Source organism: Nicotiana tabacum, chromosome 23 (genome assembly GCF_000715075.1).
Source record: "Nicotiana tabacum cultivar K326 chromosome 23, ASM71507v2, whole genome shotgun sequence".
NCBI classification, from domain to species: domain Eukaryota; kingdom Viridiplantae; phylum Streptophyta; class Magnoliopsida; order Solanales; family Solanaceae; genus Nicotiana; species Nicotiana tabacum.
In genome coordinates, this window is record NC_134102.1 from 112691375 (window position 1) to 112763463 (window position 72089).

Below are 72089 nucleotides of genomic sequence, written 5' to 3' on the forward strand. Positions count from 1 at the left end.
ACCCCATATTTTCGTACGTGGAAGTACGCCATATGTAAATAAATATAAGCTCGAAAATGAGATGTTACATCCCGCATTTTCGTATGTTAAAGTTTCGTCGTAAGTTAATCGACGTAAGTTCGGGAATGAGATTATTTGAGACTATAAGTATTACGCTATTTCAAACAAGTGATAAGTAAATTCGTGAAGGTGAGAGGGTAAGCGAATCAAAGAAAATGAGTTTCGTCGAAGTTTGACAATTTGGGATAAAATACAGTCCAAGCTATTATACCCCGTATTTATGGACTAGTGCCATACAAGGTACCACATAACCAGGATAGCAAAGTGTATAAAGTGTGTTAAAATTTAGTAGTATTTTAAGTAATTTGAGATAATTCTTAATTATGTGGATAATTGGATAATTATTAATTTTAGTGGAAGATTAGCTATTTAATTAATGCTTTTGGATAAGCCTTAACGTGGCAGCAAGACAAATGGGTAACAATGACTCTTCATTCATATGCTTTGTGGCATATTTAGAAGAATTGGTGGCTAAGTCATCCCAAAAGTGGGGGCCCAAAAATCTCAAAAATAAGAGATTGTTATATATCAATTAAGAGGGAAATCATGGGCTGCTACTAACGCATGTCATTTTCAAAGGAATTCTTATGAACCCTTATAAGAGAGCTAGGCTTGCTAATGGATGGAAAGTTGTGCATTCTCTTTCTCAAGGGGAAATACATAGGCTTGCTAACGGATGGCTTGCTACAGTAGCGTAAAATGCGATTCTAAGAGAGCACAGTATAATTTTTCTCAAGAATATTATACGAATAATTTCCTACTTCGATCCGCCGTTACGTGTTTCGTCGCAAAAGACGTGTGTTAGAAGAATTGCCAAGAGAATCGGTCCAGGTATGTTAAGGCTATCCCTTCTTCCTTTTGGCATGATCCAAATGATACAAATGAAACGAGCAAAATACGCAACTTTCATAAATGACTCTATTCATAGAAATACTAAAGGTGTCTATATTCATGATTCCCCATGTATCCTATTATTCTATCATCTGTTCATGGGTCTCAGAAAATACGTAAGTTGATAAAGTTTATTTCATGATATTAATCAAAGGGATAATGGTCTTATGACGTTCCGAGAGATCTTATTAACGTATTTCTTATGTATTTCATGTATTTATACATATACATTGACCCATGATCAGATGGCGTTATATACGTGTATATTATATGTATATGGGATATGGGAAAAGGTTATGGCGTTATATACGCACCACCACCTGATCAGCTGGTATACGTTGATGATTTGCCCACAGTGGCCGAGATGATATGATGGAATGTCCTCAGAGGCTTGATGATGTTATGTACGCATATACCTATGCATGGTATGACATTTATACGCATATGCATGGCATTATAATTATTAATGATTCACAGAGTTATTCAGACTTACATGTTGAGTCTTTCACTCCATGTTTCTCTCATGTCTATTACTTACTGATTTTCATTCCTTACATACTCGGTACATTATTTGTACTGACGTCCCTTTTGCCTGAGGACACTGCGTTTTATGCCCGCAGGTCCCAATAGATAGGTTGATAGTCCTCCAAGTAGGCTATCAGCTCAGCGGAAGGTGTTAGTGTGCTCCATTTGCTCCGGAGTTGCTATTCGGTCAGTATGATTAGGACATGTATTGATTGGTATGGCGGGGCTCTGTCTCGACCTTTATGACAATTATGTATTCTTAGAAACTTGTAGACAAATGTCATGTATAAGACAGATTGTATGGCCTTTTCGGCCTGTGTTTTGAGTTTACAAATGATCATGTTGGCTTTATAGGCCCGTATGTCATGTGTATAAGTGTTTATATTAGGTTAGGTCATCCTATATTGAGTATTTCCATATGTTTATTCTGGTTAGCCCATGACGACCCGTTTGGCCCATTTGCCAATGATAGTACGATAAGAAAGATATGTTACGTTGGTACTCGGTTGAGTAAGGCACTGGGTGCCCGTCACGGCCCATCGTTTTGGGTCGTGACAAAAGTGGTATCAGAGCAGTTCTGTCCTAAGGAGTCTACAAGTCGTGTCCAGTAGAGTCTTTTTTATGGGTGTGTTGTGCACCACACTTATAAGCATGAGGCTACAGGGCATTTAGGACTGTCACTCTTTCTTCTTACTCTAGATCATGTGGTAGAGCTCACTTGTAAGAATTCAAACCCCTAAATTCTATTTTATTCGTAATAAGACGATACCTACATCTAGAAAGACAGTTGGTAAAAGATTGAATGTGGTTGTGGAAGAGTGGAGTCAGAGGAACTTGATTTTGCATCATGTTTATGATGAGTAAATATGAGGTCTTCAGCAGAACATGTGTGTACTAAGACGTGTAAGCTTCTTGATAAGGAGCCTTAAGGTAAAAATATCTATTCACCCATATGATGAAAAGTAATGAGAGATTCAGAAGGTATATACAAGTTTCAACAAGTAAAAGGAGGGTACGAGGCGCCCAGCCAATGAAGATTATCAGTATTTACAATTCAGGCAGAGAAATATAAGCCTTTTGAGTTACCTTCAGTAACAATATATGTATGTACAATCAGCTACACCCATCTTAGATATGCCCTATGGGAGCTAACAGATATGGTTTAAGAGAAGGACGGGATATCAGGATCCGGATGGGGTTAGAGTAACCGAAAATGGTGGATGGATTATTTGTGTTAGTTGACATTTCCAAGGATATTACAAATGTGCTAATAGATCTCCTTGTGAGACACCCAGATGGTGCACTCTAGAATAATACAGTCAGATAAGAATACTAGAATGATCGGAAATTTTAGAAGATAGGTAGTGGAATCCTAGAAGGGGTAAATATTTACCTTAGTATGGCTCCCATCCTTAGTAGAGAGAGAATGTTAGGCAACCCGAAGAGCCAGCAGATGGAGCAAGGGGAGCTAAAAGCAAGAGAATGTCTTGTTGAAGTTTTCAGAATAAAGTGATAGACAGAGATGTTAGCAGAGAAATAAGAAGAGAGTTAATGAAGCATTATGAGTAAGATGTGATACATGGATGACAAAAAAATGACAGTATTATAGAGTCTATAGTCAAGTGAAGGAAAAGATGAGAGGTGACAGGCCTTGAGACAACAAAAGAATATAGGCCATAAAGTCATATCCTTATTTCGAGAAATAAGTTCGTGACTCCAACGCGACTACCGGAAGGAAAAGTTAGACCTCAGAATATTAGAAATCAGTATGGGCTGGTGAACAAGATAAACTAAACATGAATTAGGGACTGAGTGATTTGATAATGGTCGACATCATGAGAATTTCAGATTTCGTTCTGGCGATAATAGAATGGACAACAGAAGAAGATTCATGAGAAATTCAGAGAATGGTCATTCAGGAAGACACTTCCCTAAAGCAAGCAATATGAGCAAAATTAAGCTTAAGGGAATGTATGTGCCAGTTATACTAAGTGTCACCCTCGCAAGTAAGGAAATATGTTATCCTTGGTATAGAAGGATTATCGCAATGTGAGTAAGGGTCATCGATGATGTGAAAAGATGCCAAAGATGAGGAGGTAAAACAATTATACGTAGATCATCGTAGCACTAAATGTTAATACTCCCCTAAAGGGGGGAATATGGGGCGATGTGTCATTAAGACAAAATTAAGTGGTTCTAGTAACTATGGAATGGTAAAAGAAAAATGCGTTAAAATAATAAAGGGATGAGATTGCACTTATTCAAATCCTATAGATATGCTACGATTCTAGAACATTATGCAAACACGATGTCAAAGAAATAAAGTAAGGGTTCCTTCCCGAGATGGTGTTGGTAGATAAGGAGCCAGTGCGGGACGTAAGTTATGACAAGGAAATAACCCAAGAAATATTACGTGGAATATTGATATGAGAATGGGCCAACGAGTAGTTGGTAGTTGATTCAGGAAGAGCCTAGTTTTGGCTAGACAGGAGGTTATAGACGAATCAGCAGATCGTGCAAGATAGGAGTTGGGGAAGTTAAAAGTACCGTATGAGTGTTATGGAAATAAAAGAAAGCCCCACTGGGAAGACAGTCAAAACTTCAGTTCAGAAGCAACCGTACGAGCACATAAGTATGGAGGTAAGTAACTAAGGATAATTATAAGTGAGTACGAACATCAAAAATTTTATTAGGTATACGATGTAATAAGCTCATAGCTTTACAAGAGTCAGAAGGTCTTCTCTAAGTACTACAATGAAGAACTAGCTGAGGAAATAAGGAAGAAGGCTTCAACCTAACCATAGTAACTTGAAGAAGAAATGGTCTTGTAATAACAGTCTCACTACAACATTGTATGCACTCCATAAGAAAGTGAACTGGCACCTATCGTGGCTAATGAACGGGAAGTGAAACCAAAAGTAATGGTCGAAATCATATGAGTTGCACAAAAGAAAAAAAAATTGGGCATGCGTGGGAACTAAGATAAGCTAAGTATGCACGCAACAAGGGGGCAGAAAGACCAAGAAAAGTAATTGCTTATATTTAAAGAAAGCTGAGATGGAACGAAAGGAATTATTCGATCAATGATCCAGAGTTAGTTACGTTATGAACGCACTTAAGATTTCGGAGTATTATATTATCCATGAAGCATATATATTGACATTCATACAGCCATAAAAGACTCATGTATAAGTTAAAAGAAGGAATTGAGCCCATGGCATAGACAAAGGATTGAATTGTTAGATGATGGTATCACGGATATTCCATAGCGTCCATGAAAGGATAAAGTAATAACTAATACCATGAGTTGTAGATCGGAAGATAGCTTAAGCCTACATACAGGCTGATCAGAGGGAAGAGGAAACTAAAATAGTTACATCAACTAAGTAAATCAGTCTGATTATTAGACCCAGAAAATTATAGAAATCGTGATTGAGATCATTGCAAATTCACTCTTAATATCTGAGGTACAAGAGATATAGTACAGAACCATATTCTATGAAGAGTGCCAGCCTCATAAGAAGTCAGTATGTGGATGTGAATTATACCTATGTGGAATGAAGGTCATGAAAGAGATAGAAGATGTGATGCAAAATTTTAAGGTAAGTAAGGTAAAGGTGAACAACGTACGAGATACTCAGGTGCAGAAGGTTGTGAATAATCTATACTTTAGATAGGGGCCTACAAGCACTGGGATTGAATATCTAGGAGTGATAGCGGCGTCGTCAGTGGCATATCTTTTAGCCTATGGTTTCTAGATACCGAGAGGCCTAGTTAAGAGAGTAAAGAAGAGTTTGATACGATGTGATGTCTCGCTTGATGTTTCAGAATAACATAAGGAAATCTATGGTGCAAGCAAGTTGAAGGAAGATTGCGAGTAGTATTAATAGATATGTGTAGGTCGCAAGCTAAAGTATGGTAGAGCGACAAAATTTTAGGAAGACAGGAGTAAGGATGAGAAAAGGCGAGTGAGAAGTGACTAGAATGGATAGATCCTCGGGATTTAGCTCATGAAAATAAGAGAGCTGATGGTTTCTCTAAGTTATAGAAATCTCAGTATAGCCTGAACGAACTCAAAGGAGTCTAAGACTAGTAGCATTTAGAAGAGATAAAATTCTGCCATGTAGTACAGTGAGGGTGTAATTATGATAGATAAAGGATGGCGTTTGGGCCTTCGATTGAGTAATGATTTGAAGAGGATTTCTTGAATTGTACAGGATTAAAATACCCACGTAAGGTGAATCACATTGGGATGCTATATAATATGGTTATTGAAGTACAGTATCACCCCTAAGTGGATCAGGAAAATCAAATATTCCTCGATGCAACGTAAACCCTAGTGGCAAGGTATTACGTAAGAAGTTTCAAGCTATCTGTGGTAGATTGTAGATCAATATTGAGGTGAATCAATAATGTATGGATAAAAGTTACAAAGTATGAGATGAGATTAGGCCGTCATTCTTAAGATGAACAGTAATGAGGAAGCATTAAAGGACTTAGACTTATATATATAGAATAAGCAACGAGAGTAAGCTGGAATTTGGTAGCAGACCTAAGCAACAATAAATCGAAGTAAGAGTTATGGTATAGTATGACCTACCTAGATGCAGTAAAGTCATACGGATAGATAATTGGGTCTATGAGATAAAATATAGCAATATTCGTAAGTTTGATAAAGTACCGAGGGAAGAACTTCAGTATACCCATAGATGCCCAGAGGGACATCTTGTCAAGCTCTGTATATGTTTACAAAGTGAGGCCTATATATTGGCTAAAAACTAGAGGAAAAAGGAAAGAAAAGTCACATAGACGCACTTACAAGGTCAGAGTCGTACAGGCTGCATGATGGAAGGTAGCAACAGTTACGAGATTGGAAGGATTCTGACCACAAGTCGTGGTGTGAGAAAGAGGCCTAAAGGGGGGAATGCCCTAGCCTTTGGACTTATTCACAGAACAGTTGCCTAGATGGCAAGGAGAGTATTAAAGTATTCGCAAGAGTTATGGGTCATGAGAATGATAAGTGCATCAGTCAATATTCGAGGACGAATGTTCCAAATGGGGGAATGATGTTACACCCCATGTTTTCGTACGTGAAAGTACGCCATAGGTAAATTGATGTAAGCTCGAAAATGAGATATTACATCCCGCATTTTCGTATGTTAAAGTTTCGCCGTAAGTTAATCGACGTAAGTTCGGGAATGAGATTATTTGAGATTATAAGTATTACGCTATTTCAAACAAGTGATAAGTAAATTTGTAAAGGTGAGAGGGTAAGCGAATCAAAGAAAATGAGTTTCGTTGAAGTTTGACAATTTGGGATAAAATACGGTCCAAGCTATAATACCCCGTATTTATGGACTAGTGCCATACAAGGTACCACATAACCAGGATAGTAAGGTGTATAAAGTGTGTTAAAAGTGAGTAGTATTTTAAGTAATTTGAGATAATTCTTAATTATGTAGATAATTGATTAATTATTAATTTTAGTGAAAGATTAACTATTTAATTAAGGCTTTTGGATAAGCCTTAACGTGGCAGCAAGATAAATGGGTAACAATGACTCTTCATTCATATGCTTTGTGGCATATTTAGAAGAATTGGTGGCTAAGTCATCCCAAAAGTGGGGGCCCACAAATCTAAAAAATAAGAGATTGTTATATATCATTTAAGAGGGAAATTATGGGCTGCTACTAATGCATGTCATTTTCAAAGGAATTCTTATAAACCCTTATAAGAGAGCTAGGCTTGTTAACGGATGGAAAGTTGTGCATTCTCTTTCTCAAGGGGAAATACATAGGCTTGCTAACAGATGGCTTGCTACAGTAGCGTAAAATGAGATTCTAAGAGAGCACGGTACAATCTTTCTCAAGAATATCACACGGATTTTTCCCTACTTCGATCCGCCATTACGTGTTTCGTCGCAAAAGACGTGTGTTAGAAGAATTGTCAAGAGAATCAGTCCAGGTATGTTAAGGCTATCCCTTCTTTCCTTTTGGCATGATCCAAATGATACAAATGAAACGAGCAAAATACGCAACTTTCATAAATGACTCTATTCATAGAAATACTAGGGGTGTCTATATTCTTGATTCCCCATGTGTCCTATTATTCTATCATCTATTTATGGGTCTCAGAAAACACGTAAGTTGATAAAGTTTATTTCATGATATTAATCAAAGGGATAATGGTCTTATGACGTTCCGAGAGATCTTATTAACATATTTCTTATGTATTTCATGCATTTATACATATACATTGACCCATGACCAGATGGCGTTATATACGCGTATATTATATGTATATGTGATATGGGAAAAGGTTATGGCGTTATATATGCACCACCACCTGATCAGTTGGTATACGTTGATAATTTGCCCACAGTGGCCGAGATGATATGATGGGATGCCCTCAGAGGCTTGATGATGTTATGTACGCATATACCTACGCATGGTATGACATTTATACGCATATGCATGGTATTATAATTATTATTGATTCACAGAGTTATTCAGACTTACATGTTGAGTCTTTTACTCCATGTTTCTCTCATGTTTATTACTTACTGATTTTCATTCCTTACATACTTGGTACATTATTTGTACTGACATCCCTTTTGCCTGGGGACACTGCGTTTCATGCCCGCAGGTCCCGATATACAGGTTGAGAGTCCTCCAAGTAGGCTATCAGCTCAGCGGAAGGTGTTGGTGCGCTCTATTTGCTCCGGAGTTGCTATTCGATCAGTATGATTAGGACATGTATTGATTGGTATGGCGGGGCTCTGTCCCGACCTTTATGATAATTATGTATTCTTAGAGGCTTGTAGACAGATGTCATGTATAAGAACGATTTTATGGCCTTGTCGGCCTGTGTTTTGAGTTTACAAATGATCATGTTGGCCTTATAGGCCTGTATGTCACGTGTATAAGTTTTTATATCAGGTTGGGTCGTCCTATATTGAGTATTCCCTTATGTTTATTCTGGTTAGCCCATGATGGCCCGTTTGGCCCATTTTCCAATGATAATACGATAAAAAAGATATGTTACATTGTTATCCGGGTGCCCGTGGCGGCCCATCGATTTTGGTCGTGACAGCAAAATTTGAGGTCAATCAAACTTGATTTGATAGGATTCGACATCGAATGTAGAAGTTAAAATTTTTTAAGTTCCTTAAGCTAGAATTGGGGTAGGATTCACGGTTTTAAAGTTGTTTGATTTGATTTGAGGTCTCGACTAAGTTCGTATTATGTTTTAGGACTTGTTGGTGTATTTGGTTGAGGTTCCGTGGGCCTCGGGTGGATTCCGGATGGTTAACGGATTAAAATTTGGACTTAAGGAAAATCTGAAATTTTGGCCTTCTGGTGTAATTGCACCTGTGGATTTTAGACCGCAGAAGCGGACCGTCCGCAGAAGTGGTCGGGTTGTCGCAGAAGCGCGACCGTAGAAGCGGTCCACACATCGCAGAAGCGGGAAAAGGGGGAAGGGGCAGGAAGCGGACTCTTCTTCGCAGAAGCGGACTCTTGTCCTCAGAAGCAACCCGAACTTCCACAAAAGCGGAACCGCAGATGCGGTCAAGTGTCCGCAGATGCGAAAAGGCCTGGACAGAACCCATAAAATCGGAAGTTAGCCATTTTAACTCATTTTTGAGTTTTGAGTCTCGGATTTAGGTAATTCCAAAGAAATCTTTCATGATTTTGAATTGGGTAAGTGTTCTATAACTAAGAGTGATTATATTTCATAAATCAATGTCTATATTCATCATTTATTTTGGATTTAGATAGAAGAAATTGGAATTTTTGTAAAACATTCCAAAAACAAAAATTTAAGATTTGAAGGTCCATTTGACATCGGAATTTGATAATTTTTATATGATTGGACTCATCTCGGAACGAGTGTTCGGATTTCATAAGTTTTTTCGAGATTCAAGACGTGGGCCCCACTGTTGATTTTTGAGAAGAATTTCGGATTTTAATTCGGAAAATTAGTAAATTCATATGGAATTAATTCTTACGGTTTGTATTGAGTATATTGAATTGTTTATGACTAGATTTGAGGATTTCGGACACGAATTCGCGAGGCAAAGGTTTATTGGAATCTTGAATTTGGTTGCAAAGCGAGGTAAGTGTCGTAGTTAACCTTGACTTGAGGGAGTAGAATTTATTTATCTATATGTTACGTGATTTAATGTGCGGGTACAATGTATATGTGAGGTGACGAGTATTTATGAGTTGTGGTTGAATCAAAGCATGCTGGAGGAATTTATTTCATTTTGAATAATTGCTTATTTAATTAAGATATTCCTTCTTAAGTTTATTATTGATTATTTGATCATTATTCATGAAATTTTATTGATTTAATTATTGTTGAATATGGTGAGAAAGAGTGTAAAAGAACGAAGGGTGATGCCGTGCCATTTTTATTATTTATACTATCATTGTCATGGTGAGAAAGAGTGTAAAAGCACGAAGGGTAATGCCGTGTCATTTTCAGAGAGTGTAAAAGCACGAATGGTGATGCCGTTCCAAAAGAGAGTTAAAACACGAAGGGTGATGCCGTACCAATTATTATTATTTATTTATCAAATTATGGGAGGAATGAGAGTAAAAGCGTGAAGGGTGGTGTCGTTCCATTTTCATATTATCAGTTGCTCATTTTATTGTTGAGGAATTAATTGGCTTCTAAGTGATACTTCTCATGCTGAAATTGTTATATCATCCCCCTTCGCATGTTCCCTCCTAAATTTATAAATTGTTATTTATGGTATTATTGTTGCTTCGTATATGTATATATACTTGTACAGGTTGTTTACGTACGTGTCTTGTCAAAATCTCGTCACTACTTCATCGAGGTTAGGCTCGACATTTATGGAGTATATGGGGTCGGTTGTACTCATACTACACTCTGCAATTCTTGTGCAGATTTTGGAGTTGGTCCCAGTGGCGTACCATAGACTTGTTCGGATTTAGCTACCCAGAGAAGATTTGAGGTATAACTGCACAACGTTCGCAGTTCTGAAGTCCCCTTCTATATTATCTTAGTTGTGTATTATGTTTCAAACATCTTAAATTCTATTCAGAGCTTTATTGTATTATTTTAGTGGCTCGTGCACTTGTGACACCAGATTCAGGGATGTATTTTGATGACTCGGTAGTTATGATTTTCCGCACTTTATTTCAGTAGTTGATTTCTGTTTAATTTAAATTATTTTAAAATGGTTAAGATTATTCTAACGTTGGCTTGCCTAGCAAGTGAAATGTTAGGCGCCATCACGGTCCTGAAGGTGGGAATTTCGGGTCGTGACAACCTAGCTCGAGGGTGATTAACCTTCCAAGGCTAAGACTGTTCAATTCGTGTGGTTTGCATTTATTTTGTCATTATTTATTTCAATTGCAATCTAATTTATCGTTTTGTGTCAAGTTAGTCCACGTATCCTTAAAACCACTTACAAATTCAATTGTTATCCGATTTTGAGGGTAAACAATTGTATTTTGGTAATTTTACTATATATTTTAATGAGTAAAGTTCATTTGTATTAATGTGAAAATAAATAGTTTTATAATTATTTTTTTATACTGGTAAAGTTCATTGACCATAAGTGGAACTTAAAAAGACTCAAGAGTGAGTTTACAAAGAACTACTTCATCTATTACATTGAGATTTTTTAAATATAAGATGGAGGAGCAAGGTTGCTCAGGTACAAAAGGAAACAAGGATCCTAAAGGATCACAATCAAAGATATACATAAAAGAATAAGGATTGTAATCAGAAAAAATTAATTACAAAATAATGAAAAAGATTACAGTGAATCAAATATAGAAAAATATTATGTTGCTCCGCAAGATAGGCGGTGACTCGACAAGGCCAATATTGGATCGATGACGAAGAAACACTGTATCTGATACCACCTTAATAAGAGAATCAGCAAGCTAAGATTCACAAGGAACATGATGAACAACTGGTGTTTTGTCTCGGACCTGTTATCGTACAAAGTGATAGTAGCGAGCTAAATGCTTCATTCAGCTGTGAAAGATTGGGTTTTGACTGAGAACAATGGCTCCTAGATTATCACAACAAATTGTTGGAGTGTTGGAGGTAGAGAAATGGAGTTCAATCAAAAGGTTGACAATCCATTTAGTTTCTATGGTTGCATTGGCAATGGCCTTGTATTCAGCTTTAGTGGAGGAGCGAGCTACTGTTCGTTGCTTCTTAGAAGACCAACTGATAGGTGAGCCTCCAAGGAACACAACGTAAGCACCAGTGGAGCACCTGTCATATGGATTTCCACCCCAATCAGAGTCCGAGTAAGTAATAAGATCAAACGGGGCACGAGGAGCAAGATAAAGAGAAAGGGTAGATGTAGCCTTGAGATCTCGCAGAACAGGTTTGGCAGCTTGCCAGTGGAGGAGAGCCGGTTGGTGCATGAACTGTGAAAGCCGGTTGAAACAAACGCAATGTCAGGTCGAGTGATAGAGAGGTATTGAAGAGCACCTACAAGCTGACGATATTGCTTTTGATCTGTAGGGGCAGATCCATCTGCAAGCTTAAGTACAACAGAGGCTGCAAGAGGTGTAGTAACACCTTTGACATCAAGCATATTGAACCGCTGAAGAAGATCAGTAATATACTTCTTCTGGGAGAGATAAAGACTTGTGGTAGTTCGACAAACTTCAACACCAAGAAAATAAGTGAGTACAGTCAAGTCTTTGAGCGAGAAGTGGATAGCTAGCGCTTTGTTGACTTGAAGTATCTTGGTGCTAGATGAACCCGTTAAAATAATATCATCTACGTACAAAAGTAGGAAAAGAACAAAACCTGGACCACACATTGTAAACAAAGAGGTATCTGATTTGGAACCAACACACCCAATGGAACATATAAAATTCTTAAACTCAATATACCAAGCTCGAGGTGCTTGACGAAGACCATAGATTGCCTTGCGAAGTCTACAAACATGAGAGGGGTACTGATGGTTCACAAAACCAGAGGTTATTCCATATAAACTTCCACTTCTAAAGTGCATTGCAAGAAGGCATTATTGATATTAAGCTGATAGAGAGGCCACTTGAAATAAGTGGAAAATATGAGAATGGGGCGAATGGTTGTAGGCTTGACTACGGGACTGAATGTGGATTTGAAGTCAATGCCAGGGCGCTAATGGAAACCTTTTGCAATTAACCGAGCTGTTAAATGATCAATGTTGCCATCTATTTTTTGTTTGACCCGAAATACCCACTTGCACCCAATAACATTTTGTGTGGAAGAGGGAGGTACTAGACTCCAAGTTTTGTTCTTCACAAGAGCATCAACCTCTTCTTGCATTGTATCTCGCCATTCTTTAGATTTGGATGCCTGCTTATATATGTAAAGAGTGATCATGGAACCTGTGGATATTACTAAAGCCGAGTAATCAAGAGGCTTCTTTGGTTTAAAGATGTTATGCTGAGAACGAGTAACTATACGAGCAGGTTCAGGAGTAGGGCTACTTACCTCCTGCAAAGGAGAGTTGGAAGCATCTTCACTCAATGCTAGAGTAGAGGTGGACTGTGATTGGACTGGAGACTCATGAGAAGTGGTGGTTGAAGACAAACTAGAAGTAGCAGGTGGTGAAATGATGGTGTCTGATGGCTACAACAGAGGATCTGACATGACAGGGGGTAGAGAAAGGTCATGTGAAGTGATTGTAGTATTGTTCTGATCATGAGAGGTAGGGGTGAGTGATCAGTGGGTACAACATCAAGCCAGATATGGAGATTAGATTCAGTTAGCCTTGGTAAAGAGGAGAACATGGTGGCAAAAGGGAAGTTATTTTCTAAGAAAACAACATGGTGGGAAAGGAAAAGTTTAGAGGAAGAAGGATAAAAACATTTGTAGTAATGATATTTGGTGGAATAGCCAAAAAAGACACATGGTTTGGATTTTGGATCAATTTTATGGTTAGTATAGGGACGTAGCCAAGGATAACACAAGCAACCAAATGTGCGAAGTGAATTATAATTTGGAGGGGTATGAAACAGAGATTCATATGAAGATTTGCCTTGTAGTATCGGCGTGGTCATTCTGTTTATAAGATAGACAGTTGTTGAGAATGCGTAAGGCCAGTATGCAAGTGGTATGGAGGCTTGATTTAAAAGAGTCAAAGTTGTTTCCATAATATGACGATGGCGTCGTTCAGCACTACTAACTCTTTAAGGAGTGTAAGGGGTGAGAAAATTAGGTGTTGAATTCCCATATCTCTAAGTGTTTTTGTGAGACCCTCATATTCTCCACCACCATCAGGATAAACAGTAAGAATTGGAACACTAAAATATTTTTCAATAAGCAATCTGAAGTTGATAAAAATTAAAACAACATCAGATTTCCTTTTTAAAGGGAAAACTATATGTATTTGGTGAAATGACCCATAAAGAAAACATAGAAGTGAAATCCATGAGAGGATGTGACTGGAGAAGGTCCCCATACATCAGTAAATAGTACTTCTAGTGGTCTTGAACTTTTCAAAGTCGATTGTTTAAATGGTAAACGATGAATTTTATTGCAAAGAAAAGAATTACAATGATCTTGATAAGAATTGAAAATGGGCAAATTAAACAGGGAGACAATTGACTTTAGAACTTTTAAATGGGATGACCAAGACGACGATGTCAAAGGGTGAACGAGGAATTGTTGGCAGAAGAAGCAAGATAGGTTGTTGGTGGTGGCGAGGATCCAGTCTATTCATAAGAATTCAACAGATGTTTTATTTTGCTCGTAAAATTGAGGAACAGATATTAAATTGCGATGAATGGAAGGAGCACATAAAATATTTTTTAAAACAAAGTTTCGAGAAGTAGAGGGAAGCGTAGTATGTCCTGTATGGGCAATTTTAATACCATTACCATCACCAACGATTACATCATCGGTACCAGTGTAGTCTGAGTAAGCCTGCAAGTTCTGTGTGTCAGAAATAATGTGGTGTGAAGCCCCAGTATCCATGACCCAATTAGAATTTCCTGATGATCCCTTAACTAAAAAGTTGGCTTGGGGCTCATTTGCATTATGAGAGCGTGACCGGCAAACCTTGTCAATATGTCCAAATTTCTCACATAACTGGCATTGAACTCGAGGTTTATTGTTGTTGGAAGTGGATGAGCGCCAATTCTGCTAGCGATTGGAGTTGTTAGTAGATTGATTCGGACGCCAATTATTGTTTTCATTGGGATACTGTTGGTAGTTTCTTCGGTTGTTATTGCCATTGTAGTTGTTACTGCTATTATAGTTGTTCTGTTGTTGTGGATGGCGATTTTGCTGGTTGGATCTTTGGGTATATTGGGATGTGATGGCAGCAGATTCTTGTCGATGATGAAGGAAAACTTCATGACTACTTAGCTTGTCGAAAAACTCTTCGAGAGTGATGGGTATGTCTCTGGCGCGAATAGCAGCACTCATCTCATTGTATTCAGGACCAAGGCCACTAAGAACCTTGATCACAAGGGCGGCACTATCAATAGGGGATCCAGCAATGGAAATTTCATCAGCAAGGGCACGTATCTCATTGAGATATTGAGCGACGGGCTTGGTACCTTTAACAAGGCGATTGAGAGAGCCTTGGAGACCATATACTCTTGTTTGCGACTTGTTTGCATACTGTTGAGTGAGTTTTGTCCAAGCAACATAAGCATTGGGCGCTGTGGCAACAAGAGGAGCAATAGTGGCATCAACCGACGCCATGATGGCATGTCGGATAAGGCTATCTTGTCGGAGCCAATTTTTGTATTTTGGGTCTGTGGCTGGCGGGCATGAAAGTGTTCCATCAATGTATGAAACAAGATCATATCCAAGAAAAAGTATCTCATGTTGTGCTTTCCATGTTAGGAAATTGCTGCTACCAGTCAACTTGATTGGAAGTTGAGAGGTTGGGTTGATTGTGATAAACTAGCTAGCTTGAGCGATTGGATTAATAACACCATGAGAAGGAAGAATAGATGAACTGGAATTAGTAGATGAAGTTGGCATAATTGGGGTGGTTATTGAACTTGAGTTGACAGTCATGGTAGCGAAGGGAAGTTGAATAACACCAGCAAAGGAAAGGATTGGAAAAAAAAACTCGTTAGAGCGTAAAGGCTCTTGATACCATAAAGAGATTCAAGAGTGAGTTTACAGAGAACTACTTCATCTATTACATTGAGATTCTTTAAATACAAGATGGAGGAGCAAGGTTGCTCATGTACAAAAGGAAAGAAGGATCCTAAAGGATCGTAATCAAAGATATACATAAAACAATAAGGATTGTAATCAGAAAAAATAAATTACAGAATAATGAAAAAGATTACAGTGAATCAAATATAGAAAAATATTTTGTTGCCTTATTAGAACTAACCCAATTTTACGTCCGCTTGTTAAAAAATTGGACCGTCTTTAATTGGATTGGAGAAGAACACTCGCAGGCGTGCAGGCGTCTTGAGTAAGTGCCAGTTAAACAGAAGGTTTAGCATGAAGTGGTGGTTCTAAAGGGGCGAAGTATTCTCGATGTTTAGTTTGACTCATTGTATATTTGTGCATTCGGTTCAAACTGTTCAACTCACCTAAACTCCTCGGGTAGTACTCACATACTAATAGTATTTATTTATCAAACACTAATGTTGGCATCCATTGTATGGTAAACAGAAAGAAAAAAAAAAAAACTTATTGAAGCTGGTAAACTAATTTTTACGTTACAATATAGAAGCAAAATTAAGGAACTACGTACAAGGATAGTAAGTACTACTATCACTCAAGTGACAGTGTAGCCTTATTAAATTGAGAGATTTCTGCCAAGAAACATCTTTGCCTTCACTAGTTCGACTCATTTCACCACTGAGCAAAATTATAGGAAATTATTGAATAGGTGACATGCATTAAATTCCTAATCAAGACTTGCTTATTCATGCTCTAGCTTATTGAACATCAGTGCCACCTTTCTTCCTTGAAAAGATAGCCCCAATAAGTGGGATAAGGGGTTTCGTTTTCTTCTTCTTGAGGGAGGGATGCCTCTGCAATATAACATGATCATCACCTAATTTTGGAATATTAACAACATGGCTTAAAATAGGAGGATTTTCAAAAGTCACATATCTTTTCTTTTGAAACTCAACGTTTTCGGATGCCATATTAATATCTAGTTTCGTTGTCATGTCCTCAACAAACTTGAGATCTTCAATCTCTGATTGTAATTTCTCAGATTGTTGCCCAATTTCCTTTAGGTTTTCGAGCTCTTTCCTTGTGCGTTCAAGCTCTTCTTCTAAAGAAGAGAGACAAGTCGCCATGAACAAGCTTTCTTCTCGTGCTTTTTGTAGCCTTTGCTTTGTCTCCTCTAGTTCAGCAGTTACAATTCCTAGCTTAGAAGGGACGTTGTCACTTTCACTCTCTCCATCTTGCATCTGTTCATCGAAAAAGAGAAAAGTTCACTGTAAAATATATAGTAGTACTATTTGTTTTAGTACTCTTTAACGGATTCCTTGAAATATTTTTAATTACACTTTGATTGTTCCTCAATCTTGTACGTCAATACTCTGCTATGTACTACTCCCTCATATTCAATTTGTTTGAATCTTTAGTAGGGTCAAATCCACTAATTTTTCATATAAATTCGAACATAAATTCTTTAAGTTTTGTGAAATAAAATTTAAAAATTATATAAAAAGATATTATAAGCCACAATAATTAACAATCTAAAATATTTAAAAATTATTTACAAAACATATAGTAAAAGAATCTTATTTGCCTCCTTAAATTGTAACAGATTCATTCTCTTCTAAAGGAAAGGAATATTTAATTCTTTTATCAGTCAGTGCACCTCTAATATTGCTATTACAAGTTCTTTCTCTATTATGTCATCCTTTTATTCCTTAACACGTTACACGAGAAAGAAATACTTGTATTAGTGCCTAAGCAAATTAAAGCCTTTTTCTTTTAACTCTTTTCCAAAGCACATACGCAATATTCGTAAGTTTACATAATGTCAAACATACTTATTCCCTCCCTCCTACTATATGTGACACGATTCAGAGCATGAAGGTCAAACTATCTAATTTTTTAGTATAAATACGGATATAAAATCTTTAAGCTTTGAAATAAAATTTACGTATTTAAAAAGTATTATAAGTCATAACAATTAACATTTTAAAATATTGAAAAAACATATGTAAAAATCGCTATCAAAGAAAAATTACTTTTAACTATCCAAAAACAATCACTATATCTCATTAAGTGGGACAGAGGGAGTACCAAGTAACAGCAAAAGTTTGTCTCTTGAAACCATATAAGATCAAATTAAAAGAAGCATCTTGGCTAATCACAAGCATAAAAGTTAAATGGCATGAAATTGTAGAATTATGGGTTCGGGATGACGGAGCCCGCAATATTTTAAATGAGCTTCTAACGGAAGACGGGAGATAAAGGTCATATTTTAATATGAAAATATATAGAAATACTTTTATAAGGAGAAGAAAATAGACTTAGTAAATCTAGCGAGTGGGATGGAGTAATTGGTATTTACTTATTATGCGCCCTCGTTTCAATATTTATTGTCTAATGTTGATATATTTGAGTAAAGTAAAGTAAAATAGTTAGAATGATGATCATTATATATGTAACACAGAGAATCTCTTAAAAAACAAAGATCCTTTGAGAGAGTATTGATTCAATTTGGACAAATAAAATGAGAATACAACCAAAAAACGAGAATTTAAATGGGGAAGGGGTGCAGAATATTAAAGTGGGAGAATAGAAGATAAAGGACCTGTTTGAGCTTATTAGGAGAATAGAGTTCTCCGGCAAGAAGTCTTTCGCCAAATAACGTGACAGCTTCCTTCACTGAACGAAAAGGTGCACTTGTGTCTATCTCTGCCTTTGATCTCATCATCTTCACACCACCTTCACTAACTACTTCCATTTTGTTCAATATTATATAGGAAATAATATGGCTATATATATTTCCCACTATATGAATATATAGTTTCAAGACTGGTAGTGTTTGGTAGTTCGTATATATGTAAAGTAGTAATGGAGTAGTGCGTTTGCTGAGGTAGAAATTTAAAAGAGGGAGCAGCTACAGAGAGTATGGCAAGTGGAGCGCTTCTTTTCTTCGCGTCCACTTCACTTGATTTATTCTGTTATACACCGTACCTTTTTTATTTCTTTCTTTCCTTCTTTTATTTAGGTTCCTTCCATTAATGTAAAATACTAAATGCATTTAACTTTTGGGAAGCTTTTTTTAAATTATTTTTTTCCGGGATTTAATTGGGTATTAAGGTAAAAACTTACTGGAATTTATATTAAACTTACGAATTTACCATGGTTATATTATAAATTATGGTGAGAGTGTATATTAATTAACTTTAATTTAGTGATAAGTATGATAATGTATTTATTTATTTGATGTAAATATTAAGAGTGAATAAGTTTTTTTACCGGTAACTAGCATAATTGAGAGATGCAGAATAATGATTCGAGTATTCAAAGATTAAAGTAATGGTTTTACATGTTAGTCTCAAATACACGAACAAAGTGAGTTTAAGATAATTGTCGCGGGGGGGAATAACTTAAGCACGTTTGTTTACCCGAAAAACGGATAGAGTTGAATTTATACGTAGTTCTAAAGATACGTGATATAAATTGATATAAATTGGGAAATATATGTAAATGAATATCGAAATTAGTTATAAAAGAAATGAATGCAAACCGAATGAACTATTTAGCATATACCTTCAAGTTTTATCATCTCCAAATTGAGTGAAGAATGATTGGCAGAGGGAACAATATGACTAAATACCAAAAGCCAAAAAAGGATAGTACTTGCTCTCTTTTCTTATATCTCAAAATGAATCCGATACTCTACAAATGATAACAACTCTTTAATATAGTGGGGGAATCTTATTTTGGAAATAATTAAAAATACATAGTGGGGATTCCATGATAGATTAATTAATTAGCTTTTCCTTGATTCAAACCGTTATTTCCGCCGAGATTCTCCCCCCAATTGCGGTTATAACGCCTTTTTTATTTCTTGGCTCGACCTCGATCTTGGCCGATCTCGGTATTGATCGGTCTCTAGGACTCGAGCTCGATCTTGACTCGATCTCGATCTTGGCCGGTCTCGGTATTGATCGGTCTCTGGGACTCGAGCTCGACAATCTAACTTCGCATCATGGCTCGATATTACAATGATGAACCTTGGACCATCATGTTCCAATCTCGATTAATCATAAGAATGGCAGACTCGGTTTTGACCGTATACAAATAGTCCTCTCGTTTCTCGAAAAAAAAATGACGAGTAATGATATGAATTTCCGAACTTCAACTTGGTGGATGATGATGTTAGCGACGATCCCGATTATGACGTATTTTACAAACGTCCCGTCGCTCCAGTTACCAAGGCATTAAATGCGCGTCAGTACGATGGTCGGCCACTACCAGTTTTGAACCGTCGTTGTGAAACCAATAAATATCCCTCTTCTTCATCATTCCAAACTTTTACTTTCAAATCTTTTTCATTCCGATCTTCATAGTTCTTTACCTTCTCCAAAGCTCCCTATTTTCAGGTTTTCAAATTTCTTTGATTATTCTTCCTAAAATACCAAATACTTCCATCTTCATTCTTCTTTGTTCACAAAAACTAAATGGCCAAAACATCAAAAACCGTTCCACAAAACGAGGTTGCTTCCTCATCTCCGTCGGCCGGCGAGAAACCAGTGGTGGAGCCATGCTTTGAAGAACTTATTCCTGGGGTGTGTGGTATTGATTCCGACTTTAAGGTCGAGAAACCCTCATCGGTTGCTGGTCTATAAGAGCCGGTATCAAGATATATATGCTCGATATCCAAAAGTCTTCTCTGACTGTTTACACTTATCCTTTCACGCTAGGTCCCCTCGATCCGGTCATCATTGATTTCTGCAAGAAATACCAGGTGACCCTCGACCAAGTTTACCCTTCTTTCTGGAGGATCGTGATACTGCTCCGTTACTTCGTGAGCAAAATCAACGGGTTTCCCTTCACCCTCGACTATCTCTTAAGATTATATAGCCCTCGACTCTACTGAGGTGGGATGATAAAGCTTCAACATCGGGCCACCAAGACGTTTACCTCGAGTATAGTGAAGACAAAGATCGGGGTTGGATGGGCTGGTTCGTTCGAGTGAAGACCTAATCCCAGCTGAGAACATGCCATTTCCTGAGAAATGGAATATGAAACGTAAATATGATCCCGTTTTTAATTTCCGTTTATTTTTTTTCTTCTTCATCCTTTCTTATTAGTGTTTTTATCGATGCAACCGTTGCTTGGATGTTGCGTGTGGTTCCCCACCTCGAGAACTGGATCAGGAGCCTGGTTTCGACGTCAACATATGCCGAGCGCACGTGGCACAATTTGTCAAAGGGACGGTGAGAGGCTCGTACTCATGGTAAGCCTTCTTCTTGGCTTACCAATTTGCCTATCATTCAAGCATGAGCTTACTTATTTTCTCCGTTTGTAGGTCTCAAAAAGGATGCGTCTATGAGACCCCCGTCCGGTGATGAAGAAGCTTCACCTCCTATCTCGAGACTAGCGAATGTGATTAAGAGAAAAAGGGCCTCGAACTCCGAGGGTCAAAAACCCAAGAAGAGAGCGGCCCGTAAACCCAAGGGGAACACAACCCCGTTGACTATGGAGTCAATCCAAAGACTAAGGGATGAAGAAGAAGAAAAAAAGAAAAAAGAAGAAGAAGAAGAAGAAGAAGAAGAAGAAGAAGAAGAAGAAGAAGAAGAAGAAGAAGAAGAAGAAGGTGATTCTGGGCTGGTGACCCGTGCACGAGCTAGCACCGATATTCAGAAAACTTCAGAACCGGTGGGGGTTAATAGTGCTCTGTCTAGGCTCGATGAGTAGACTCCGGCCCAAGTTCCTGAGCCGAGGGGAACTGAAGATGTTTTAGCTCTGGGCGAAAAGACCGTTGAAGAGGCGGTGGATGTTGATGCAAAAATCGGGCTCAAGGCTCATCAAGCCGGAGGCGGCGGCCCAAAAAATGTACTTGGGGGAAATAGAGATCAGGGATTCTCCCTAGTTTCCTTCATTTTCCCAGTCGATGATACATGACGCTCAAGCCGTGGAGACTTATCACGGGGAGGGAGCCCATGGAGAGGAAGACCCTTTCCGTGGTTATTTTGTTGGGGTAGAAGATGTCACCGGTCTGAGTGACTTGGAGGCTCCGAAAAAGAGCTCGGGCGAGGTGGGAGCATCTTGTCTTTTCAATGAAGCTCAACTAGCCCTGAATCGGGTAAGTTCATATTTTCTTTGTCAATTTTCATACTTGTATTTTTCTTTCCTTGTATAATTCCTTATTTTTATTTTTGTAGGCCTCTGTGCTTCATCACGAGGCATTTTTTTGAGGGGAGTTGAGCCGATGCGAATTCGAAATACGAGGGCTTACTGAGGATAAAGATGCCTTCAAGCTTCTTAGTGAGCAGAGAGAAGGAGAAGCAAAAGGACTTCGGGTTGAGCTAGAAGTAGCTCGGAAAGAACACGCTGATCTGGCCGAGCAGGTAAAAATAATCTTTGAAGTTAATGACACTGACTAGGGCGTGATGGATAACAGTTCGGTCCCACAGATCCATCAAAAGTTTGATATGATCAGACAGCTTCGTGTTAAAGTGGACGCAATGAAAGTGGAGGCCGAGGAGTGGAAGAAGAACATGGACCGCCTTGCCTCAAAAAAGGACGTTGCCCGAGCTCAACTGGCCTCGGTTGAGACCCAACTCCGAAGCTTGAAAGAGAAGGCCTTGGTGCAAGCCAAGAAAATCGAGGAGTTCCAGTCTCGGTTGGGCTCAGCAAATTCTGATCGAGAGATACTGGCCACAGAACTTGCAGAGGCCAAATCAGAGGTTGAAATAGCCACGACTAATGTTGATGCAATGTTGGTCGTTTACCGGTCCGATGCTGAAGTTGCTCAGGTTCGAGCAAAGGAGGTTACCAAGGCTACTCAGGCTCGAGAAAACTGAGTTGCCGAGCATGCTAAATGCCAGTCTCGAGGAGATCCATACTAGTGGCTTCGATCTTACAACCGAGATCGAGAATGCTAAGGTACGAGATATAGGTTAAGAAGAATGCAATGCGTGCTTTCAAACCTCACCGGAAAACTCATTTGGGACAAAACTGGTCTAAGGAAAAAAGAGTGCAACGCGTGCTTTCAAACCTAAAGGCTTCCGTGTTGAAGAATCCATCGTTGTTTCTGGTCGAACACCTACAAGGGTTAGTTTTGAAAGATAAATGAAAATGGGAGGGGTCGTACCTTAGCAGTAATATCATTTTAGGTGCGATACGTTCCAATTGCTCGGTAGTTATTTGTCGTTTATCATGCCGAGCTTGAAGAATTATTTTCCAATAATTTTGAGAACCTGATACGGTCCTTCCCAGTTTGGACCCAGTTTTCCTTCATTCGGATTTCGGGTATTGAGGGTGACTTTTCTTAGCACCAAGTCCCCGATGTTAAAATGTCGAAGATTGGTTCTTCGATTATAGTACCTTTCGATCTACTATTTTTGGGCGGTCAATCGGACGAGAGCGGCTTGCGTCTTTCGTCCAACAATTTTAGGCCCGTATTCATGATCTCGTTATTCGACTCCTCTGTTGCACATCGAAACCTGATGCTAGGTTCTCCGACCTCATCCAAGATCAGAGCTTCGTCGCCATAAACCAAAAAGAAAGGTGTTGCTCTGGTACTAGATTTTGATGTTGTGCGGTATGCCCATAGTATTTCTCTCCATTTTCCTTTGGCGTCGATCAATCTATTCTTAATATTTTGGATGATGGTTTTGTTGGTCGATTCGGCTTTTCCATTCCCGCTGGGATGATAAGGTGTTGATAGGATCCTTTTGATCTTGTAATCCTCGAGAAATTTAGTTACTTTGTTATCGATGAATTGTTTTCCATAAACACATACAATCTCAGTTGGTATCCCGAATCGACACATGATGTGGTCCCAAATGAAGTCTATGACTTCCTTTTCTCTGACTTTCTCGAAAGCCTATGCTTTAACCTATTTAGAGAAATAATCAGTCATAAACAAAATAAACTGAACCTTACCTAGGGTTGATAAGAGGGGGCCAACGATGTCCATTCCCCATTTCATGAAGGGCCATGGGGATAGGGCCGAGTGGAGTAGTTCCCGTGTTGATGAATCATGGGCGTATGCCTTTGGCATTTGTCGCATTTTCGAATGAACTCCCTTGCATCCTTGCCTATATCGGTCCAATAATACCCTGCTCTGATTACTTTGTGGACCAGCGAATCGGTGCCGGAATGATTTCCACAAGTGCCCTCGTGAATTTCCCGTAGGATGTAGTTGGTATCTCCTGGTCCCAAACATATTGCCAATGATCCATCGAACGTCCTTCTAAACAACATTTCATCTTCTAACAAGGTGAACAGTGCTGCCTTTATGCGCAAAGCTCTCGACTCCTTTGGATCTGATGGAAGCTTCCCGTTCTTTAAGTACTCTATGTATTTGTTTCTCCAATCCCAGCTTAAACTTGTGGAGTTTATCTTGGCGTGACCTTCTTCGATTACCGATCTCATGAGTTGTATGCCAGTCCCCGAGTTGAGTTCGTCGTCTTCGACCGATGAACGTAAGTTTGCAAAAGCGTCGACCTCGTTGTTCTGTTCTCAATTTACATGTTGCAAGGACCATTCTGTAAATCGATGTAGAGTCACCTGTATTTTATCTAAGTACCTCTGCATCCAATCTTCTCGGACTTCAAAAGTCCCGTTAACTTGGTTTACCACGAGGAGGGAATCACACTTAGCCTCTACGACCTTCGCACCCAAGCTTCTAGCTAGTTCGATACCTGCGATCATGGCCTCATACTCGGCCTCATTGTTAGTCAATTTTGTAGTTCTGATAGACTGTCTAACTACATTACCTGTGGGTGATTTTAGTATGATGCCTAGTCCGGACCCCTTCGCGTTCGAAGCATCGTCCGTGAAGAGGGTCCAGACTCCTGAAGATGTTCCCAATTTTATCAGTAGTTCTTTTTCAATCTCGGGTACGAAGGCTGGCGTAAAGTCAGACACGAAGTCCGCCAAGATTTGAGATTTGATGGCGGTTCAGGGTCGAACTCAATATCGTACCCACTGATTTCTATGGCCCATTTGGCCAATCGACCCAAAAGCTCGGGTTTGTGTAAAATATTTTGAAGAGGATAAGTTGTTACAACACATATCGGATGACATTGGAAATATGGTTTTAGTTTTCTAGAGGTGTTTATTAAAGCAAGCACTAATTTTTCTAAGTGTGGATATCTAGTTTCAGCCTTGCCTAAGGTTCGACTGACATAATAAATAGGGAATTGCATATCTTGTTCTTCTCGGACCAGGACTCCATTTACCGCTATCTCCGAGACAGCTAAGTACATGTAAAGTTATTCATCCTCTTTCGTGGTATGAAGCAGCGGCAGGCTCGATAAATACCGCTTTAGTTCCTCCAAGGCCTGTTGGCATTTCGGAGTCCATGCAAAGGTGCTCTTCTTCTTAAGTAGTGAGAAAAACCAATGGCTCCTATCTGAGGATCTCGAAATGAATCGTCATAGGGTGGCTATCCGTCCCATTAGCCTCTGCACGACCTTTACATTATCCACTACCGTGATATCTTCGATAGCTTTGATTTTATCGGGATTGATCTCAATTCCCCGATTGGACATCATGAAACAAAGAAACTTGCCCGAGCCAACCCCGAATGCATATTTTTCGAGGTTGAGCTTCATATTGTACTCCCTCAGTATATCGAAAGTTTCCTGCAAATTCTTTAAATGGTCCTCTGCTCGCAGGGACTTAACTTAACATGTCATCAATATAAACTTCCATTGATTTTCCTATTTGTTCTTCGAACATTCGGTTTACCAGGCGTTGATAAGTTCCACCAGCATTTTTTAGACCGAATTGCATTACGTTATAACAGTAGGTACCGTACTTAGTGACAAACGAGGTCTTTTCCTGATCCTCCGGGTTCATCTGTATCTGGTTGTACCCGGAGTAGGCATCAAGAAAACTGAGAGTCTCGTGGCCGGCCGTGGCATCGATCATACGATAGGCAAAGGAAAAGAATCCTTAGGGCATGCTTTATTCAGGTCTTTATAATCTACACACATTCTAAGCTTGTTTCCCTTCTTAGGGACTACCACCATGTTTGCTAGCCATTCGGGGTACTTTACTTCTCGAATGGATCCTATTTTGAGAAGTTTGGTTACCTCGTCCTTGATAAAGGCATGTTTGACCTCAGACTGGGGCCTTGTTTTTTGCTTCACCGGATGTAATTTTGGATCCAAGCTTAGTCTATGAGTGGTAATTTCCGGTGGGATCCCTGTCATGTCGATGGGACCAAGCGAAACAATCCATGTTAGCTATAAGAAATTGAATAAGTTTTTTTCTGAGCTCGGGACTTAACCACGTTCCCAGATATACCTTTCATTCGGGAAGATGTTCGATTAGCGTGATTTGCTCCAGTGTTTCGACCGTTGATTTGGTAGCGTCAGAATTATCGGGGACCACGAAGGATCGAGGGATCCCATATTCATCATCTTCGTCAGTCTTCTGCTTCTCTAGTTGGGTCGAGGCTGACATTTGTGATTGCTATTTGATATCTCATTTTTGCTTCGAATTTGATCCCTTTGTCGATGAGAGTGATGATATCGAAATCACTTCATCGACGACAAATATTTCCTTTATGGTTGGTTGCTCCCCGTAGATTGTTTTGATTCCCTCTGGTGTTGGAAATTTTAGAACCTGGTGAAGGGTCGAGGGTACTGCTCTTATGTTGTGGATCCACGGCCTCCTGAACAGGGCGTTATACCTCATATCGCCCTCGATTCCGTGGAACTTCATTTATTGGATGGTCCCGGCCATGTTTATTAGAAAAATTATCTCGCCCTTAGTAGTTTCACATGTCATGTTGAATTCATTTAATACCAGGGTTGCGGGCACGACCTGGTCCTGTAGACCGAGTTGCTCTACGACCCTCGATCGAATGATGTTGCCGAACTACCTGGATCAATTAACACACGCTTAACTTGAGTTTTATTCATAAGTACAGATATTACCAGTGCATCGTTATGGGGCTGCATGATTCCTTCTGCGTCTTCATCATTAAAGGACAAGGTTTCTTTTGGTATGTAATCCTGAGCTCGAGATCACTTCTCTCTTACAATCGACATCTTAGTGTGTATAAGTACTGGCCCCTAGGGGACATCGATCCCTCCGACGATCATGTGGATAATGTGTTGTGGCTCTTCTTGTTCATTTTGTTTATTGAACTCTCTGTTTTTGAAATGATTCTTGGTCCGGTCACTTAAAAACTCTCGAAGTTGCCCTTCATTGAATAACCGGGCTACCTCTTCTCTCAACTGCCTGTAATCTTCCGTTATGTGGCCATGGTGCCATGATACTTGCACATTTGATTGAGATTTCTCTGGGCTGGATCGATCCGCAGAGGTCGAGGCCATTTAGTGTCTTTGATGCGTCCGATGGCCGATATGATGGAGGATACATCAATGTTAAAGTTATACTTCGACAATCGCGGTGCTTCCTTAGGTCTGGTATGCTTGTCGAAACCATTCTTGTTCATCAGGCCTCGAGACCCTTAGCCCCGATCACTTCTCCTTTCATCTCGTACAAAGCTGTGTCCTAGTTCGCTGCCCCTACGATCTCCATTATATGGCCAGTATCGGTCCCTGTTCGACCTCGGTTCTCGGTCGATGTCCCTTTTAACAACGGACCCAGAGGGGGGGCCCAACTGGTCGTTTTCGACTCTAATCTTTGATTGATATCGATTATGTACATCGGCCCAGGTAACATCCGGGTACTCAATCAAGTTCTACTTCAACTGATGTGAAGCCATTGAGCTTCATTTGTTTAGTCCTTGGGTGAAAGCTTGAACGACCCAATCGTCCGTGACCGATGGTAGATCCATTCGTTTCATTTGAAAACGAGATACAAACTCCTATAGAATCCTGTTATCTTTTTGCCTTACCTTGAAAGGGTTCGACTTCCTCGTCTCGACCTTTATGGCTCCGGCGTGTGCTTTTTACAAAGACATCTGCAAGCATGGCAAAAGAATCGATAGAGTTAGGTGGTAAATTATGATACTATATCATTGCTCCCTTTGACAGGGTTTTCCCGAATTTCTTTAATAATACGGATTCGATCTCGTCGTCCTCTAGATCGTTTCCTTTAATGGCACATGTGTAAGAGGTGACATGTTCGTTGGGGTCGGTCGTTCCATTATATTTAGGAATTTTGGGCATGCGAAACTTCTTGGGAATCGGTTTGGGAGCTGCGCTCGGGGGGAAGGGCTTTTGTACGAATTTTTTGGAATCCAAATCCTTCAATATTGGTGGTGCCCCCGGGATCTGATCAACCCTGGAGTTATAAGCTTCTACTTTTTTGTCGTTTGCTTCAATCCTCTTTTCTCCTCACTCTATCCGTTTTGTCAGTTCCTCGAGCATCTTTATAATTTCGGGGTTAGTCCCCGATTCTTGTTCATTTGACCTTACTATAGCTGGCCCCGTTCTGTAGTTGACTTCTCGGGGTGGACCGGGCTCAGGCCTTCTCGGTGCCTGGGTTTGGCTCTGCAACTGAGCTATCGCTACCTGTTGAGCTTGCAACATTTTGAAAATGATATGCAGGTTGATCCCGTCTTCTCCAATATTTTGGGTATTTCAAACTGCAGATCAAGTTCCACCATGAATGCTATTTCCGGGGTCGGAATGTTGGTTCTCTTCAATGGCCACATGCGAATTAATGTCGATTGGATTTACGACCCGAGTTCTAACAGGGTCAACGAATGGCCTTTCATCCCCGAGCGTCAGGTTATTATTCTTACCTTGATGGCCATCTTCGTTGTCGATAGGTAGGGCCATTAATTGAGAGTTCGTCATTTTTAACCTGAAATCAAAGATACTTCCAAGAACAAGTGTAAAATAGTGCGTTTTATAGAGATTCGTACCAAATAACCACTATTATCCTTAGCCCCATGGTGGGCACCAAACTGTTTACCCGAAAAACGGATAGAGTTGATATTATATGTAGTTATAAGGATACATGATATAAATTGATGCAAATTGGAAAAAATATGTAAATGAATATCGAAATTAGTTATAAAAGAAATGAATGCAAACCGAATGAACTAGTTAGCCTAAGCCTTCAAGTTTTATCACCTCCAAATTGAGTGAAGAATGATTGGTAGAGGGAACAATATGACTAAATATCAAAAGCCAAAAAAGGATAGTATTTGCTCTCTTTTTTTATATTTCAAAATGAATCTGATGCTCTACAAATGATAACAAGTTAATAACTCTTTAATATAGTGGGAAAATCCCATTTTGAAAATAATTAAAAATACATAGTGGGTATTCCATGATAGATTAATTAATTAGTTTTTCCTTGATTCAAGCCGTAATTTCCGCCGAGATTCTCCCCCAATTGCGGCTATAGCGGCATTTTTGTTTCTTGGCTCGACCTCGATCTTGGTCGATCTCGGTATTGATCGGTCTCTGGGACTCGAGCTCGATCTCGATATTGGCCGGTCTCGGTATTGATCGGTCTCTGGGACTCGAGCTCGACAACCTAACTTCGCATCATGGCTCGATATTACAATGATGAATCTTGGACCATCATGTTCCAATCTCGATTAATCATAAGAAGGGCAAACTCAGTTTTGATCATATACAACATTACTGTTTCAAAGGTCTAGCGCAATATATTTTTCTATAGAAAATCAACATAAGGTAATTAAGCGCCAAAAATAATTTCACCAAATATTGTTTTTTTTGAATATTTATTTACATCATACCAGAAATACCAGTATTTCCTTTCTTTTTGAGATGGTGATTCTGTTACAGCAATACAGCTTGGGCGGGGCTGCATAGGCTTTCGGTTTGATACTTGTAAGGTGGATTTTGACAAACATTTCACCAATGAGCCCAAAGGACTAGTCCAACATAATTTTCCCAAGATTATTTGTAGTGAGGAAACAAAAAAAAGAATTATCTTAGCCAATGAAAATGTAGGCTAATGGAAGTTCTATGGTTAATACTCTAAGCTAAAATGCAGTTATTATAGTTAATTAGTGCAAAAGAAGAGATCACGAATATAAGTGAGAAAAAACCTATTTACCTTTGTGTGATTAGTGAGGATTAAAGGAGAGTAGAATTGATGATATCTCCCTCTCTTGAGACTATGGATGGCAAGTGGGCCGGTCTAGGCCCGGGACCGGGATCGCGGGTCAAATGAGTCAGGACCGTTTGGCCCGGTTTTAGTGGGCCTGGGCCGGTCTTGTGGGTCGGTCTTGTGGGTCGGTCCCATGTAGACCCGGGACCATTTAGCCTGCCAGGGACTGGTCCCTTAACGGGCCAAACGGTCCCAACGGCTATACTATATATACATATTATATACTATATATATGATGTACTTATATATATATATATATATATATATATATATATATATATATATTATACATTTAATATATATACTATACTATATATACATCTTATATATAATATACTATACTATATATACATCTTATATACTATATATAAGATGTATATATAGCTTATCGAATATAGCTTTTATATATATATATATATATTCGATATTAAATATTGAATATTATAATTTAGGATGTATATATATATATATATATATATATATATATATATATATATATAGCTATATTCGATAAGCTATATATACATCTTATATACTATATATAAGATGTATATATAGTATAGTATATATATTAAATGTATATATAGTATAGTATATATATTAAATGTATATATATATCTTATCGAATATAGCTTCTATATATATATATATATATACTATATATACATCTTATATACTATATATATTCGATATTAAATATTGAATATTAAAATTTAGGATGTTAAATAAAATTTAGGTCACAATTCTATAATAAAATTTACAAAGTATTGCCTTAGATATTTTTTTTAACATACTTTTGTCTCTAATATCTATTTAATTCTTTTAAAAAAAATATGTTGGGTCCACTTAGCCCGTTTAGCCCGAGTCCAAACGGTCCCGGGCCCGATCCATACAAAAAGTCCGTTTAGTCCGGAACCGTTTCGACCGGCCCACTTGGCCCGTTTAGGCCCGGGACCAGCCCACTTGCCAGCCCTACTTGAGACTCAAGGTTATAGATTAAGTGGGCCTTTGGATATAAAAAGTATGAAATTTCGAAGAAAAAAAATGAATTTATTTTTCAAAGTTAAAATAGTATTTGAAAATTAACGTTTGTCCATAAAAAAAAAAATTTCTTCTTGCGAATGTTTTTCCCCAAAAATTTATTTGTCCATAAAAAATTGTAAGTGTTAGATTTATTTTTTCGAAAATGAGTTTTTCATAAACCAAATCCCCACTCACAAAACGACAATATTTATTCAAGCGAAATGCATGTCCAAATACAATTTCAAATTCTAAATATCATTTTTCAACTTAACTCCAAATACTCATTTTTTAAAAAAAATTATAATTCTTATGTCCAAACGCCTAATTAGAGTTTGTATTTGGACGTGGATATAATTTAGAGCTATTTTTGAATTTTTGTGAGCGATTTGAAGTGACTTTTGAAAAATAATTTTTTTGAGTATTTTAAATTTTCGAAAAGTTTCAAAATTCAAGTGAAATTTTAAATTTTCATGGCCAAACACTGAATTCGAAAAAAAGTAAAAAAAAAATAAAAAAAAGTGAAATATTTTTATGGCCAAACGGGCCCTTAAATCACAAAGGTTGAAATCAGTTGCTAATATAATTGAGTAGTTTTCTCCTTCTCTAAAGAAAAAAGAAAAGGCTTACCATGATTTTGTTTTTCTCTCTCAACTCAAATAATCTGCTAGTGTTAACTACACTTCAGTTCTAGTTTAACAGAAATCTATATAAATCCTCTATATTCAGTTTGTAGTTAGTATTTTACAATCGCCATATTTAGATTAAAGTTTATGATTAATCGCCACGGTAACACTTATTCTTTTACTCCTATTAGGACTTTGGACCCGTTATATTTTTCGAAGGGAATTATTAATTTATTATTACTCTAGCCAAAGGAAAGCTAAAATTTTATGATTTGTGCTTAATTAATCCTTCTACGTTTACCTTCTCTGTTAAAAGAAAAAACTATAAAAACCAAAATCTTTCTAATAGTCTCGCTCGCAGCTCGGCTCTGAACTCGAGTCCGACTGTTGTTTACGACTCAAAAATCAAAACGATCATCTGTAACTCCTCCGACTCGTCAGAAATGGTGATTTTACTATTCAAGTCCTTTTCTTCCATTCTAGAAAATAAAACTTAATAAATTAGGGGACGTAAATTCATTGAAATTTCAGTATGTATTCCATTTCTGCGTAAATTTGCTTAAGGAAATTTTATTATCTTGATGATTGTTTGTTTTCAATTGGATCATTGGAAATGGCAGATCCGTTTCATAGTGCTTCAGAACAGACAAGGGAAGACCCGATTGGCCAAATATTACATTCCTCTCGAGGAATCCGAGAAGCACAAGGTCGAGTACGAGGTATTATAATTTGCTCCTTTTTGCTTCTCGTACTTTCAGGAATTTTTGTATCTTGTTAATTCTTAGCTTGTGGCTTTTGCTTACAATGTCAATTTGGTCCTGTAGGTTCATCGGTTGGTGGTTAATAGAGATCCCAAATTCACCAACTTTGTGGAGGTAAAACCGTCCCAATTCCAGATAATTCTAAGGACTTAGTTGAAAAGCTGCTATTTTTCTACTTTAAGTTCCTGTGTATGATATTTTCAATCAATCTATTATGCTTCGATGACATACGCTACCCAAAAGAAGAAGTTATTTTTCATTGAGTTCTTAATAATACTTATGTGGTAATCTTTTGACTTGATTATCTGTAAAATGGTTGGTTTCAGTCGGTGTACTTTCTTATTTTTTGATTTTTAAGATTCTTGCCCAGTGTCTACTCTCCTTGTATTTAGTAATCTTAACTTTTTTTTTGTTAAGAGAGAAACCCGCAGCCGCTACACTTGGTGCGCACTGGGTAAACCTCCCCTGTGTAATAGCCTGCAAACGGTAAGCCGCACTAGGCAAGCCATGTGTGACAGACTCAACCTAGAAGGCATTGAGGGGGATTCGATCCCAGGTCATCCCTCCAAACCAACTGGGCAACCCCGAAGGGTTTAGTAATCTTAACTTATGTCTAGTTAATGAAAGAATGATCTGGTCTTGGTGGATATTTTTGTCTTTCCCCATTAGGCACAATATTATTCCAAGTCCCAACCTTTTAGGTTTCTGGTGCAGTTATATTTAGATGGCCTAGTGATAGTTCTTTTCTTCTACTTTCACTTTTTCAAGTCTTTTTTATCTTGTTCCAATATACCGGGGAGGAATATTCAGCATTTTGGATTGATCTTCAATGTGCAAACCTGCTAGTGGGATGTAAGAACTTCTGTAAAATGAGTAAATGGTTTGTGGATGAAGACTAGTCTATACTCTATAATGCAGCGGAAATTTTTTGGGGAGAAAAGCTTTGTCTTGGATGAGGAAGATTGGCTTTGAAGGCACTCTCCCTGTCTTGGTGGGTCCTTTATTGTTCAATCTTTGAGCCCAACAAGCAAAGCTGAGGGGTTGGGGGTGGCTGAGAGGGAGAGAGGAGGAGAAAGCAAGAGGAGGGCTCCTTCACTAGGTTCAGCTTTGGCTTCGGGTCATGTGTGGTAAGATGATTTTCGAAGTGACACCTAATTAGCACTATTATCTTTCCAGTGGTACTGGGCTCAACATATTGATGGGCTAGGCCTTGATTTGATTCCTCGGAACAATTGGGTATTTTATACTTAACCTCCAAAAACAACTAAAGGTCTATTTACTGTGATATTGTTAAAAATACTGATTAGATGCGTCATAAATGCATAAACTAGATGTGTAAATCCCTTAGAGATAAAAGTTCAAGGCAAGAATTTAACAGATAATTCTTTTTTAATAAGTAATTTCTTTTAATCTAGGGGAGAGTTAGAGGACTCTTTTCACATAGAAGGAAACGGAAGTGAACCCTCAGGGGTTGGCCTGGTGGCAATTGACTTGAGCCTTGGGGTTTGCTCCCTTTCAAGGTCTCAAGTTCGAAACCCATTGGGTGCAAACAATTTCTGAGGGCCATCGGACTGGGTAAAACCTGAATTAACCGTGGGCCTGTGCACCCCCGGGATTAGTCGGGGCTCAAAGAGACTCGGACACCCGGTGCAAAATCAAAAAGGAAACGGAAGTGTGAAAGAAATTTGAATCTGCCTATTTGCTTCTTATTCAAGGTATGCTAGAAAGAGATCAAACTTGAAATTAGGGAAACTTATTAGCTTTTGTGCTAAACCTCAACTGGATACTAGAGAAAAAGGAATCCAGTGGGAAGTATATTTAAATGAGGGAGTTGCTCCTATTTTCTTTGATATTTTAGGTTGATGATGATATTTGCATATCAGGACGAGTCTCATTGCACTATGATTGATTGGGCATTTAATATCTTCTAAGCTGTACTTGTCAAAAATGTACTCTCACTCGTGTTTGTCATCTGATGCAGCATCAAATAGCTCTCTTTTTTGTTATTGCTTCAACTTCTCTTCAGCATTGTTAAACTGTGTTTCCTGGATCATTCACAAAGCAATAACACTCCCTCTTCATGATTCTTTTCCTTTTAGTTCCGTACCCACAAGATTATATACAGAAGATATGCAGGATTGTTTTTCTCACTCTGTGTTGATATTACTGACAACGAGTTAGCTTATCTGGAGAGCATCCACTTGTTTGTCGAAATTTTGGATCACTTCTTCAGCAACGTCTGTGAACTAGATTTGGTTTTTAACTTCCACAAGGTTAGATATTTTTTTATCACGCATCTGTTGCTACTTAGTGAAGGACTGATTTTCTTTAAATATTTTTTTTTTCTTTTGCATCACCCCTTATGTCATAATGGTGCTTTGATTAATTCCAAGTCTATCCAACAATCTCGCTGTGGAACCTTAGAAGCTTACCGATAAGTGCTGCTGAACTTTTGTTGTTATGTTGGCTCTCCTAATGAATTGCCAATATGCGGGTCAATTGCTGAGTTGGAAACTGTACTGGTGGGATATCTGCTGATTGCTGCAGTTGGGGTTGTATTCATTTACTTTAGTTTTCCCCTCCCAGTAGTGGCTTGGTCTTCCTTGAATTAATCTGTTTACTGCAGGTCATATCATGCATTCCTTCAAGATAGATTCTTACTAGGTGAAAAACTGGTGGATATGGGAACAAATGGTACATTTTAGTTTTGGTAACAAAAGCACCGATTGTACCTTAACCCCCACCCCCACCCCCCCACCCCAAAATAAACAAAAAAAAAACACCGATAGTAACACCACCTTAGTTTATTAAATATAACCATGCACAATAAACAATCATAAATAAAAAGGTATTACCATGCACAAAAACACCCCTTTAGTTTCTTCATTGATCATTATCGTCGTCGTCTGCAATCAGAATTCAGGACTGCAGCTACTATCCCTACCTTTTTCATCATCCGAGAGGAAGTGTACTAGAAGAGCTATGAGTGACCTACATGGAGTAAGAATAAGAAAATATTCAATCTAAGCCTAGGAGCTCTTGGAGGCATTACCCCCATCACATTGGAGTTGATGGTCCCCGTCTTTTCTGTTTGCATAGGAGTTATTCCTCTAGCTTTAAATTAAGGAACTGAATCCACCTTTATTCTCTCTTGCCTACCTATATGTCAGCACACTAGAATGTTCTTTCCATTTTAAATTTAAGCTTATGCTGGAATTAGATTTGATTTATTAAGAACCAGAAAACCGTTACCTTTAAGTGTCTAAAATAGTATTAGTAGCTCCTTGTATATTATTGGTTCTCTCATTTATTCTCAAGAATTAAAAACTAATACCAATTCTGAGATTGCACAAAGTCGTGTGATAATTTTCGATGCTTTATGGAATCACAAAACTTCAGGGGTTCAGAGGGATTACAATAGGTTGGTGTTCTAGTTTTCCGGGGATATATGGAAACTATTTCCAACCTATCAATGAAATGGCAGGCAAAAGTCACAGTTCTGTTGTGCTCAGTCATATGCACTAAATGAGGCTACCAGTTTGCAAAGCAATATTCCAGCACAGTTTTTGTATGAAAAAAATTACAGTCGTCACAATATAGAGAATATGTTGATGTGAAGCTGTGCTTTTTTCAGAAAAAATATATATAATGACCACCAAATTGCTTTTTGTTTGTAGATTTGATGGTCATCAATTAACTCATGCTGTTTCCCTTTGTTAAATTTTCCCCGTCTGCAGGTATATCTGATATTAGATGAGTTCATTCTTGCTGGGGAACTTCAAGAAACGAGTAAGAAGGTAAATGTAATAGAAAAACACCTCCTCCTATAACCTTTTGCCATAGTCAGAGGCAGATCCTGTAGCTGCCAGAACAACATTTGTTCCTTATGATGGATGCTAATATTGTGGTCAATTTCAACTTTTAGCCAAAAAAGCTTTACTTTATTGATGATTAGATATTGTTTCATCCCTGAGATAATGGCAATAAAATTAATTGATTTCGCACACATGTTAACCCTCTCTCACTTCCGCTTGTTATTCATCCTGCGTTGAATCTGTGGTTTTTTAAAATTTGCTGCTGAACAATCTCTTTTTTTTAAATGGCAGGCAATTATAGAAAGAATGGGGGAGTTGGAAAAGCAGGAATAGAGATTTATGTGGCAGCTACAGATAAAGCACCTTCCCTTGCCTCCAAAGTTTACACCTTCTTTCTGCTGGCTGTATTTCCCTGTTAAACATCTAAATGTTCTTGTGCTTCAGTTATCTATTCGAACGTGTATCATTTCTTTCATTCTTACATGTAAAAGAGGTTTTCTTTTTTGCTTATTTTAGTAAAGAATCTTTTTTGGAAGTGTCTTGCTTCTCTATCAGTATGCAGATGTTATGAGAGTGATGAATTTGACATTGCATGTTGCTGAATAATAATCTTGATTTGTATACCAAACTTGGTTGAGTTTCAGCACAATGATGTGAAGTTACTGGTAACACTAACCAACCATGAATTTTCTTTTTTTCCCCCTCAATCATGTAAAGGAATGCTAGTTAGGTATAGAACCAACAAATGTTTATCTAATATATCTCCAGCAAATCATAATTATCATTTGAAGTATATCTTTAGGACAAGACCAATATGAGAGGAGAAAGAAAAACACAATACACTCTTACCATTAATAAGGAAATTTTCATGACAAATCAAAAAGAATGTCAAAAACTCAAAATAAAATCTAAAAGACAAGTACTTTAAGCAATTGAAAGTGACTATAGTATATTAACAAAACCAAGAAGTAGATTTTTTCATTGGAGGCTTCATCTGTTTGTCATCTTCTAGTGCTATCATACCCAAATGAGATGGATCTTCAAGCATCATTCTAGCCACCAAATAACCAGCAATGGACCACGTTTGGAATTTCCGAGCTTGTTTGCCAATGTAACGACCATGTTTTCCATCATAGTACTCTGGCCAACTATCCTTTAGTAAACGAGTTTCTGTTTGTTCAATGGCTTTTCTTGCTAATTGGTGTCTTCCAGTCTTGATACATGCAGCCGTAAGGAGCCACAAAAGAACTAAGACACAAAAAACAAGTAAATTGATGTCAATCAACTATATTTCAATCTCAAATTAGTTGTAGTTAACTGTATCGATCGTTTGTATCACTTGCTCTATCCAAGCCAATTTCGATTTAGAAGAATCATTTGATTTGTATTACATTGACCATCAACCTACCACTGTTGGATGTGTGTTGTAAAAAAGAAAAGAAAGTTACTTATAAGATGTTTGGATACTCTTAATGGCGTGAAGCTTTTTGAAAAAAATGGCGCGGGCTTAGCCTAGTAAGAGTATCATTGGGCCATTTTAAGTCAGAAACCACAACTCCTTTATTCAAGTTTGGAATATGTTATGCTTTGCTCACATAAGCAAGGTGGAGGGAGCCTTTATCCTAGGAGTTCAATTGAACCGAGCATTTTTCTCACAGAACTAGATACATATGTGTAAAATTACTAAAATTTCAAGAAATACTAAATTCTGAATCAATAATTTCTAAAGTACAATGAGTTTAGTGCTAAAAACATCAAAGGTTGAATTCATCAGGTTCAAAATCTTACACTCCATTCACCATTTAGTTTGTTAAGCTACCCAACAAGTACATTGCATACATCACAATATGTTGGACAAATAACAAGTCACTAAATAGATTTGAACTTTTGGGATTTTAAAGCATGACGAACTAACTTGGCCAAGACCAACATCACAGAACTAGTACATATGTGAAAAATCACTAAAGTATCAAGAAATACTAAATTTTGAATTCATAATAAAATATAATGAGTTTAGTGCTAAAAAATTCAAAAGGTTAGAATTCATTAGGTTCAAATCTTAAACGCATAGGTCGAATGCACTCCATTCACCAATTAGTTAGTTAAGCTACTCAACAAGTACATTGCATACATCACAATATGTTTTGTCAAATAATAAATCACTAACTAGAGATGAACTTTAGGGATTTTAAAACAGGAGGAACTAACCTGGCCAAGATCCAGCATTATGGTAACTCCAGCTAGTATTTTTAGGATCACACCCCGTAACAATCCTCCATTCATGAGTTTCCATAGCAGGATAACAAATTTTGAGTGGCATTTCTCCAACAAGCTCTTCCCATCGCGATTCAATGAGATCCATTATTGCTGAGGCTTGTTCAGGTGTAGCCAAAGATGACAAAATTGCAATGCAATTACCCAAACAAAACCAACGGAAATCCATTCTAGCTGGACTAACATTTCCAATGAAGTAACCGCCACGACTTGGCATGAAATCAAAAACCCAATCTGGTAATGAATCTGGCATCACATTGAACTTGTTAACTGCAGTGTGAGAGTACTCTTCTGTCTTGTAACGGTGTATATCATTCAAGTGTTTCATATCAAGCCAAAAGTAACTTCTCATGTGATAGCTTAAGGCATTAAGGCGTTTAATTATTCGATCAGAAAACTCTCTGCCTTCTTCATCTTGTTTTAGTAGAAACAAAGCACATCTTAAGGCCATAAAAAAAAGCGCTTGTATCTCAATAGGATAGCCATAAACTCCCTGAAAAATTAACAATAGGACATAAGCAGTCAAACTCGTATGCTGGCCAAACACACTAAGAGGGACTTTACAAAACACAATTATTAAGTTGGTATTGCCAAGAAACACGAATAGTAAAGAAAGAATTTACAATGCAAAAGATCAATCAGAATAAATGGAAGGAGTACAGGATGAAAAAGAGGAGATCCTCCGGAAAAAAAGAAGAAAAAAAACCTTATACTGAAAGGAGATGGACAGATAGAGTCGGATGTAGCCTTTTGGCTATGGGTTCTTTATTGTACTATTAAAATTATGAGTACTCCAATATTTTAACTTCTTTTGCATAAGTATATATAGTTCAAGCCGAAAACATAAGTTCAATTGAGCCCACACAACCTGCTCCAAACCCGCATCTAGCTCAAGAACAATGGCAAAGAAGAGATCGAGTTCATGAGACTAACCATTCGGCGATCAATCATAGAGCATCCATCAGCGCAGAGCAAGGTCGGAAATGTATCAAAACCTTCCGCAAGACCTAAAGCCAAAATCAGGCGTATACCCTTTTGAAATTCGGGCATTTCAGCTAAAGAAGTATCCCCTGTAGACTTTGTGTATGCACGAAGGAGTATAATCCACCAGAAGCCAGAATCTACAGGAGTAACTCTGCCTATAGCACATTCCCCGAAATCAGCAGCAATAGTATCAGAGTTCTTAACAGAGTCATGAATTACTTTAAAACTTGCAGGCATAACTCCTTCCCCTAACTTGAACTGGTCTATCTTCTTCTCCCATGATTGGAGCCGTAACGTTTTCAGAAGAAAGTTTTTGACTATTTCAGGTTCACCATTCATTAAAAATGCCAAAGCACTGGGCACGAAATCTCTCACAAATACCTGCCATAGTTTTTTAAGTCAGAGTTGCAAGGTTTATTAAGAAGGGGAGCTTTGGCGTAACTGGTAAAGTTGCTGCCTTGTGAGCAGGAGGTTACGGGTTCGAGAAAACACTTATGAGAAAAATGCATTTCGAAGAACTCTTTAAAAAAGTTGGGCCAAATATTAATTTAAATTGATTAGCAAAACACAAATTGTTTCTTACCAGAAGTACTTTTTTTAAAAATACTTTATAGAATAAGCTAATTTTAGAAGCACGGCCAAACATGCTAGAAGTTGTAGCATTTGCCTAAGAACTAGAAAATGATCAAAATTGTACCTGATCATAGTTAAGTTCCTCTGTAGAATTATCTACAGCAGCAAGAGTTCCCACAGGTTGTCCTCGGAACTGAACTATAGAACGCCTCAGGGCTTCCCACGCTTCGCCTATTATGGGATGTGGCTCAACACAGTGGCTTGATCTGGGTGAATTTATGCTAGACCTTCTTCCTGGGGAAAACACACTGTCTAGATTGTGTGGCGGCGAATGAGTTATTGACATTTCACTGAAAGATCTTTCATCAAATGATCTTTTCCTTTCTATATTAACAGCTCTTGGTTTTTCCAGCAATCCAGACAAATCATCATCAGATTCCTCAATTTCGAATAAAGATGGAAGAGATGATTCGACATGTTTGACAGTTCCATTCTCAGAATCCATAGTGCTAGGCATTTTGAACAACCTTTTCAAGATCTGCACTTTGTCAATAGAATTAGCAATCTTTTAAGACTATCACGTAATAACAGTGCAATATCTTAAAGTCAGCCAGAAAGTATTTGGGAGAATGGGGTTTATTAATCACATTCAGACACATGAATTAATTCCAACAACAACGTCTCGGTCTCGAACAAGTTAGGGTAAGCTATATAATCCTTCTTTTTGATTTGGAATATTCAACGCATCATATATAACTTTTATTTGGAATGCACCAGCTATGCATCAGTATTCACCAAAAATTTAGTTCAAATTATAGACCTCAACTTACTTCCTTAACAAGCAAACTAACATGAAAGCATAAGAATGGATAATACTATGTGTAATAACTCGAAGCCAGCTGGAAAACATAATATCATTAAAATCCATTGGAACAGAAAATATAACAAGAATAATAAATACATTGCAAGACAAACTACAAAGGTGGATTGAACGAAACGAGTATATATAAGCAAAGACATATCCAAAATTTAAAATCTATGATGCACAATCTAAATTTCTAGACACAAACAAATCTCGAGATAGTAAGTGCATGTGTACTCATGGTTCTCGTGCACCCATTGCCTCTATACTGTATCCGCCCCTATCATCATAAAAATTAACTGCATAGGTGCTGGGACAAACCTTGGTAAGATGAAGCACAACAAGCAGAGAAATATTAGCCTAAAATTATTCCTGGGAACTTACCAAGAATGAACAATTAACCAAAAGAGTTGAATATATGGAATATATATATATATAGATATATAGAGAGAGAAGATTTTGGAGCAGAAATGGGGGTCTTTATATATTGGTGGAATGTGGGGTACACCGGTAGTTAAAGAATAGTTGACTGGATATTAAGCTCTAATTTGGTGGTTGGGAAAAAGTTATCAACACGCTGGATTGTCTAGGAAGATCCGATGGTAAGATCTGGGAAAATTCCAAGCCAAGCTGTCCGTTTACAACCTTTGTGCATGTCCTAAAAAAGGTTGAAAAAATATGCCTTAATTGTACGTTGTCGGTTGGTTTAAAGTATCGTACGGTCTTGCCAGATCATTTTATAAGAAGTAAACAAATGCATGTAATGATACAACCGGTCGTTTTGAGCATTTACACTTCGCTCGGTAGTTTGCGAGCATAAGTAGCTCTGTGTGATGTATTATGACTTATATGAATCGTTGGTTTTGGTTTTCAGGTTATTCGGAATTGTTGGTTTTGGTTTTCAGGTTATTCGAAATCGAATTGGAAGAATGAATTTCATTGTTGAAGCTTTAAATTGGGAGAGTTGACCAAGTTTTACTTTTTTATCAATTTGAACCCGGAACGGAGTTTTGATGGTTCCGATAGGTCCGTTGGATGATTTTGGACTTAGGAGCGCGTCCGGATTGTGATTCCGGGAATTGGAATAGCTTCGTTATGTTATTCCGAACTTGTGTGCAAAATTTGGGTTCATTCCGGGTTGATTTGCTATATTTCGGCACGAGTTATTGAAGTTAAAAAGTTCAAAATTTCGGACGAGGTTCGGATTATTTCATTGCATTTTTGGATTTTTGCTAAGCTGTTAGTTCTCGTGTGATCGCACATGCGGCTGGTTTGCGCAGGTACGATGGTCGCAGAAGCGACAGAGGAGTCGCAGAACCGAGGTTTGAGCTGCTGAGGAAGACCGCAGAAGCGTAAGTAAGGGCGCATCTGCGCGTCTGCAGAAGCGTAAGATTAGCCGCAGAAGCGGTGAGTGGCGCAGGAGCGGGAGTTGGTTGGCGCACCTGCGCGTGCGCAGAGGCGGAGAATGTCCGCAGGTGCGGAAGGGTCGGCCTCCATGGGCTTCGTAGAGGTGAGATTCCGCTTAGGTCGCGTCGCAGATGCGACATTTTAATCGCATATGCGGAAATGCTGGGCAGAAACCATAAAATCGAGGCTTTGGTTCTTTCTTCATATTTTGAGATGTGGGACTCGGATTGAGGCGATATTTGGAGCAATTTTCATCACAAGTATTGGGGTAAGTGTTCTCTACTCGGTTTTGGTTATATTTCATGAATCTACCTTCGTTTTTGGTAATTGGATTGTGAATTTAAAAGAGAAAATTGGGGGTTTTGGCTTAAAGTTTCATAATATGAATTTTTGAGTTTTGAACATCGAATTGGAGTCGTATTTGAGTGAAACTAGTATGGTTGGACTCGTAATTGAATGGGTTGTCGGATTTTGTGAGTTTTGTTGGGTTACGAGGCGCTGGCCCGGGTGTGAGTTTTGGCCGATTTTGGGCTTTGAATAAGGATTCGATCTTTATCATGTGGAATTATTTCCTTTGGCTTTATTTGATATATTTGAATTGCTTTTGGTTAGTTTTGAGCCGTTCGGAGGTCGCTACGTATGTGATGGCATCTTTGGAGCATCGCTTGGCTTGTTCAACATTGGTATTGGCTTATTCGAGGTAAGTAACTCTTCTAAACTTAGTGTTGAAGGTATGAAATCCCGAAATACGTGTTATGTGATTGGTATTGAGGTGACGCATATACTAGGTGACGGGCATGTGGGAGTGCACCATGTGAATTGGGACTTTGTTATTTCCATGGCACTGTATAGCGGCCCTACTTTGTTGATGTCCGTATTTTCACCATGTGATAAAGTAATTGAGCTGTCAATCATGCTAGATATCATGTTTAGGCTTTATGACGATACTGTTAGGACCCATAGTGGTTGTTTCTTGCTGTCATTTCACTGATTTCATTGATATTTCGTACTCAGTCATATTCATGCATTCATATCATATCTCAATCTCAATTATTATTTATTGATATATCATATCATTGTTGTCGGGCTAGTTTCATGACATTGTGAGCCCGTGAGTGAGACTAGAGAGATTGATGACTAAGTGAGGTCGGGGGCCTGTTTGTGAGGATATTGATACTATAGTACGTGAGTTGTCAGTGCAGCACGTGAGTTGTCCGTGCGGATCCAGATATTGATATTATGGAACGTGAGTTGTTCGTACGGATTATAGCGATTGGGCTGTAGGAGCTCCTCTGGAGTCTACACACCCCCAGTGAGCGCAGTTGATTATATATGTGTATATGGATCGGGTTGCACTTCGCAACGAGCCTTATGGCTATATATATGTGGATCGGGTTGCACGCCGCAACGAGCCTTATGGATATATATATATATGGATCGGGTTGCACGTCGCAACGAGCCTTATGGCTATATACATGTGAATCGGGTTGCACGCCGCAACGAGCCTTATGGCTATATACATGTGGATCGGGTTGCACGCCGCAACGAGCCTTATGGATATATATATATATATGGATTGGGTTGCACGCCGCAACGTGCCTTATGGTCATATATGGATCGGGTTGCACGCCGCAGCAGGTATTGTACAACGCTGAGTGATTGAGTGTGCTGAGCATTGAGCATAATGAGAGAGAATGCGAGACAGTGAGATTGAGTACTCTGAGAGTGTGAGTACATGAGCTCATCATTGAGATGCATTGCATTTGACATGCGTACTTGAGATACATGCATAGTGATGTATTTCCTTCTACTACCCGATTTTGGTGACATTTATGATTTTACCTGTATCTTGACATGTAGGTATAGAGACGTACTTTCCTCATGCTATCTGAAAATAAAACATCTTACTTATTATTGAAAGGAGTTTTGTGAAAAATCACAGTTTTCAAACTTACTCGTATTTTGGCATTTTCGGTAAAAGATTTGAGTTTTCACTGAGATACTTGAAAAGCAATGCCTATTTTCTGGAACTGTGAATGAATTGAACACCTTATTTATGAGATACGTCTTTTATTACTTGTACTATGCTGTTATGAACTATTGTGGAATATTGATGTTGGACCTGACCTTTGTGTTAGCTCGTCACTACTTTCAACCTAAGGTTAGGTTTGTTACTTACTGAGTACGTGTGGTTTGTTGTACTCATACTACGCTTCTGTACCTTGCGTGCAGATGTTGGATGCTGATGTTGTTGTGTCTGATGGGAGCTGGATTTGAAGATGTACATGCGTCCCGGTTATAGCTGCCTCTTGTTCATAGTAGCCTTAGATCTATAAAACTCTGTTAATGTATTTTTCAAACAGATGATGTATTTACTTCATTTCAGCTTTGTAAACTCTATTCTTAGAAACTCATGATTTGTACTACCAGTCCTTGAGAAATGTATAAGATTCAGATAATTCCTTTTGTTTAATTATCTTATTAATATTATTGGAATTGGATAGTTATTAGTTGGCTTACCTAGCGGGTTGGATTAGATGTCATCACGACTAGTGGATTTGGGGTCGTGACAATATGGTTGTTCTCCAGTCATTTGGGGAAAAAGTTTACTTAATGCATCACATCAAATTTAATTAATTTAACTCGAGTTCATTCAGTAATTTAAATTGTTTTGTATAGTTATAACTAAATATAATTCTTATTGGTTACGGTTAATATCCTTATCACACTATAGTTTATTTTGAAGTTTTGATTATAATCTACATTTATTAACTTTTTGATCATGTTGTAATGTAAAAGTTTATATATATGGCTCATGCCATATATATATATATGGTGTATAAAAGTTTTGGTGTATATATTAGGTAAAGTTTTTGGTCAAATTTTCTTTGGATTACTTTCCTTTTTTTGCGTTTCATGCCTTTTTACATCTTTTCCATTCTCCTTCTTAACTTTTTTTTTCTTGCCTTATTAGTTTCTTAATATGATCTCATTTTGACTTGCCTTACATTTATATTTTTCTTTCCTCTTTTGATATATACACGCAAAGGGAAGAATAAACAAAGCCTCCTCGTGATCGTTTATTGGACAAATGAGAATATTATATAAGAGACGTTATGTTTTTATATTGGATGATGTGCGTATAACTGGCTTAATTAATTTGGTGCTGACTGGATGCTACGTGTAACTAAGACTTTGCCGCCACGTGAATTGCCTTGTTTGTCGCGTGTGAAAGAAAATAATTCTAAATACAAATGTGTGTGCGTATGAATTAAAGTATCTTATAATATTTTAGTTTTTTGAGTCTTATATATGACACTAGTAAGAGATGCATGGGCCCAATAATACAATGCTTAAGTTGTGTTAATTAGTATGCGTAAATTTTTTTCTTAATTTATACGCACTGATAACATAAAAATTTACTTAAAATATCAAGTTATTAAAATAGTTATGGATAATTTATTAGACGATGTTACCTTTCGTTCAAAATAAATTCTTCTAAATTTTTGACACGTGCATTAAGAGAATCATTTAATAGCATTAATGTAAGTGTTATTTAACTAAGTTATCTTTTATATCTTCTTAAATTGCTCTTTATATATACTCATATTTTGTAGATCATTTTTTGGTTCAAGGATAATTTGGAAAAATACTAATTAATGCCTTCTTGATTTTTCAAAGTCACAATTTCTTTTGCCAAATTAATTTAGCTCAAATAAAATATATTTTCGATCATAGGGAAGTCCATTCTCTCTCTCTCTCTCTCTCTCTCTCTCTCTCTCTCTCTCTCTCTATATATATATATATATATATATATATATATATATATATATATATATATATATATATATATATATATATAATTAGGAAAATAACTTTACAAGCAAGGTTATTACTTATTTTTCTTTTTCATGTTAAGTTGGACTCTATTTTGCTCTACTATTTTATTTTTATAAGATTTTGAGAGATGGGTATTGTTAAAGTTAGATTAATATTAATTTAGAGTGATAGAAATGAAAGATCAATTTTAATTTAAAATCATGGGCTTCCCTTGTTTACCAGAAAGAAAGGACTTTAATTTTATTTTATAAGATTTTAAAGATAAATATGCTGAAGTTAGATATATTTTTCTTTATTATGACGGAAAGATATATGAGTTTTAATTAAAAAGAAACTACGAAAAAATATATTTTTTATTTACTATGAAGTTCACGTTTGAGAAGGAAAAATTCGAGACTACATGCGCCCAAAATATGAGCTAGACATGATACTTATAAATTTGTGAGAAGGCGAAAGTTAAATTTTATGAAATTCCAACTTCAAATAATTCTTTTTCCAACTTTTCTGATGATGTCCTAAATGGAATTTACACTAATTAATCATTCTCCATATACAACTGTAAATGAATAAAAGCTACTAATAATATAATCTAACCTTAAGATATTTATGTTAAACTCATACATATTGTTAAAATTTCTATTATTTTTTTCTCATTCATGTACTCACTTTGTATGTTTCTATACTATTTTCTCTAAATAAAAATATTCGACGTAAAAGATGACAACCTAAATTATGCTTTAATATATACGTATAAAAGATCATTAGAATTCTAAATATTTTTATGTAGTTTTCCACTTTTAGTTCACATTTAGTGCACTCAAACTAAATTACAGTACTTCAAATCAAATACTATGGACCCGTTTGGCCATAGATTTTGTCAAAATAAATTTAGGATTTATTTGGCAAACACATATTTGCCCATAGATTTTGCTTATATTTTGGAAAAATCTCAAATCTCAAATCCCAAATCTCAAAACCAGTTCAATAGCTGGTTTTTGGCCAAAATATTATTATTATATTTTTTAAAAATTGCCCCAAACTTTTGTATTTTATAAAAGAGCCCACCATTTATTATTTTGTAACAATGTTGTTTCGTCTTCTCGGTCACCTGATAGTATATCATGTAGTTCATTATAAAAATGATAATTTTGTATCAAATTTATTTATGTTCAGGATTATGGTTTGCGATAATATAATGAATGTTATTGATAATGGTATTGTTGGGTATTTGTGATAGTTTTTAGAACTTGTGGGTATAAGTCATGTTTCATATTTTTTCAAAATAAATTTGAAAAATATATTTTGAAAATTGATGTCCAAACACATTTTAATCTTCAAACCAAACTTCACCAAAATCAGATTTTTAAACTAGCTAATTTTTACGCATAGATAACAGTGTAAGACTACACCCACTAGTAATCAAAGCAGCATCAGTCATATATGAATAAGAACTTTAAATGGGTCCCATTTCTTCAATGAGTTGTACAATACAAATAGCTATATGCAAAATGATAGAAACGTGCAAAACAAAACTCAGATGGACCTACATATCATAAAAGCTTTTGGAAACTATGGTGATGTATGTCTTTCGTATTATATTAATTCATCACCTTCTAAACTATAAAAACATCTAGAGAATTTTGATAAGTCCTAATAAAAGTACGTATGTTATTGCATTTTACTTCTACTAGTGACTTTACATGACGTTTAAAAAAATTACCGAAAATTAACCAAACCGTACCGATACCGAAGAGAAACCGACATGATTGAGACGATTTTGAAAAGTCTAATTTTAGTTATACATAATAGAATAACCGAAAAGTTGGTATGGTATAAATTTTATAAAATAACCGGTCGAACCGAACCATTGACACCCCTACTATCAACTACACCCCAACAACGTACACATCTCAACTAGAGAGGGGCACTTCAATTTTTAACCCTACACTCTATACTTGAATATGATCGATACCGGCAATCAAGCATAAACATACAAATTTCACATTTTTCCCATTTTAAATATGCCCAAATATAAACATTTCAATTCAATCAGTTCAAACAATCTATCTGTAATCACCCTACCTCAAGAGTCGACTTATTACCACTAAGCACTCTCAACTCGCGCACCCACCCAACAAGAGAAGTTTACAACATTACCAATGCTTCATGAGATCATGTGCCCTCACCAACAAACAAAAGAGTGAATATAGAATAGTCTACATATTCAAGTATGCCTTTGTACATAATTTAAGGACATCACACAATTGAACAAAATTTGGACACTCTCACAAAAAATTCATATGCATCTCGTGGTCGTACCATAAGCTTGTCGTAGTGTACATCTCTACTAATCTAAGTTAGCCAAATCTAGAATCAATTAGGACTTTAAGGTTGTAATGTAGGCCAAAGGACGGGTAGGATATATTTAGGAATAGTAACTAACTTTCATAAGCACTTTAATACACTACACTAAAAAATCGAGCACATCTTCTTCTCAACCAATTCACTCGCCACAAAAAATATACGGAAAAAGGTAAAACTTACCCCTAACGTATTGAAAATGGTTTAACTTTGCCCTCCTTCCACCTATTAGGCCATAATTGCCCTTAACGTTAACTTTTGGATTACAAATATCCCTCTTTTGACAGAATCATGAGATGGCATATGTGGGTCCCTTAATGAAATAAGTGGCATTAATTTACTAGTCCACCTGGCTATTAGACCCGATCCATAAATAATCCGACTCATAATAACCCGACCCATTAGGATTTATTTGTTTACACATGAGTTTGGCGATTGCTGGAACTGAATTTCGAAGAATCCACCATTTTTATAAGATGAAGAAGCTTAGCTGAGCTTAGATATAGAATAGGTTGGAGCTTATTTGCGCTAGTTTTAACCAAAAATCGCAGCTTCTGAATCCACTCAGTCATAAAACGCAAAACATTGAAGAAACGAGGCACAAACAGATTTTAAATTAGTGGAATATTTTTGAAGTTGTCCATTATTGAGGCTGTGAAATTATTTTAATTTGAATTTTGCCAATACTTGCTGTTGGAATTGAATTTGCCAGAAAATTTTGTATAGCCATTGTTGAACGATCCGAAAGCTTGAGTTGAATTTTAAACCCGATCATTTGTCGCCGCATCAATTGGGTGTTTCGACTTTCGAGTCTGGGATTTTGAGTTATTTTTGGTTTTAAAACATCACTTTTACAGTCTTTGAGAAGTTTATACTGAATTTGAAGTCTGTTGGTTGAAATTCTCAATTTCTTTCTCAAGAACGAATCTGGGGTTGATAAAAATTTGTAGTACTGATTTAAGGGTTGTTGGAAATCATTCGAAAAAACCTATTGAATTGAAGCTGAGAATCGAGTATAGCTGCTGGTTCGAGGAGCTCGTACTAGGCATTGTTGAATCCTCTGCTGCTGGATTTCTTTATTGAGATCAATTATGTTAAAATGCTTCGCTAAAGTTGTCTGGAACTTAAAACATTGTGTCAGTACCTTGCTGTGAAGATTAAACTTCAAGCTTTCCATTATTGTAATCGAAACTTCTAGTGCTGAAAATCTTTGGACAATTTCTGTTAGAAAATCAAATGGTTTGTAGTTGTTTTGGGTTTTAACCTAGATGGGTCGAATTATTTTGGGGTTGGTCTAATAACTATGTGGACTAATAAATAAGTGCCATATATTTAATTAAAGGACCCACATATGCTATCAAAGAATTCTGTTAAAAGGAGGGGTATTTTTAATCCAAAAGTTAACGTTAAGGGAAATTATGGCCTAATAGGTGAAAGGAGGTGTAACGACCCGACTGGTCATTTCGAGAGTTGTAGCCCCGTTTCCCCATTTTCTGTCTCTTTTGTATTTTACAACTGTTATATGACTTACCGGGTTAGTTGGTGAGGGCCCGGAGAGATTTCAGAGTGAATTGAGACACCTAGTCTCTTAATTGAAAGCTTAAGTTGGGAAAGTTGACCGGATGTTGACTTATGTGTAAACGACCTCGGATTTGAATTTTGATGGTTCTGTTAGGTGATTTTAGACTTAGGAGCACGTCCGGAATGTGATTTGAAGGTCGAGAGTAGACTTAGACTTGAAATGGCGAAAGTTGAAATTTTGGAAAGATTGACCGAGAGTGAAATTTTTGATATCGGGGTCGGATTCCGATTTCGGAAGTTGTAGTAGGTTCGTGGGGTCATTTGTGACTTGTGTGCAAAATTTGAGGTCAATCGGACGTGATTTGATAAGTTTCGACGTCGTTTGTAGAATTTGGAAATTTCAAAGTTCATTAGACTTGAATCCGTGTGTAATTCGTGTTTTTGATGTTGTTTGAGGTGAATTGAGGATTCGACTAAGTTCGTATCGTGATTTAGGACTTGTTGGTATGTTTGGTTGAGGTCCCGAGGACCTCGGTTTGATTTCGGGTGGTCAACGGATTTGGTTTTGAGTTGGTGAAACAGCTGAAGTATCGCTGCTACTGGTGTAACCGCACCTGCGGAGTGGACACCGCAGGTGCGAGCCTGCAGAAGCGGGAAGAGAGACGCAGAAGCAGGCTAGGTGGAAAAGGGAGTGGTCGCAGGTGTGATGTTCCTTCCGTACTTGCGAGGACGCAGATGCGGAGAGAAGAGCACAGGTGCGAAGTTTGAAGGTTTGGTTGTTTCTGCAGAAGCGGACAAAGGGCCGCAGAAGCGCCTCCGCAGGTGCGAAACCTGGAGCACATGTGCGAGCCCAGTGACTTAAGTGGTTTCCACAGAAGCAGAGTAATAACCGCAGAAGCAGTCCCGCATATGCGGATAAGTGGCTGCAGGTGCGAAAAGCCTGAGCAGAATGTTTAAAAATAAGGGTTTGCGATTTTAGTCTCATTTCAACATTTTGAACTCGGACTTGAGCGATTTTGGAGAGGATTTTCGAGGGAATTTTTGAGGTAAGCTTCTTGTACTCATTTTTTATCAATAATCTTGTTCCCCATTGTTGTTCCCACCAAGATTGTGTGGTGTTGAGGTGAAATTTGGGAGTTTGAGACTAAGGATTTGGAGAATGAATTTTTGGGGATTTGAATTATTATTTGATGCCGGATTTTGATAAATTTGGTATGATTATACTCGTCGTGAATGGGCTTTCGATTTTTGTAACTTTTGTCGGATTTTGAGACGTGGGCCCGGGGCCGACTTTTGACCAATTTCGGATTTTGGCTTATAATTTCGTATTTTTCTTGTGGAATTGATTCCTTTAGTTAGTATTGTTTGTATTGTACTGCGTGTGGCTAGATTCGAGACGTTTGGAGGCCGATTCGCGAGGCAAAGTCATATTGGAGTAGAGTTTTGCTCGGGTTGAGGTAAGTAGCAGTTTTAAATCTGGTCCTGGGGGTATGAAACCCTGAATTTTGCTGTTATATGATTGTTTGGTGGTGACGCACATGCTAGGTGACGAGCGTGTGGGCGTGCACCGTAGGAATTGTGACTTGGCCCATTCCGTGGAACTGTAAAGTTGAATAACTTGTTGTTAGTTATACGCTTTCCATGTGTTATAGAAATTTGACTGCAAATCATGTTAGGAGTCATGCTTAGGCTATGTGACTACACTATTGGGACTCGCAGAGGTCGTGTACTCGTTGAATTAATTGCTAATTGTTATTTTATACTCAACCACAGTTTACTTGTGTATCATATCTCAATCTCTTCTTGTTCTTGCTGATACATTATATTATCTTTCTTTGGGCTGAGTTATATGATTTCTGAGAGCCCGAGAGACTAGAGAGGTTGGTGACTGAGTTAGGGCCTGAGTGCCGAGCTGTGAGCTATATGTATGTATGTGGATCGAGTTGCACACTGCAACGAGTCTTAGGGCTGTATATATGGATCGGGTTACATGCCGCAACGAGCCACAGGGTTGTATATATATAAATGGATCGGGTTGTACGCCGCAATGAGCCTTATGGCTATTTATATGGGATCGGGCTGCACGCCGCAGAGATATAGCGCTTGGACTGAAGAAGCCCCTCCGGAGTCTGTACACCCCCAGTGAGCGCATGTACCTATTGAGTGGGAGTGTTGAGAACTGAGAGCCGAGTCATTGAGCTATTGAGAAAGGTTAAGTGACTGTTACCCTGAGATGCTGTACTTGCTTTCATTTGTTGTTGCACTTAGTTGCTATATGTCATTGTTTTGAAACTCGTGGAAGATATTGTATCCGATTTTACTTGAACTTGGTAATGCATAAACTGATTTGACTTAAATTTCCGAATTTGAAAGCATATCTACTTTCTTGCCGAGATTACTGAAAACAAACTATAATTGTATAGCTCGTCACTATCTTTCAGTTCCTTATTTATTATTGTTACTTACTGAGTTGGTTGTACTCACGCTACACCCTGCACTTCGTGCGCAGATCCAGGTGTTCCCGGTCATAGCGGGTGTTGATATTTGAGCAGCTGATCCCGGAGACTATCGAGGTAGCTGCATGGTGTTCGCAAGCCTTGGCTCTCCTTCATTATCTTTATCGCATTTCAGTTCTTATTCCTTAGACATTGTATTAGACTGTTCCTGGTATAGATGCTCATGTACTCGATGACTCCCCGGTTTTGGGATAAATTATATTGTGTAGCGAGTTTATTTCCGTTTCGAAAAGGTTTTCTTAAATATTAATTGCTTCCGTAAAAATATTCAAAGTTTTTACTGTGTTAAGATAGTTGAGTAGTGGCTTGCCTAGTACCACGAGAGGCGCCATCACGACGGTTGATTTTTGGGTCGTGACAGGAGGGCAAATATAAATCATTTTCAATACGTTAGGGGTATTTCTGACCCTTTTCCAAAAAATATATAACATAGCCCTCTTTTTCAATTAAGCACTCCTATACTCCCACTAGCACGAATTAGTAAGATTAGGAGGTGTGCATTCTTCTAGATTATTTGAACTATTCTATTTTCTTTCTTGCAATTTATTTTCTACACACACTCCATACATTAAGGTTTATCGGGTAATGACCTTTTTTCCCCATAACTTTAGTGCACCTTAAGGGCCTTTCCATGGTTCTACTCGGAAGCTACTCCCCAATCTCTCACCTTACTTCTTTTAGCGACTAAGTGCCTTAGAAGGTAAAGGTTCAACAATCTTAAATTAAGAACAAAATAGGGGTACGACTTGTAATGTGGGTGCCAACGAAAAGGTCTATAGGCTCAGAGGGGCTAGCAACGGAAAATTTTATTTTTAAGTGACAAGCACATCTATGATCAAGCAAGAAACGCCTACACCATCTCCTAGTCTAGCACAACTTATTGATTTTGCTTCGATTAACACACGAGGTAAGTTTTAGACTACACAAAATAACACAGAAAGTCACAACTCCTCTCACACACAGTGCACACGACTCAATCTAGACGGTTCTGTTCAACTCTCAAGTCGAGCAAACATATATAATTGAGAAATTTTAAGCAATATTGCACTATGTGGCATACAAAGTCAAACAACTGGGAAAAGGCATCACAGAGTAGGCTATTTATTTTACTCAGGCATCACAATTCAAATCAAATGCACGGAAAGACAGAGTGCATGCCATAACCTAATGTGCCAGCACCAAACACGTCAATAGGTACCTCAGAGCAACTCAGTTTCTTCCTAACCTACTCCTAAAAAGAAAAACAAAGTACCTGATTTGAGCTACACACACGTCAATAGGTACCTCAGAGTAACTCAGTTTCTTTCTAACCTACTCCTAAAAAGAAAAACAAAGTACCCGGTTCGAGCTACACCCTTGAAAAAGAACCAGTGCCCAAAGAAAAATCAAGGGATACTACCTAACTATCCTAAAAAAAAATAATCTTTTGTGGTGTTTTCTAATCGGACTTTAATCCCTCAAGAAAATTGTCCAAAAGATCCATCGTCGGGAAATGTCCGAGTTTTTTCTGCTTTTTTTTCCTTTTTTCTAATTTAGTATTTTTTTTTCTTTTTCTTTCTAAAACTAGACTAAGTATACTACGGGTTCCTAAAAAAGATTAATAAAAAGAAACCAATTTATACAATTTACATCACAGGATGTAGTTCCCCTACCCCACACTTAGCATATGCATAGTCCCCGATGCATGTAAAAATATAAAGCACAGTAGGGTGAAAAGAAAAACTTATTCCTCCTCCTCAGAATGCCCGCCAGCTGTAGCTCTGGGCTTATCATCATCACCATCTCCCACGGGCACCAAAGCCATGGGCGCCGTGACTTCATCACCAATCTCATTTTAACGACCCGATCGGTCATTTTGATAATTAGCGTCCTATTCGGTGGCTTGAGGTCTCGATCAGCTCTGTATTATGTGTTATGATGTGCATGTGCAGTCGAGTTCGGATTTCAGATGATTCAGGATTGATTTGGAAGAAGGATTCGTATTTTAGAAGGCTAAGCGGTAAGAGTTGACCAGAATTTGACTTTTGTATAGACGAATCTGAAATAGTATTTTGATGATTCAAATATCTTCGTATGGTAATTTTGGACTTGGGCGTTTGTTCGAATTTGAATTTAGAGCTCCGTAGAGTAATTTGAAGCATTTCGGCAAATATTTAAAAGTTAAAGTTTTTTGGAAGGTTGAGAGGTTTGACCGAGAGTTGACTTTGATGATATTGGGGTCAGAATGCGATTCTGAGAGTTGAATTAGCTCCGTTATGTCATTTGGGATTTGCATACAAAATTTGGCGTCATTCCGGGTTGATTCGATATGTTTCGGCGCGAGTTGTTGAAGTTGAAAGTTTATAAGTCCATTAAGTTCGATTTGAGGTGCGATTCGTAGTTTTAATATTGTTTGATGTGATTTGAGGCCTTAATCAGGTGTACGTTATGTTTTGGGACTTATTGGTATGTTCGGTCGGGGTCCCGAGGGGCTCGGGTGAGTTTCGGATAGGTTTGGGTTGTGTTGCGCTCGTTTTTTATGTTTTGACGTTGTTTATTCAAGCATAAATGGTAACACATTAAGAAAATCACCTCCAATTTGTGTTTTAATTAAAGCATTAGATCTATATCATAATTACGGAGTCATAGCAAAAAGAATCATCAAATTTGGATATCGTGTGGTTGTTATTGTTGCACAAGGTTTCTACCGTGCGGTTGTTATTGTTGCACAAGGTATCTACCGTGCGATTGTTATTGTTGCACAAGGTTTCTTCCGTGCGGTTATTATTGTTGAACGAGCTTTCTGCCGTGCGGTTGTTATTGTGGCACGAGGTTTCTGCCGTGAGGTCATTATTGTTTCACGAGATTTTTGCCGTGTGGTTGTAATTGTTTGCACGAGGTTTCTGCCGTGCCGTTGTGATTATTGATACACATGGGTGATATAAGGAAAGTTGTGATTCATTTTACGATTTGAGACTATGAGGCGGTACCTCGGGAGTGCTCTTGTTATCTGATAAGTGGGGATTTTGATCGATTATTTGCTCTCTTTTACATGCGATTTAGCTCAAAAATGCTTAAATGCATTCCATAAAACTAACAAAATGTGCTTATTTGCAGGAATATGGGGACACAAGCCAAAGAAGTCAAAATCAACTCATAAAGGAGTCAAAAGTGAACAAGAACCAAAACAGGGCAAAAAGGGCAAGCACAATTCTAGAATGTAGACCGCACAATTCTAGTGCGGCTGTAGAGGGGAGATTCAGAGAGTACTTTTTGGGCCAGCTAAAGGCATGCGGACCGCACCAAAGAGAGTTGTGTCAAGAAGGAGTGCGAACCGCAGCAGGTTTCTGCGGCCGCATAATCATAAGTGCGACCGCACCCATTTTTATGTGGATCGTAGAAGCCCCCAAGTTCCAAGCCCAAGTTCCCAAGAATGCAGACCGTACGATAATTGTTTGGTTGCAGTAGCTCATTGTGCGGACCGCACCAGAATTATGCTGTCGCACAACCTTCGTAGGAGCATATATGTCATATATTTTCAGCTTAGTATAAATAGAACTTTTTATCATTTTTTTAGGTCATGTTGAGTTTTCAGAAGTGCACCTGGGCCTTTTTCTTTATTGTATTGAGTAATTTTGTACTAGATTAACTTCTTAACATTAGATTTTCTTTGTCTAATCAATTATTATGCATTCTATCTTAATTTCTTCTTGTATTTCTTTATTTTTCATGAGTAGCTAAATCTTTAGCTAGGGTTGTGACCCAACCCTAGTGTGAGTATTTTATGGGTGTTTAATTTAGGGCTTATTTTTGATTGGGTTAGTGATATTTATCCTTGTTCATGATTGAATCCTAGAATCAATGGTTGCAAAAATTAATTCATGCCTATTTAACTTAGCCTATACTTGAGAAAGAGAGAATAAGTATAGAAAAACTTGGCTAACAAAAAATTGGGGTGAACTCAAGAAAGTGATAACCCCAATTAAAGGGTTAAACCTAAAGATAGTAATACCCGACTTGAGCTAATATCACTTGTATTGTGCAAATACCCAATTGGACTTGAGAAAGCCAAATTGGGCAAAATTACTCAAACTACCAAGAGGTATAGAGTGAGTACCCGGATGTGATTGCTACATCACGACCCCAACTAATCAAATTTACCCTAGAGTTTACAACCCATTAGATAACCACCTAGATAGAAGTCACGACCCTAGTCCCTTTTAATCATTTGAAAAACTCAAAACCAAAAATATTGTCCTTAGTTTTATACTTGCAAACAATAGAGTAAAGTAGAAGTAGAACACCAATCAAGTTTGTGGAAGTGTAATTTGAGACAAAACTTGCACTTAACTTAGATATACACCTAATCTCATATTCTAACTCCCTGTGGATTCGATCCCAACCTTTATTGGGTTTATTATTGCATCGACCGCTTCACTACTTAATTGTGGTGTGGGTTTGGCCGAGATCAACTTTTGGCGCCATTGTCGGGGAGTTAAATGGATTTAGCTATATATCTAGGTATTTGTGTGTTTTGTCTTTCCTTCCTTCCGAGTCACTAATTTTGTTTGTGAATTACTTTTAGGTACAAAATGGCCCTTAACAACGATCCCCTTAGAAATTTACCATTGGGGGAGGAGGTAGATGATGATCAAATGGATGAGGTTCATCCCGAGCCTCAAGTAAACAGGCTAGGCCGAACGCCTCCACCAAGAGCAGCGTACCGGGTATTGCCGAATGAGGGTTATGCAAGTGCAATAGTCCCTCCCCGGATTAGGGCGGGCAACTTCCAAATTACTAATGTGATGCTTACACTGCTTGAGCAACGGGGTTTCTTCACCGGAGCTCCACACCAAAATGCCTACAAGCATCTCAAGGGTTTCGTCGATACTTGTTGGGGGAGCAAGCAAACAAATGTCACCGAGGATGCACTGCGGTTAAGGCTGTTTCCCTTTTCTCTACGGGAAAGGCTTTAGACTGGTTAGAGAGATTGCCCAATTATTCCATCCACACTTGGGATGAGTTGGATAAGAAGTTCATTGCCAAATTCTTCTCTCCGAGGCACATGGCTACACTAAGGGATGAAATTCTAGCTTTCAAACAAGAGCCCAATGAGCCATTGCACGAAATTTGGGAAAGATATCGTACCATGGTCAAAGAATTCCCGAACAATGATATGACGGAGGCCATGGTCCAACAGACCTTCTACAGGGGGATCAACATAACGAATCAGTGTGTGGTAAATCAACTCGCCGGGGGTAACTTCATGAGCACACCTTATTCTGAAGCTTGTGAAATCTTGGATGAGATGGCGAACACCTCTTCGTCGTGGCAAAGTAGAGCCAATGTTCCTCAGGGTGACCCAAATGTTATTTACATACACAAGGAGCTACATGATCATGGGCAAGCTATTGCGGAGTTGACAACCACCATGAACCAATTGGCCAAGGCTCAACTTCAACAGGTTCAAGGGTCGAAACAGGTGAATGCTATGGAAGGGGTGAACATGATAGTAAACAAGCGACGACAATAAGGTCAACAAGTACAAAACCATCCGAAACAATTTGAGCAAAGTAATAGTGGGTATAATCAAGATGATTCATATGATGAACAAGATGAAGAGGTTCAATATGTCAACAATTATCAAGGCCAAAGAAGCAACAATGGAGATCACAAGAAAACCAAGGAAACTGGAACGACCAAGGCCACCAAGGAAATTGGAGTGGTGGCAACAACAATAATCAAAGCAATTAGGGTAATCAAGGTAATTGGGGTGGCAACAATGAAATAATCAAGGTAATTGGGGTGTCAATAATAATCAAGAGGGTTGGAACAATAACAATCAAGAAAATTGGGGGTCGGGCTTTTAGAAGCCCCCGATGTATCAACAACCAAACAACCCGCCTCCATATCCATCGTAAGGTCCTAGTTCTTCCAATAGTGAAATGGGATGGATTGAAAACATGTTTAAGCAAATGATGGAGAAAAACGTCGACTCTGATGCCCAATTAGCCTTCCACAACACTTTTATCCGCAACTTGGAGGTTCAAATTGACCAAATTTCTCAAGCTTTAAATACTCGCCCAAAGGGGGCACTACCTAGTGATACGGTGGTGAAACCAAAAGGTGTGAATACGGGGCATGTAATAGCCGTGACAACAAGAAGTGGGAGAGGTGGAGTTGCTAGTACCTCAAACCAAAGAAGACATATGGGTGATGATGTGTTGGTGCAAGATGATGATAAGCCAAGCAATGATGTTCAAGCTAATGAAGAAGCGAGGATTGATATTGATAAAAATGTGGAGGAGACGCAAGAAGAAGTGAACCCGTCTAGGAAGCACGTGACTGACATGCCAGAGTCGGTAGTGCCAAAGGCTAAGGCACCAATTACAAGGCCTCCTCCTCTATACCCTCAAAGATTTGAAAAGCAAAATAATGAGAATCAATTCAAGAAATTCATTGATATGATGAAAAGTTTGTCCATAAATGTGCCATTGGTTAAAGCCTTAGAACAAATGCCGGGATATGCCAAGTTCATGAAGGATTTGGTAACAAAGAAGAGATTAATGAACTGTGAGATGATCAAAATGACACATCAAGTGAGTGCTATTGTGCACTCCATGGATCCAAAGTTGGAAGACCCCGGTGCTTTCACAATCCCGTACACCATTGGGAGTGCCAATTTTGCCAAAGCTTTATGTGACTTGGGGGCAAGCATTAACTTGATTCCCTATTCTGTGTTCAAAACGTTGGGGATTGGGCAACCAAGACCCACATCCATGAGGTTGCAAATGGCGGATCGGACAATGAATAGGACATTGGGGATAATTGATGATGTGTTAGTTCGGGCCGACAAGTTCATCCTTCCCGCAGATTTTGTGATACTTGACTGTGAGGTTAACTACGAGGTGCCAATCATTTTGGGGAGACCTTTCTTTGCTACGGGGAAGGCACTTGTTGATGTGGAAGCCGATGAGCTCACTTTCCGGGTGGGGTGACAAAAAGGTGGTTTTCCATGTGTGCAAATCGATGAGGAACCCAAATAGCAATGAAGTTTGTTCCTTCGTGGATCTTGTGACCGAAGTAATTGTTGATGACACAAGTGCTATGATAAATGTTGAAGATACCTTGGAAGTTGTGTTGTTGAATTATGATGAGGATGAGAAGGAAGGCTTTGTAGAATGTGTCAATACTTTGCAAGGAATGGGATCATATACTTATGAGCCCCGAAAACTTTCCTTGGATCTCAAAAACCGGAAGACTCCACCAACAAAGCCCTCAATCTAGGAGCCTCCCACCTTTGAGTTAAAGCCTTTGCCTTCACACCTCAGGTATGAGTTTCTAGGCCCTTGTTCCACTTTACCTGTTATTCTTTTCTCGTACTAAACTAACGTGCAGGTAGATTCAATCCTTACGGTGCTTCAAAGGAGGAAGAATGCAATAGGTTGGACATTGGCGAATATTCGGGGTATAAGCCCTTCCTTTTGCATGCACAAAATCATATTAGAGGAGGATGCCAAACCCTCCGTGGAACATCAAAGAAGATTGAATGAGTCCATGCAAGAGGTAGTAAAGAAAGATATCATCAAGTGGTTGGATGCTAGGGTTGTCTATCCCATTCCGATAGTTCGTGGACCTCGCCGGTGCAATGTGTCCCAAAGAAAGGGGGCATGACTGTGATAACAAATGATAAAAATGAATTGATCCCCACAAGAACTTTCACCGGGTGGAGAGTGTGCATGGATTATAGGAAGCTCAACAAATTTACTCGGAAAGACCATTTTCCACTTCCATTTCTTGATACAATATTAGATAGGTTAGCCAGACGTGCTTATTATTACTTCTTGGATGGATATTCTGGGTATAACCAGATTCTTATTACTCCTGAAGACCAAGAGAAGACCATTTTCACTTGTCCTTATGGCACTTTCGCATTCTCGCGGATGCCATTCAAGTTATGCAATGCACCGACAACTTTTCAATGGTGCATGATGGCCATCTTCACCGATATGGTGGAGGACTCTCGCGAGGTTTTCATGGATGATTTTTCTATCGTGGAAAATTCTTTTGAAGAGTGCTTGGATAACCTGGATAAGGTATTGGCACGTTGTGAGGAAACTAACTTGATGTTAATTGGGAGAAGTGTCACTTTATGGTCGAGGAGGGGATTGTCCTCGGTCACAAGATTTTCAAGAATGGTATTGAGGTTGACAAAGCAAAACTTGAAATGATATCCAAACTCCCTACCCATACTTCCGTAAAGGGAGTGAGGAGCTTTCTAGGTCATGCAGGATTTTACCGCCGATTCATCAAGGACTTTTCTAAGGTGGTAAACCCCTTGTGCAAACTCTTGGAGAAATATGCCAAGTTCCTGTTCAATGAAGATTGTAGATTACCATTTGAGCTCAAGTGTGATGCAAGAGATGTGGCGGTTGGAGTGGTATTGGGGCAACAAATTAACAAGATCTTTCATCCAGTCTACTATGCTAGCAAGACCATGAACGAGGCCCAAGTTAACTATACGGTGACCGAGAAAGAACTCCTAGTCATTGTCTTTGCTATGGAGAAGTTCCGCCTGTATCTAATGGGTACAAATGTGATTGTTCACACCGACCATGCGACACTTCGTTATTTGATAAGCAAAAAAGACTCCAAGGCAAGGTTGATGCGGTGGGTGCTTCTATTGCAAGAGTTTGATCTAGAGATTCAAGACCGCAAGGGTAGTGAGAATCAAGTGGCGGACCACTTAAACCGATTGGAGGAGGAGGGGAGGCCTTATGATGGCCTTGAGATCAATGATTCATTTCCTGACGAACAACTCCTTTCCATTTCTATGACTGGGATGCCATGGTTTGCCGATGTGGCCAACTATCTTGTGAGTGGCATTGTTCCGAATGAATTCTCTTCAAACCAAAGGAAGAAGCTCAAACGGGATTGCCCGGATTACTATTGGGATGAGCCATATCTCTTCAAAATTTGTACTGATGGTGTTATCCGAAGATGTTTACCAGAAGAAGAACAATTGAGTATTCTTGAAGCTTGCCACTCTTCGCCATATGGTGATCACCATGGTGGAGCGACGACTACTACAAAGGTGCTAAGTTGTGAATTCTATTAGCCTACCCTTTACAAGGATGCTAGCGATCTCATTAAGCATTGTGATGAATGCCAAAGGGCCGATGGGATATTCAAGAAAAATGAGATGCCTCTCACCACCATCCCAGAGATTGATATTTTTTATGTTTGGGGCATTGATTTTATGGGTCCGTTTGTGAGCTCATGTGGGAACACCTATATATTGGTAGCTGTGGATTACGTATCCAAATGGGTTGAAGTTGTGGCTTTGCCCAACAATGAAGCTCGGAGTGTGGTAGCTTTCTTAAAGAAGAACATATTCACAAGGTTTGGTACTCAAAGGGCCATCATTAGTGATGGGGAATCACACTTTTGCAATAAAGTTTTTGATACTTTACTCTCCAAGTATGGTGTCACTCACAAAGTGTCGACCCCCAATCATCCTCAAGCAAGTGGACAGGTTGAAGTCTCCAACTGGGAGATAAAGAGTATTCTACCAAAGACTGTGAATGCCAACCGGATAGATTGGTCAAAGAAACTTGATGATGCTCTTTGGGCTTATAGAACAACTTACAAAACACCAATTGGTATGTCTCCGTATCAGTTAGTGTTCGGGAAAGCTTGTCACCTATCGGTGGAACTTGAGCATAAAGCTATGTGGGCATTGAAGAAGCTTAACCTTGAGTGGGATATAGCTGCAAATCTTAGGGTGGAGCAATTGAATGAACTTGATGAGTTCCGGTTCCATGCATACTCCAGTTCGTCCTTGTATAAGGACAAGATGAAGTACCTCCATGACAAGTATATCCGGAGCAAAGAATTCAAAGAAGGTGATCTTGTGCTGTTGTTCAACTCTCGGTTGCAGATGTTTCTGGGAAAGCTGAAATAAAAGTGGAGAGGCCCATTTGAAGTTGTACATATGACACCCATTAGTGCTCTAGATTTGAAAAATAAGAATGATGAGGTGTTTAGAGTCAACGGGTACTGGGTTAAACATTATCTTGGCAAGGTTGAGAATGGCCACGTTGTGGCATTGCTCCATTTCAAGTGATTGATGGTAACATGCGTCGTGCCGCGACATTAAATCGGGCACTTCTTGGGAGGCAACCCATGTCTTTTTCATCCTTTTATTTTTTTTTTCTTTCGATTAGATAGGATTTTTTGTGTGCAAACTAGTTTTGAAGTGTATGCAGGAATGGGTGTGCATGGCAGGGACTTTGCAAGAAAATTTGGCTAAGTGTCAAAATGCATGGTCTCTGAAGTTTGGACTGTAAAAAATGTTGAACAAATTAGGGCCGCACATATTTTTCTGCGGTCCGCACTAATTATGCTGCCGCACTTACTTTTGTGCGGTCCGCAGCGAAACCTTTCAAAGGCAGATAAGGAGTGCGGTCTGCATCAAAATTATGTGGCCGCACTCAGGTAAAAATCTAGGCCCCATGGGTAAAAGTATAAATAGGGCTTCTCTCTTCATTTTACACTTTTCGATCTTCTGAGCCTTGAAGCTAGACTAGCATAGTAAATTTTCCCATTGCTCTCAAATTGTCCTCATTTCATTACCTGCATCTTCATAACTGGTATGTTAATTCCATCTATAGACTTTTCATCTTTTATTTTGTTTTGTTCTTTGATTTAGGGTTAATTACATGTCTAAAATGTCAATAGTTTAGTCTTTTTCTGCTTACAATCATGTGGGTAGCATATTAAGTGTTAATTGGGGTCTGGGTAAGTAGCTATCAATGTTTAATTGTGCAAACCATGTCTAGATTATGAAAAGATTGCATGAACCCTAAAAAGTGCCCGTTAATTTTGAATTATGCAGTCGCACTTATTTTTTTGTGCGGTCCGCACTAGAGGCCACTTTTGTGCGGTCCGCAACTCTCTAAGTTAGGAAAATTATGTGCTTGAATTGTGAGGCCGCACTTAAAATTATGCGGTCAGCAGTGGACTTGTGCGACCGTACTAATTTTTGTGCGGTCTGCACTGATGAAACATTAGAGACCCCAGTAGTGTGAAACTGGAGCTGTGCGGCCGCACTCAAAATTGTGTGGTCTGCACTTTTTGTTATGCGGCCGCACTCACTTTTTTGCAGTCTGCACTGCCCCTTCTGAGACTGATTTACTGCAATTATTATGCATTCACCTGTGGTTTAGAAATCTAACTAACTCTTTTCCTTATGCATTGCAGACAATGGTTCGCTCATGTGGTAGAGGAGATGCATCGCAAGGGAGGGCAGAACCCTCCCGAGGCCGAGGTCGAGGTAAAAGCAACCTATCTCTAGCACTTCAAAGGGCTATAAGTAAGAAAGTTACATTCAACAGACCTCCAGAACCCTCGGAAACCAGTGAGTATGTCTCATCTGGAGAAGCTTCTCAGGGTAACTCCATGCAATCACAGCCGAAAGCTCAATCACAACAATTTCCTGGTAGATTCCACCTAGTAGATGAGTCATCTTCTTCTACCACTTTGTCTGAAGGTTCAGAAGAGGGTAGTCAAGATTCTGAGCCCTCTTCCTCACATGCTCCAGCTGACCCAATTAATGTGGACGATGATAATGATGTCCCATACGATGGGAGAGGAGGTGATACTGCACTGGGAGGTTTGGAGAGAACTAAGAGACCAGAGGTATGGGAGGATAGATTTGTCAGTGCTGTCGCCTTTGCAAAGTTTAGGGAATGGTGGCCACAGAGGTCGCTCACTTTTGAGTGACAATTTTTTATGAAAGATTTGAACAAGCACAACCCCAATGTCCTTAGGCAATTCCAGGAGCGGAAAGGATGGAAATGGTTCACCACCAGCGTCCTATATGCAAATGAGTACCCGGTCAAAGAATTCTACGCAAATATTGCTCACATCAAAAAGGGAACTAAGGTGACAAAAGTGCGGAATCTGAAAATCCGCTTTGACTCATGTGCACTGAACAAGTATGTGGGGTTTGAGGAAGTGGAGGCAGTCCAATACCTGGAGAAACTGGCTATGGGTGACGCAGTTCGCAAATGGCTAGCTGAGATTCTGGCAATTCGAGGGTCAGCACCTCAGTGGCTCACAACAGGAGTTCCAATAGTCCGAGCTACCCTAAACTTTGAAGCAAAAGGGTGGCAAACGTTCGTGTGTAGCCGCATTGACCCATTCCTCAATGAAAACATGCTTCCACTTCCCCGTACAGTCTTGGCAGCTTCAATTATGACGGGGTATCTGATAAATGTTGGTGTCGTCATGTCCACCAATATCATTTTAGATGTCTAGAAGGGTGAAGGATCCTATCCGTACCCAAACATCCTTACATAATATTTCAAGGATCAAAGGGTGGAGCTGAAGCATTATGATAAAGAAGAGAAGGCCAAGAAGCCTTTTACATGGTACCACCTTCAGGGAGCTGACAACCCGAAATTCAAGGGTAGAGCTACTACCTCCATTGGCCAGTCTGAGGAGCCAGCGGTAGTGGTTACTGATTCAGTTACCGAGCCTTCCACCGCAGCCGGTACTTCCATCTGGACAACATCCATGCCACCCTCATCTTCCGGTCCGCCTGTTTCTGCTAGACTATCAATACCATTACCAGTGCCGGCCTTATCTACTTATCATCAGACTGTGCTGCGAGTCTCCCAAACATTGGCGAGTTTCAACAACTGGATGCAGGCAGCTACTACAAAGCTGACCAATATATCCAGTGTTGTTGCAGCACGGTCCTCAGCCCCAGCAGCCCCAGCAGAGCCACAGGTACCTCCGTCAGTGGAGGAAACATTGAAGAAGATTCTGGAGAACCAGAAGACCATTGTTGATACTCTAGAGACGTATGGGAAGGTCATTACAGATTTGGCCAAACAGGTGAAGAAGATGCGTAGATCCCAAACATCAAAGAAGTCGGTATAGAAGTTGAGCAAAGAGGTTGAAAGGATTGCATCTGCCGAAGATCTTCCATTGGACTTCCTTATGGAGCAGACAGTCCCAGCATCATAGGCATCATCAGCATAGGCACCAGAGGCAGCAGCCGGCCAGTCTGAGGAGCTGGTTGCGACTGCACACACTACAAAGGAGATAATACAGATGCTCAGCAACCCTGTTGTCCCTCATCCAGGAGATGATGACATACAGTTGGAGGAGACAGAGGGTGTTGATGATCCTATGCAGACTGAGACCACATAGGGCATTCTCTTAACTCTCTACACCTTCCCTGTTCTTATTTTTGTTAAGCATTGGGGACAATGCTTATTTTTCATTTGGGGGGTGGTCTATTTTGATTAATCAAAATTTGACATTTGGCATGTAATAACTCTGATACTATTTTTCTTTCATTCTTATTTTCCCTTTGGTATGTATATATTTTCCACATTTGATGTAGATATTCATTTCCCTTATGTATATATTCATTTGACTTTGGTTTGTATATTCATTTATCTCGCCTCCCGTAGTTTACTTCATAGCTTCTTTAGTTTGCTTTTCCTTGGTAGTATAACTTCTTATTTACTTTAGTAGCTTCTTTTTACGTTTTGAGTGAACAATAAGTCTTTGATTTTTTTAATGCCACGGTTCTTTCCAAAGGTGGATTTTGTGTGAACCGGGTGGCTTTTCTCAACGATGGATGGCGTGACAAACTTCTTAATAGATTGAGTCCGTTTTCTTTTATGTTTTGACAAAATATAGTAGTAATGAATAAAAGTGTCTTGAGTATGCTTCACTTGGTACCAACACATTTAACTCTGACCTTATGGCTAAAAACAAAGTTGTTGGCATAAAATTGCTCTAGTTGTGACCTTTAGACTCTTGTGTTGACTCAAACAGTCATCAAGTGATTCGGTCGAGCCATTTGTGATTCTCAATCTTAGCTAGGATTGTTATGGGCCCTCGTCTCTGTTCTCTTTAGCAATTCAGCAGTGTGAGAGATGAGGTATTTAATTGCAAGTCCAAGTTTTCGTGCCAATAGTCTAGAACTTGCCCCCAGTGTTTTTCTAGGCAAAATTCTAAGTGTAGCTTGGCTTGAGAAATAATTTTAGGCTCTCCTTGATCTAATTTGAAATTGAAATCTTCCATAGCCTACCAATGTGAGATCCCTAGTCAGCCCTTTTGAGCCGAAGCCTTTGTCTTTTAATAACCAAGTTACAAGCCTTTATCCGTTCTGAAATGACCCTCTCTTGGCACCCAATCTTTTCTTAGCATTCTTGAGAAACAATTGGTAAAAACATAAGTTTGGGGGAGAGACGAGGAGTTTGCAGTGATAAAAGGTACAAAGAAGAGAAAGAAATGAAGAAAATGAAAGAAAGAAAGTGAATAAAGTGAAGAGTTGAAGGGAATTCAAAAGAAAATGAGGATAAAAGGCTGAAGTAAGTAGAAAAGGAGAAGAATGAATGTCATGATCAAGAAAGAGCGACGTTATGTCTCTCTAGTTACCCCGAGAAAGAAGAAAATGACTCAAAGAGTCGAGAAAGTATGAACTGAAAAGAGAAAATGAAGTGCTTAAGGAAAGATGAAACCATTACATTCCAACAAATCTTACATTGGTCTAAAAGCCTTCATTACATCCCGCAAAAGCCCTACATTATTTCAAGTTGAGTGAGCTTACATTAGTGATGATTTACATGAGGGGCAAGCTTATGGTACTTAGATTCGGACTTGTGGTATTCTTTTGAGAGAGATGAGCAAACTTTTCACAATCCTTGTATCGAGTGCTGCACTCTAAAGTGAGGCGTGCTAATGGAGAGTAGAGGAGGAGGAGTTTGTGATCCACAACGACGTATGCGAAAGAACGAGTTTCCTTGATGAATAGAGTCAACTCTTGATGCTCTAGTGTCACATTAGAAAATCATTGCATTATTGATAATTCATATGTGTTGTGGGTAATTGTTGGTCCCAATTGATGTGTGATTGATTCACCTTAGGCCAGCTGAAATATCTCTTTTTCTAGTGGAGGTGGGAATTGCCTTATTTGTTTGAGGACAAGCAAAAGCTTAAGTTTGGGGGAGTTGATAAGTGGGGATTTTGACCCATTATTTGCTCTCTTTTACTTGCGATTTAGCTCAAAAATGCCTAAAGGCATTCCCGGAAACTAACAAAATGTGCTTACTTGCAGGAATATTGGGACACGAGCCAAAGAAGTCAAAATCAACTCATAAAGGAGTCAAAAGTGAAGAAGAACCAAAACAGGGCAAAAAGAGCAAGCAGTGCGGCCGCAGAGGGGAGATTCGGAGAGTAGTTTTTGGGCTAGCTAAAGGCATGCGGACCGCACCAAAATTATGCGACCGCAGGAGGCCAAGTGCGGCCGCATTCATTATTATGTGGTCCGCAAGGTTGAAGAATCAGAGAGTTGTGTCAAGAAGGAGTGCGGACCGCAGCAGTTTTGTGCGACCGCATAATCATAAATGCGGCCGCACCCATTTTTATGAGGACCGCAGAAGCCCCCAAGTTCCAAGCTCAAGTTCCCAAGAATGCAGACCGCACGATAATTGTGCGGCCGCAGTAGCTCATTGTGCGGACCGCACCAGAATTATGCAGCCTCACAACCTTCGTAGGGGCATTTTTGTTAGATATTTTCAGCTTAGTATAAATAGAACCTTTTGTTATTTTTAGGTCATGTTGAGTTTTCAAAAGTGCACCTGGGCCTTTTTCTTTACTGTATTGAGTAATTTTATACTAGATTAACTTCTTAACATTAGATTTTCTTTGTCTAATCAATTATTATGCATTCTATCTTAATTACTTCTTGTATTTCTTTATTTTTCATGAGTAGCTAAATCTTTAGCTAGGGTTGTGACCCAACCCTAGTGTGAGTATTTTATGGTTATTTAATTTAGAGCTTATTTTTTATTGGGTTAGTGATATTTAGCCTTGTTCATGATTGAACCCTAGAATCAATGGTTGCAAAACATTGATTCATGCCTATTTGACTTAGCCTCTACTTAAGAAAGAGAGAATAAGTATAGAAAAACTTGGCTAACAAGAAATTGGGGTGAACTCAAGAAAGTGATAACCCCAATTAAAGGGTTAAACCTAAAGATAGTAATACCCGACTTGAGCTAATATCACTTGTATTGTGCAAATACCCAATTGGATTTGAGAAAGCCAAATTGGGCAAAATCACTCAAACTACCGAGAGTACCCGGATGTGATTGCTACATCACAACTCCAACTAATCAAATTTTCCATGGAGTTTACAACCCATTAGATAACCACCTAGATAGAAGTCACGACCCTAGTCCCTTTTAATCATTTGAAAAACTCAAAACCAAAAATATTGTCCTTAGTTTTATACTTGCAAACAATAGAGTAAAGTAGAAGTAGAATACTAATCAAGTTTGTGGAAGTGTAATTTGAGCCAAAACTTGCACTTAACTTAGATATACACCTAATCCCATATTCTAGCTCCATGTGGATTCGATCCCGATCTTCGTTGGGTTTATTATGGCATCGACCGCTTCACTACTTAATTGTGGTGTGGGTTTGGCCGAGATCATTGTCATTTTCCCTTTTCTGTGCACTTGTCTTTGATTGTTGTTATCCTTAGCATACTATTAATTGTTCTCCTCCATGCTGCATTATTTTCTTAGTTCTATGCAGCTAATCTTGTTGTGTTGGTCGTTGCTTCAAACTTTATTGTTGTCTTATTTACACAGTATATTTATGGTGATTGTTTCTTATATTCCATTCATTGTCTTTGCTCTTATTTGTTGACTTGGATCGTGGTAGAACACTTGCACAAGCATACACGTAAATTAATCACTCATATCCGTTTGAGAAGCTGAATCCTGACGTTATTGACCATTACGTATATTCTTGTCTACTTGCCTTCTGAGTGAGAGTTTTTCACTCGGCACGTGAGTCGTCCGTGTGGTTATGAATGAAAATGTGGGCACAAGATTCCAAATGATTAGGGTTCATGAATTAGGACCCGTGAGCTATGATTATGAGGTTCGGTACTTCGTGGAAATGCTTGAACAACTCTAGTGTGAAAACGGTTGTTCTTATGGAGTTGTTGCAGGTTTTCCCTTTATTTGATTTCCCCAAACTTAGACTGTGTTTAGCTTACTCTACAGCAGTATCACCTGACTGCTTCCTGTTAAATATTGTTGTTATTAGTGTATCATTGCAAGTATTAGTCCGTGTTCGTTATACTATTTAGCTTTATATTAATATTGTTTCCTCTATTAGTTCACCTTCACTCTTTTTCAGGTTGTTTAGTCCGCTAGGTGTCTTGACTGTCCCTCGTCACTACTTCACCGAGGTTAGTCTTAATACTTACTGGGTACCGCTTTGGTATACTCATACTACGATTCTGCATATTTTTGTGCAGATACAGGTGCCACGGTTGTTGTTGGTTATTAGCTGGCTGGTTGAGATGTGGAGACTCAAGGTAAACCTGCCGTCGCGTTCGCAGGTCTCGATGTCACCTTCTAATTTTTTTTTGTACTGTTTGATTTCCATTCCGAACAGTTGTACTTAAGGATTCTCTTAGCGAACTTAGTAGAGCTTATGACTTGTACTACCGGTTTTGGGAATTATATTTGTATAAGATTTTTTCTATCATGTCTAAGTTTAAAAGTTAAGGACACTTAGTCCTGAACTTAGAGTTACAAGCTCAAAAATTTAGGATACTTAGTCATGAACTTAGAGTTGGAATCTCAAATATTTAGGACACTTAATCCTTAATTAAAATGGGAATGACTAAGTTTTGGGAATTATAATTTGTACTGCCCCAGAGCCGGTGTTGCTAGGGGTCAGGACAAAGATAGAGGCAGAGGCCGAGGCCGAGGAGGAGCATATGTTACAGCTAGATCATCTGTTAGAGTAGCAGTTGAGGAACCGCATGTAGCTCTGGTTGAGGGACAGGTACCGGAGGTGCCTATTGTTACCCAAGGACTTCAAGAGACTTTAGCACAATTTTTGAGCATGTTCGGAACATTTGCTCAGGCGAGGTTGATCCCAGTTGCATCAACTACTTCACAGATTGGGGGAGGAGCTCAGACTCTCTCCACCTGCACTCTAGAGCAGCGAGTCCACGTTAGCCAGGTTCTAGGTGTCATGCCGACACAACCTATTATCCCAGTTCAACCCGTGGTTAGGGCAGCGGCATATGAGGAAGAACAACTTAGACTTACGAGGTTCAAGAAGTAATACCCTCCTACTTTCAGTGGTGGTAAGTGTATGAGTTGGGTAGTCCGACCGAAGCAGCTTCACTTTTATGGGTTCAATTTTCAGAGGTGTTCCTGAGAGAGTTTGTTCCCCAGACCCTTCGGGATGCATGGCGCGCAGAGTTTGAGTAGCTGCGCCGGGGCATTATGTCAGTGTCAGAGTATGCTATTATATTCAGTGAATTGTCCAAACATGTACCTACTTTCGTTTCTACAGTTAGAGAGTCAGGTCGCAGGTTCATTGGGGGACTTAGTCATGATATCTGATTCACCATGGCTCAGGAGTTGGAGTCAGATGTTCTATTTCAGCAAGTGGTAGAGATCGCTCGCCGATTAGAGATTATGCGGGGTTAGGAGGGAGAGGGCAGGGAGTCTAAGAGGCCTCATAGACCGGAGAGACCTATTAGTTCTTATTTTGGAGGCAAGGTACGACATGGTAGAGGTTTTTGTGGGTCAGCCAGTTCAGTTTGCACTTCAGGTTTCGCACGGTGTTTCAAGTACCCCTGGGTCTTAGAGTACATGTACCGGATAACTTCCATAGCCACATCAGCGGAGATGCTGCTTTGAGTGTAGAAATACCAGCAACATGGTGAGAGTTGTCTCAGACTCCAAACAGATGTGTCGCAGTGGGGGTATTTAGGCTATGAGTTCTGCTCCAGTTGCTAATATCCCTGCACCGCCAGCTTGGGCTATTTGTCAGGCGAGTAGAGAGGGAGGCTGATGTGTTCTCTACAGTAGGGCTGAGGCCGCTGCACTAGATGATGTCATACAATTATGGTTTCGATTTGTTATAGAGGAACATCATTCGTATCTTGTTCTGGTTCTGTTTATCAGGGTGAGTCCTTTTATTTTACTTCACATATGGGTGAGTTTTGTAATCTTGTACTCTGCTTATGTGTTTATCCCTATCGGGAGATTCTATAGTGATAGACCGTTCTATCATTTGTTTTATTCATTATTGAGAGTTATGAGACTAGAAGTGACTTTCTGTTACTCATTTCGGTAGTTCTGATGTAATTTCTGGATGATAGGTTATGATTTGTGATTTAGATGCTCTATCGGTGTGGGAGTTCAGTATGCGTTGTGATTTTGTTGGTGGAATTGAATAAGTGGAAGGTTTCGGTTGGTATGATGTGTATTCTACTTGCGATTCAGAGTTGAGGGTGAGACCCTCGCGGTGTCATGTGTTTCGATGTGTTTGAACCGGGCTGTGTGCATCAGTAGAGTTATATCAGGATGAGATCCTTGCAATTTGTTCATATGTTTTGATTCTCCCTTGTGTAATTGGTTCGTAGTATGGTACTGATGAGGAGTGATGCCTGTCGAGCTTGTTTGAAAGTTCCTTCATGTGTTTCCTTATATATTTAGTCATATTCGTACTGTGTTTATTGAGTTTTAGCTTGCGAGGTGTGTGCCCGGATGGAAGCTACCGTGGCTAGTGTTGGTGATAAAGGCATATGTGTGATGTGTTACGTCGCGTGGTTGTACCTTGTGGGCGTAGGCATAAGTTGTTGCAACTGGTTGAGGTTGATACCGTGTGTTGATGTGGGAATCGGGAGAAAGGATTTTGAAATTATGATAAAGAGTTTGGAAAAGAAAAGAGATAGAAGAAAAGGTAACACCGTCTTTTCATATTAATTTTAATAGAGTAGTGACTACTTTTGCTCAACATTAAAA

At 38.7% G+C, this 72089-nt stretch overlaps 3 protein-coding genes across 5 annotated transcripts; 1 reads left to right on the forward strand and 2 right to left on the reverse strand.

Annotated features, from left to right (window-relative positions):
• Positions 1 to 16145: 16145 nt before the first annotated feature.
• LOC107768463 (WEB family protein At1g75720-like) lies at positions 16146 to 18498 on the reverse strand. The gene is made up of 2 exons (XM_016587587.2): positions 18230 to 18498; positions 16146 to 16868 (listed from the first exon to the last, which is right to left on the reverse strand). Exons 1-2 carry the CDS (start codon positions 18380 to 18382, stop codon positions 16386 to 16388), a joined length of 636 nt encoding a protein of 211 aa, XP_016443073.1. The 5' UTR covers positions 18383 to 18498; the 3' UTR covers positions 16146 to 16385.
• A 13059-nt stretch (positions 18499 to 31557) lies between these two features.
• Positions 31558 to 36433, forward strand: LOC107768459 (AP-2 complex subunit sigma). Its single transcript, XM_016587583.2, has 6 exons — positions 31558 to 31768; positions 31943 to 32041; positions 32147 to 32197; positions 34183 to 34356; positions 35821 to 35880; positions 36190 to 36433. Exons 1-6 carry the CDS (start codon positions 31766 to 31768, stop codon positions 36229 to 36231), a joined length of 429 nt encoding a protein of 142 aa, XP_016443069.2. The 5' UTR covers positions 31558 to 31765; the 3' UTR covers positions 36232 to 36433.
• Positions 36434 to 36713: 280 nt separating this feature from the next.
• On the reverse strand, positions 36714 to 41032 carry LOC107768460 (putative alkaline/neutral invertase D). Of its 3 annotated transcripts, none has more exons than XM_016587584.2 (5): positions 40913 to 41032; positions 39854 to 40267; positions 39106 to 39537; positions 38107 to 38665; positions 36714 to 37146 (listed from the first exon to the last, which is right to left on the reverse strand). In XM_016587584.2, exons 2-5 carry the CDS (start codon positions 40244 to 40246, stop codon positions 36851 to 36853), a joined length of 1680 nt encoding a protein of 559 aa, XP_016443070.1. In that variant the 5' UTR covers positions 40247 to 40267; positions 40913 to 41032; the 3' UTR covers positions 36714 to 36850. The 3 variants fall into 3 exon arrangements, with proteins under 3 accessions (XP_016443070.1, XP_075102889.1, XP_016443071.1); XM_075246788.1 differs by having other exon boundaries at positions 40976 to 41029; XM_016587585.2 differs by lacking the exon at positions 40913 to 41032 and adding an exon at positions 40829 to 40882.
• Positions 41033 to 72089: the final 31057 nt, after the last annotated feature.

What these genes read in the sequence shown, in the direction of transcription:
- LOC107768463 (XM_016587587.2), bottom strand. Translation starts at nt 18,382, where the DNA reads ATGGAAGTAGTTAGTGAAGGTGGTGTGAAGATGATGAGATCAAAGGCA. An exon ending in CTCCTAATAAGCTCAAACAG is followed by an intron (nt 16,869 to 18,229) that starts GTCCTTTATCTT and finishes TTCGATGAACAG; the next exon opens with ATGCAAGATGGAGAGAGTGA.
- LOC107768459 (XM_016587583.2), top strand. An exon ending in AGCACAAGGTCGAGTACGAG is followed by an intron (nt 32,042 to 32,146) that starts GTATTATAATTT and finishes TTGGTCCTGTAG; the next exon opens with GTTCATCGGTTGGTGGTTAA. An exon ending in TGGTTTTTAACTTCCACAAG is followed by an intron (nt 34,357 to 35,820) that starts GTTAGATATTTT and finishes CCCCGTCTGCAG; the next exon opens with GTATATCTGATATTAGATGA.
- LOC107768460 (XM_016587584.2), bottom strand. Translation starts at nt 40,246, where the DNA reads ATGCCTAGCACTATGGATTCTGAGAATGGAACTGTCAAACATGTCGAA. An exon ending in AGGAACTTAACTATGATCAG is followed by an intron (nt 39,538 to 39,853) that starts GTACAATTTTGA and finishes AAACTATGGCAG; the next exon opens with GTATTTGTGAGAGATTTCGT. An exon ending in CTATGATTGATCGCCGAATG is followed by an intron (nt 38,666 to 39,105) that starts GTTAGTCTCATG and finishes TTAATTTTTCAG; the next exon opens with GGAGTTTATGGCTATCCTAT.